We start from the raw sequence: 72,089 nt of genomic DNA, 5'->3' as shown, positions 1-72,089 counted from the left end.
ATATTTAGCCTGGTCTTTCAGGCTAGCATGATCTGATTTACTGGAGTGACACCTCAATTTAAAGCTCAGACTCAGACCTTTTCATAGAGTCCAACATTGTTCATTTTAAACCTTCTGGTGGCTAGCAGCACACTGATGAATTATTGTTACATTCAGCTGTTTTCAAAAGGCCTGCAGCCAACAGGTTTTATATTCTACCTTATCCTCCTGTATTTCTGGTAAACCTGCTTCAAATCAAACATGTTGCACATCAAATTAAAGCTTAGGTTCTCTTCTTTCCAACAATTGTTGGCTTTCCATCATAGCACAACCTGGCTGCTTAAAATCAGACGTTTAGTGTGGTCAATACCACACAGCTTTCAGAGCTGGGTCAGAGGTCAAATCTGTTCTGTATATTTAGCCTGGTCTTTCAGGCTAGCATGATCTGATTTACTGGAGTGATACCTCAATTTAAAGCTCAGATTCAGACCTTTTCATAGAGTCCAACATTGTTCATTTTAAACCTTCTGGTGGCTAGCAGCACACTGATAAATTATTGTTACATTCAGCTGTTTTCAAAAGGCCTGCAGCCAACAGGTTTTCTATTCTAACTTATCCTCCTGTATTTCTGGTAAACCTGCTTCAAATCAAACATGTTGCACATCAAATTAAAGCTTAGGTTCTCTTCTTTCCAACAATTGTTGTCTTTCCATCATAGCACAACCTGGCTGCTTAAAATCAGACATTTAGTGTGGTCAATACCACACAGCTTTCAGAGCTGGGTCAGAGGTCAAATCTGTTCTGTATATTTAGCCTGGTCTTTCAGGCTAGCATGATCTGATTTACTGGAGTGACACCTCAATTTAAAGCTCAGATTCAGACCTTTTCATAGACTCCAACATTGTTGATTTTACCCCTTCTGGTGGCTAGCAGCACACTGATTAATCATGGTTACATTCAGCTGTTTTCAAAAGGCCTGCAGCCAACTGGTTTTCTATTCTAACTTATCCTCCTGTATTTCTGGTAAACCTGCTTCAAATCAAACATGTTGCACATCAAATTAAAGCTTAGGTTCTCTTCTTTCCATCAATTGTTGGCTTTCCATCCTATCACAACCTGGCTGCTTAAAATCAGACATTTAGTGTGGTCAATACCACACAGCTTTCAGAGCTGGGTCAGAGGTCAAATCTGTTCTGTATATTTAGCCTGGTCTTTCAGGCTAGCATGATCTGATTTACTGGAGTGATACCTCAATTTAAAGCTCAGATTCAGACCTTTTCATAGAGTCCAACATTGTTCATTTTAAACCTTCTGGTGGCTAGCAGCACACTTATGAATTATGGTTACATTCAGCTGTTTTCAAAAGGCCTGCAGCCAACAGGTTTTATATTCTACCTTATCCTCCTGTATTTCTGGTAAACCTGCTTCAAATCAAACATGTTGCACATCAAATTAAAGCTTAGGTTCTCTTCTTTCCAACAATTGTTGGCTTTCCATCATAGCACAACCTGGCTGCTTAAAATCAGACGTTTAGTGTGGTCAATACCACACAGCTTTCAGAGCTGGGTCAGAGGTCAAATCTGTTCTGTATATTTAGCCTGGTCTTTCAGGCTAGCATGATCTGATTTACTGGAGTGATACCTCCATGTAAACCTCAGATTCAGACCTTTTCATAGAGTCCAACATTGTTGATTTTACCCCTTCTGGTGGCTAGTAGCACGCTGATAAATTATTGTTACATTCAGCTGTTTTCAAAAGGCCTGCAGCCAACAGGTTTTCTATTCTAACTTATCCTCCTGTATTTCTGGTAAACCTGCTTCAAATCAAACATGTTGCACATCAAATTAAAGCTTAGGTTCTCTTCTTTCCAACAATTGTTGGCTTTCCATCCTATCACAACCTGGCTGCTTAAAATCAGACATTTAGTGTGGTCAATACCACACAGCTTTCAGAGATGGGTCAGAGGTCAAATCTGTTCTGTATATTTAGCCTGGTCTTTCAGGCTAGCATGATCTGATTTACTGGAGTGACACCTCAATTTAAAGCTCAGATTCAGACCTTTTCATAGAGTCCAACATTGTTGATTTTACCCCTTCTGGTGGCTAGCAGCACACTGATTAATCATGGTTACATTCAGCTGTTTTCAAAAGGCCTGCAGCCAACAGGTTTTCTATTCTAACTTATCCTCCTGTATTTCTGGTAAACCTGCTTCAAATCAAACATGTTGCACATCAAATTAAAGCTTAGGTTCTCTTCTTTCCATCAATTGTTGGCTTTCCATCCTATCACAACCTGGCTGCTTAAAATCAGACATTTAGTGTGGTCAATACCACACAGCTTTCAGAGCTGGGTCAGAGGTCAAATCTGTTCTGTATATTTAGCCTGGTCTTTGAGGCTAGCATGATCTGATTTACTGGAGTGACACCTCAATTTAAAGCTCAGATTCAGACCTTTTCATAGAGTCCAACATTGTTGAGTTTACCCCTTCTGGTGGCTAGCAGCGCAATGATGAATTATGGTTACATTCAGCTGTTTTCAAAAGGCCTGCAGCCAACAGGTTTTCTATTCTAACTTATCCTCCTGTATTTCTGGTAAACCTGCTTCAAATCAAACATGTTGCACATCAAATTAAAGCTTAGGTTCTCTTCTTTCCGACAATTGTTGGCTTTCCATCCTATCACAACCTGGCTGCTTAAAATCAGACATTTAGTGTGGTCAATACCACACAGCTTTCAGAGCTGGGTCAGAGGTCAAATCTGTTCTGTATATTTAGCCTGGTCTTTCAGGCTAGCATGATCTGATTTACTGGAGTGACACCTCAATTTAAAGCTCAGATTCAGACCTTTTCATAGAGTCCAACATTGTTGATTTTACCCCTTCTGGTGGCTAGCAGCACACTGATGAATTATGGTTACATTCAGCTGTTTTCAAAAGGCCTGCAGCCAACAGGTTTTCTATTCTAACTTATCCTCCTGTATTTCTGGTAAACCTGCTTCAAATCAAACATGTTGCACATCAAATTAAAGCTTAGGTTCTCTTCTTTCCAACAATTGTTGGCTTTCTATCATAGCACAACCTGGCTGCTTAAAATCAGACATTTAGTGTGGTCAATACCACACAGCTTTCAGAGCTGGGTCAGAGGTCAAATCTGTTCTGTATATTTAGCCTGGTCCTTCAGGCTAGCATGATCTGATTTACTGGAGTGACACCTCAATTTAAAGCTAAGATTCAGACCTTTTCATAGAGTCCAACATTGTTGAGTTTACCCCTTCTGGTGGCTAGCAGCACACTGATGAATTATGGTTACATTCAGCTGTTTTTAAAAGGCCTGTAGCCAACAGGTTTTATATTCTAACTTATCCTCCTGTATTTCTGGTAAACCTGCTTCAAATCAAACATGTTGCACATCAAATTAAAGCTTAGGTTCTCTTCTTTCCAACAATTGTTGGCTTTCCATCATAGCACAACCTGGCTGCTTAAAATCAGACGTTTAGTGTGGTCAATACCACACAGCTTTCAGAGCTGGGTCAGAGGTCAAATCTGTTCTGTATATTTAGCCTGGTCTTTCAGGCTAGCATGATCTGATTTACTGGAGTGATACCTCCATGTAAACCTCAGATTCAGAACTTTTCATAGACTCCAACATTGTTCATTTTAAACCTTCTGGTGGCTAGCAGCACACTGATAAATTATTGTTACATTCAGCTGTTTTCAAAAGGCCTGCAGCCAACAGGTTTTCTATTCTAACTTATCCTCCTGTATTTCTGGTAAACCTGCTTCAAATCAAACATGTTGCACATCAAATTAAAGCTTAGGTTCTCTTCTTTCCAACAATTGTTGGCTTTCCATCATAGCACAACCTGGCTGCTTAAAATCAGACATTTAGTGTGGTCAATACCACACAGCTTTCAGAGCTGGGTCAGAGGTCAAATCTGTTCTGTATATTTAGCCTGGTCTTTCAGGCTAGCATGATCTGATTTACTGGAGTGACACCTCAATTTAAAGCTCAGATTCAGACCTTTTCATAGAGTCCAACATTGTTGATTTTACCCCTTCTGGTGGCTAGCAGCACACTGATTAATCATGGTTACATTCAGCTGTTTTCAAAAGGCCTGCAGCCAACAGGTTTTCTATTCTAACTTATCCTCCTGTATTTCTGGTAAACCTGCTTCAAATCAAACATGTTGCACATCAAATTAAAGCTTAGGTTCTCTTCTTTCCATCAATTGTTGGCTTTCCATCCTATCACAACCTGGCTGCTTAAAATCAGACATTTAGTGTGGTCAATACCACACAGCTTTCAGAGCTGGGTCAGAGGTCAAATCTGTTCTGTATATTTAGCCTGGTCTTTGAGGCTAGCATGATCTGATTTACTGGAGTGACACCTCAATTTAAAGCTCAGATTCAGACCTTTTCATAGAGTCCAACATTGTTGAGTTTACCCCTTCTGGTGGCTAGCAGCACACTGATGAATTATGGTTACATTCAGCTGTTTTCAAAAGGCCTGCAGCCAACAGGTTTTATATTCTAACTTATCCTCCTGTATTTCTGGTAAACCTGCTTCAAATCAAACATGTTGCACATCAAATTAAAGCTTAGGTTCTCTTCTTTCCATCAATTGTTGGCTTTCCATCCTATCACAACCTGGCTGCTTAAAATCAGACATTTAGTGTGGTCAATAGCACACAGCTTTCAGAGCTGGGTCAGAGGTCAAATCTGTTCTGTATATTTAGCCTGGTCTTTCAGGCTAGCATGATCTGATTTACTGGAGTGACACCTCAATTTAAAGCTAAGATTCAGACCTTTTCATAGAGTCCAAAATTGTTGAGTTTACCCCTTCTGGTGGCTAGCAGCACACTGATGAATTATGGTTACATTCAGCTGTTTTCAAAAGGCCTGCAGCCAACAGGTTTTCTATTCTAACTTATCCTCCTGTATTTCTGGTAAACCTGCTTCAAATCAAACATGTTGCACATCAAATTAAAGCTTAGGTTCTCTTCTTTCCATCAATTGTTGGCTTTCCATCCTATCACAACCTGGCTGCTTAAAATCAGACATTTAGTGTGATCAATACCACACAGCTTTCAGAGCTGGGTCAGAGGTCAAATCTGTTCTGTATATTTAGCCTGGTCTTTCAGGCTAGCATGATCTGATTTACTGGAGTGACACCTCAATTTAAAGCTCAGATTCAGACCTTTTCATAGAGTCCAACATTGTTGATTTTACCCCTTCTGGTGGCTAGCAGCACACTGATGAATTATGGTTACATTCAGCTGTTTTCAAAAGGCCCGCAGCCAACAGGTTTTATATTCTAACTTATCCTCCTGTATTTCTGGTAAACCTGCTTCAAATCAAACATGTTGAACATCAAATTAAAGCTTAGATTCTCTTCTTTCCATCAATTGTTGGCTTTCCATCCTATCACAACCTGGCTGCTTAAAATCAGACATTTAGTATGGTCAATACCACACAGCTTTCAGAGCTGGGTCAGAGGTCAAATCTGTTCTGTATATTTAGCCTGGTCCTTCAGGCTAGCATGATCTGATTTACTGGAGTGACACCTCAATTTAAAGCTAAGATTCAGACCTTTTCATAGAGTCCAACATTGTTGAGTTTACCCCTTCTGGTGGCTAGCAGCACACTGATGAATTATGGTTACATTCAGCTGTTTTCAAAAGGCCCGCAGCCAACAGGTTTTATATTCTAACTTATCCTCCTGTATTTCTGGTAAACCTGCTTCAAATCAAACATGTTGCACATCAAATTAAAGCTTAGGTTCTCTTCTTTCCATCAATTGTTGGCTTTCCATCCTATCACAACCTGGCTGCTTAAAATCAGACATTTAGTGTGGTCAATACCACACAGCTTTCAGAGCTGGGTCAGAGGTCAAATCTGTTCTGTATATTTAGCCTGGTCTTTCAGGCTAGCATGATCTGATTTACTGGAGTGACACCTCAATTTAAAGCTCAGATTCAGACCTTTTCATAGAGTCCAACATTGTTGAGTTTACCCCTTCTGGTGGCTAGCAGCACACTGATGAATTATGGTTACATTCAGCTGTTTTCAAAAGGCCTGCAGCCAACAGGTTTTATAATCTAACTTATCCTCCTGTATTTCTGGTAAACCTGCTTCAAATCAAACATGTTGCACATCAAATTAAAGCTTAGGTTCTCTTCTTTCCATCAATTGTTGGCTTTCCATCCTATCACAACCTGGCTGCTTAAAATCAGACATTTAGTGTGGTCAATACCACACAGCTTTCAGAGCTGGGTCAGAGGTCAAATCCGTTCTGTATATTTAGCCTGGTTCTACAGGCTAGCATGATCTGATTTACTGGAGTGACACCTCAATTTAAAGCTAAGATTCAGACCTTTTCATAGAGTCCAACATTGTTGATTTTACCCCTTCTGGTGGCTAGCAGCACACTGATGAATTATGGTTACATTCAGCTGTTTTCAAAAGGCCTGCAGCCAACAGGTTTTATAATCTAACTTATCCTCCTGTATTTCTGGTAAACCTGCTTCAAATCAAACATGTTGCACATCAAATTAAAGCTTAGGTTCTCTTCTTTCCATCAATTGTTGGCTTTCCATCCTATCACAACCTGGCTGCTTAAAATCAGACATTTAGTGTGGTCAATACCACACAGCTGTCAGAGCTGGGTCAGAGGTCAAATCCGTTCTGTATATTTAGCCTGGTTCTACAGGCTAGCATGATCTGATTTACTGGAGTGACACCTCAATTTAAAGCTAAGATTCAGACCTTTTCATAGAGTCCAACATTGTTGATTTTACCCCTTCTGGTGGCTAGCAGCACACTGATGAATTATGGTTACATTCAGCTGTTTTCAAAAGGCCTGCAGCCAACAGGTTTTATATTCTAACTTATCCTCCTGTATTTCTGGTAAACCTGCTTCAAATCAAACATGTTGCACATCAAATTAAAGCTTAGGTTCTCTTCTTTCCATCAATTGTTGGCTTTCCATCCTATCACAACCTGGCTGCTTAAAATCAGACATTTAGTGTGGTCAACACCACACAGCTTTCAGAGCTGGGTCAGAGGTCAAATCTGTTCTGTATATTTAGCCTGGTCTTTGAGGCTAGCATGATTTGATTTACTGGAGTGACACCTCAATTTAAAGCTCAGATTCAGACCTTTTCATAGAGTCCAACATTGTTGATTTTACCCCTTCTGGTGGCTAGCAGCACACTGATGAATTATGGTTACATTCAGCTGTTTTCAAAAGGCCTGCAGCCAACTGGTTTTATATTCTACCTTATCCTCCTGTATGTCTGGTAAACCTGCTTCAAATCAAACATGTTGCACATCAAATTAAAGCTTAGGTTCTCTTCTTTCCAACAATTGTTGGCTTTCCATCCTATCACAAGCTGGCTGCTTAAAATCAGACATTTAGTGTGATCAATACCACACAGCTTTCAGAGCTGGGTCAGAGGTCAAATCTGTTCTGTATATTTAGCCTGGTCTTTCAGGCTAGCATGATCTGATTTACTGGAGTGACACCTCCATTTAAAGCTAAGATTCAGACCTTTTCATAGAGTCCAACATTGTTGAGTTTACCCCTTCTGGTGGCTAGCAGCACACTGATGAATTATGGTTACATTCAGCTGTTTTCAAAAGGCCTGCAGCCAACAGGTTTTCTATTCTAACTTATCCTCCTGTATTTCTGGTAAACCTGCTTCAAATCAAACATGTTGCACATCAAATTAAAGCTTAGGTTCTCTTCTTTCCGACAATTGTTGGCTTTCCATCCTATCACAACCTGGCTGCTTAAAATCAAACATTTAGTGTGGTCAATACCACACAGCTTTCAGAGCTGGGTCAGAGGTCAAATCTGTTCTGTATATTTAGCCTGGTCTTTCAGGCTAGCATGATCTGATTTACTGGAGTGACACCTCAATTTAAAGCTCAGATTCAGACCTTTTCATAGAGTCCAACATTGTTGATTTTACCCCTTCTGGTGGCTAGCAGCACACTGATGAATTATGGTTACATTCAGCTGTTTTCAAAAGGCCTGCAGCCAACAGGTTTTCTATTCTAACTTATCCTCCTGTATTTCTGGTAAACCTGCTTCAAATCAAACATGTTGCACATCAAATTAAAGCTTAGGTTCTCTTCTTTCCAACAATTGTTGGCCTTCCATCATAGCACAACCTGGCTGCTTAAAATCAGACATTTAGTGTGGTCAATACCACACAGCTTTCAGAGCTGGGTCAGAGGTCAAATCTGTTCTGTATATTTAGCCTGGTCCTTCAGGCTAGCATGATCTGATTTACTGGAGTGACACCTCAATTTAAAGCTAAGATTCAGACCTTTTCATAGAGTCCAACATTGTTGAGTTTACCCCTTCTGGTGGCTAGCAGCACACTGATGAATTATGGTTACATTCAGCTGTTTTTAAAAGGCCTGTAGCCAACAGGTTTTATATTCTAACTTATCCTCCTGTATTTCTGGTAAACCTGCTTCAAATCAAACATGTTGCACATCAAATTAAAGCTTAGGTTCTCTTCTTTCCAACAATTGTTGGCTTTCCATCATAGCACAACCTGGCTGCTTAAAATCAGACATTTAGTGTGGTCAATACCACACAGCTTTCAGAGCTGGGTCAGAGGTCAAATCTGTTCTGTATATTTAGCCTGGTCTTTCAGGCTAGCATGATCTGATTTACTGGAGTGACACCTCAATTTAAAGCTCAGATTCAGACCTTTTCATAGAGTCCAACATTGTTGATTTTACCCCTTCTGGTGGCTAGCAGCACACTGATTAATCATGGTTACATTCAGCTGTTTTCAAAACGCCTGCAGCCAACAGGTTTTCTATTCTAACTTATCCTCCTGTATTTCTGGTAAACCTGCTTCAAATCAAACATGTTGCACATCAAATTAAAGCTTAGGTTCTCTTCTTTCCATCAATTGTTGGCTTTCCATCCTATCACAACCTGGCTGCTTAAAATCAGACATTTAGTGTGGTCAATACCACACAGCTTTCAGAGCTGGGTCAGAGGTCAAATCTGTTCTGTATATTTAGCCTGGTCTTTGAGGCTAGCATGATCTGATTTACTGGAGTGACACCTCAATTTAAAGCTCAGATTCAGACCTTTTCATAGAGTCCAACATTGTTGAGTTTACCCCTTCTGGTGGCTAGCAGCACACTGATGAATTATGGTTACATTCAGCTGTTTTCAAAAGGCCTGCAGCCAACAGGTTTTATATTCTAACTTATCCTCCTGTATTTCTGGTAAACCTGCTTCAAATCAAACATGTTGCACATCAAATTAAAGCTTAGGTTCTCTTCTTTCCATCAATTGTTGGCTTTCCATCCTATCACAACCTGGCTGCTTAAAATCAGACATTTAGTGTGGTCAATAGCACACAGCTTTCAGAGCTGGGTCAGAGGTCAAATCTGTTCTGTATATTTAGCCTGGTCTTTCAGGCTAGCATGATCTGATTTACTGGAGTGACACCTCAATTTAAAGCTAAGATTCAGACCTTTTCATAGAGTCCAAAATTGTTGAGTTTACCCCTTCTGGTGGCTAGCAGCACACTGATGAATTATGGTTACATTCAGCTGTTTTCAAAAGGCCTGCAGCCAACAGGTTTTCTATTCTAACTTATCCTCCTGTATTTCTGGTAAACCTGCTTCAAATCAAACATGTTGCACATCAAATTAAAGCTTAGGTTCTCTTCTTTCCATCAATTGTTGGCTTTCCATCCTATCACAACCTGGCTGCTTAAAATCAGACATTTAGTGTGATCAATACCACACAGCTTTCAGAGCTGGGTCAGAGGTCAAATCTGTTCTGTATATTTAGCCTGGTCTTTCAGGCTAGCATGATCTGATTTACTGGAGTGACACCTCAATTTAAAGCTCAGATTCAGACCTTTTCATAGAGTCCAACATTGTTGATTTTAACCCTTCTGGTGGCTAGCAGCACACTGATGAATTATGGTTACATTCAGCTGTTTTCAAAAGGCCCGCAGCCAACAGGTTTTATATTCTAACTTATCCTCCTGTATTTCTGGTAAACCTGCTTCAAATCAAACATGTTGAACATCAAATTAAAGCTTAGATTCTCTTCTTTCCATCAATTGTTGGCTTTCCATCCTATCACAACCTGGCTGCTTAAAATCAGACATTTAGTATGGTCAATACCACACAGCTTTCAGAGCTGGGTCAGAGGTCAAATCTGTTCTGTATATTTAGCCTGGTCCTTCAGGCTAGCATGATCTGATTTACTGGAGTGACACCTCAATTTAAAGCTAAGATTCAGACCTTTTCATAGAGTCCAACATTGTTGAGTTTACCCCTTCTGGTGGCTAGCAGCACACTGATGAATTATGGTTACATTCAGCTGTTTTCAAAAGGCCCGCAGCCAACAGGTTTTATATTCTAACTTATCCTCCTGTATTTCTGGTAAACCTGCTTCAAATCAAACATGTTGCACATCAAATTAAAGCTTAGGTTCTCTTCTTTCCATCAATTGTTGGCTTTCCATCCTATCACAACCTGGCTGCTTAAAATCAGACATTTAGTGTGGTCAATACCACACAGCTTTCAGAGCTGGGTCAGAGGTCAAATCTGTTCTGTATATTTAGCCTGGTCTTTCAGGCTAGCATGATCTGATTTACTGGAGTGACACCTCAATTTAAAGCTCAGATTCAGACCTTTTCATAGAGTCCAACATTGTTGAGTTTACCCCTTCTGGTGGCTAGCAGCACACTGATGAATTATGGTTACATTCAGCTGTTTTCAAAAGGCCTGCAGCCAACAGGTTTTATAATCTAACTTATCCTCCTGTATTTCTGGTAAACCTGCTTCAAATCAAACATGTTGCACATCAAATTAAAGCTTAGGTTCTCTTCTTTCCATCAATTGTTGGCTTTCCATCCTATCACAACCTGGCTGCTTAAAATCAGACATTTAGTGTGGTCAATACCACACAGCTTTCAGAGCTGGGTCAGAGGTCAAATCCGTTCTGTATATTTAGCCTGGTTCTACAGGCTAGCATGATCTGATTTACTGGAGTGACACCTCAATTTAAAGCTAAGATTCAGACCTTTTCATAGAGTCCAACATTGTTGATTTTACCCCTTCTGGTGGCTAGCAGCACACTGATGAATTATGGTTACATTCAGCTGTTTTCAAAAGGCCTGCAGCCAACAGGTTTTATAATCTAACTTATCCTCCTGTATTTCTGGTAAACCTGCTTCAAATCAAACATGTTGCACATCAAATTAAAGCTTAGGTTCTCTTCTTTCCATCAATTGTTGGCTTTCCATCCTATCACAACCTGGCTGCTTAAAATCAGACATTTAGTGTGGTCAATACCACACAGCTGTCAGAGCTGGGTCAGAGGTCAAATCCGTTCTGTATATTTAGCCTGGTTCTACAGGCTAGCATGATCTGATTTACTGGAGTGACACCTCAATTTAAAGCTAAGATTCAGACCTTTTCATAGAGTCCAACATTGTTGATTTTACCCCTTCTGGTGGCTAGCAGCACACTGATGAATTATGGTTACATTCAGCTGTTTTCAAAAGGCCTGCAGCCAACAGGTTTTATATTCTAACTTATCCTCCTGTATTTCTGGTAAACCTGCTTCAAATCAAACATGTTGCACATCAAATTAAAGCTTAGGTTCTCTTCTTTCCATCAATTGTTGGCTTTCCATCCTATCACAACCTGGCTGCTTAAAATCAGACATTTAGTGTGGTCAACACCACACAGCTTTCAGAGCTGGGTCAGAGGTCAAATCTGTTCTGTATATTTAGCCTGGTCTTTGAGGCTAGCATGATTTGATTTACTGGAGTGACACCTCAATTTAAAGCTCAGATTCAGACCTTTTCATAGAGTCCAACATTGTTGATTTTACCCCTTCTGGTGGCTAGCAGCACACTGATGAATTATGGTTACATTCAGCTGTTTTCAAAAGGCCTGCAGCCAACTGGTTTTCTATTCTAACTTATCCTCCTGTATTTCTGGTAAACCTGCTTCAAATCAAACATGTTGCACATCAAATTAAAGCTTAGGTTCTCTTCTTTCCGACAATTGTTGGCTTTCCATCCTATCACAACCTGGCTGCTTAAAATCAGACATTTAGTGTGGTCAATACCACACAGCTTTCAGAGCTGGGTCAGAGGTCAAATCTGTTCTGTATATTTAGCCTGGTCTTTCAGGCTAGCATGATCTGATTTACTGGAGTGACACCTCAATTTAAAGCTCAGATTCAGACCTTTTCATAGAGTCCAACATTGTTGATTTTACCCCTTCTGGTGGCTAGCAGCACACTGATGAATTATGGTTACATTCAGCTGTTTTCAAAAGGCCTGCAGCCAACAGGTTTTCTATTCTAACTTATCCTCCTGTATTTCTGGTAAACCTGCTTCAAATCAAACATGTTGCACATCAAATTAAAGCTTAGGTTCTCTTCTTTCCAACAATTGTTGGCTTTCCATCATAGCACAACCTGGCTGCTTAAAATCAGACATTTAGTGTGGTCAATACCACACAGCTTTCAGAGCTGGGTCAGAGGTCAAATCTGTTCTGTATATTTAGCCTGGTCCTTCAGGCTAGCATGATCTGATTTACTGGAGTGACACCTCAATTTAAAGCTAAGATTCAGACCTTTTCATAGAGTCCAACATTGTTGAGTTTACCCCTTCTGGTGGCTAGCAGCACACTGATGAATTATGGTTACATTCAGCTGTTTTTAAAAGGCCTGTAGCCAACAGGTTTTATATTCTAACTTATCCTCCTGTATTTCTGGTAAACCTGCTTCAAATCAAACATGTTGCACATCAAATTAAAGCTTAGGTTCTCTTCTTTCCAACAATTGTTGGCTTTCCATCATAGCACAACCTGGCTGCTTAAAATCAGACGTTTAGTGTGGTCAATACCACACAGCTTTCAGAGCTGGGTCAGAGGTCAAATCTGTTCTGTATATTTAGCCTGGTCTTTCAGGCTAGCATGATCTGATTTACTGGAGTGACACCTCAATTTAAAGCTCAGATTCAGACCTTTTCATAGAGTCCAACATTGTTGATTTTACCCCTTCTGGTGGCTAGCAGCACACTGATGAATTATGGTTACATTCAGCTGTTTTCAAAAGGCCCGCAGCCAACAGGTTTTATATTCTAACTTATCCTCCTGTATTTCTGGTAAACCTGCTTCAAATCAAACATGTTGAACATCAAATTAAAGCTTAGATTCTCTTCTTTCCATCAATTGTTGGCTTTCCATCCTATCACAACCTGGCTGCTTAAAATCAGACATTTAGTATGGTCAATACCACACAGCTTTCAGAGCTGGGTCAGAGGTCAAATCTGTTCTGTATATTTAGCCTGGTCCTTCAGGCTAGCATGATCTGATTTACTGGAGTGACACCTCAATTTAAAGCTAAGATTCAGACCTTTTCATAGAGTCCAACATTGTTGAGTTTACCCCTTCTGGTGGCTAGCAGCACACTGATGAATTATGGTTACATTCAGCTGTTTTCAAAAGGCCCGCAGCCAACAGGTTTTATATTCTAACTTATCCTCCTGTATTTCTGGTAAACCTGCTTCAAATCAAACATGTTGCACATCAAATTAAAGCTTAGGTTCTCTTCTTTCCATCAATTGTTGGCTTTCCATCCTATCACAACCTGGCTGCTTAAAATCAGACATTTAGTGTGGTCAATACCACACAGCTTTCAGAGCTGGGTCAGAGGTCAAATCTGTTCTGTATATTTAGCCTGGTCTTTCAGGCTAGCATGATCTGATTTACTGGAGTGACACCTGAATTTAAAGCTCAGATTCAGACCTTTTCATAGAGTCCAACATTGTTGAGTTTACCCCTTCTGGTGGCTAGCAGCACACTGATGAATTATGGTTACATTCAGCTGTTTTCAAAAGGCCTGCAGCCAACAGGTTTTATAATCTAACTTATCCTCCTGTATTTCTGGTAAACCTGCTTCAAATCAAACATGTTGCACATCAAATTAAAGCTTAGGTTCTCTTCTTTCCATCAATTGTTGGCTTTCCATCCTATCACAACCTGGCTGCTTAAAATCAGACATTTAGTGTGGTCAATACCACACAGCTTTCAGAGCTGGGTCAGAGGTCAAATCCGTTCTGTATATTTAGCCTGGTTCTACAGGCTAGCATGATCTGATTTACTGGAGTGACACCTCAATTTAAAGCTAAGATTCAGACCTTTTCATAGAGTCCAACATTGTTGATTTTACCCCTTCTGGTGGCTAGCAGCACACTGATGAATTATGGTTACATTCAGCTGTTTTCAAAAGGCCTGCAGCCAACAGGTTTTATATTCTAACTTATCCTCCTGTATTTCTGGTAAACCTGCTTCAAATCAAACATGTTGCACATCAAATTAAAGCTTAGGTTCTCTTCTTTCCATCAATTGTTGGCTTTCCATCCTATCACAACCTGGCTGCTTAAAATCAGACATTTAGTGTGGTCAACACCACACAGCTTTCAGAGCTGGGTCAGAGGTCAAATCTGTTCTGTATATTTAGCCTGGTCTTTCAGGCTAGCATGATTTGATTTACTGGAGTGACACCTCAATTTAAAGCTCAGATTCAGACCTTTTCATAGAGTCCAACATTGTTGATTTTACCCCTTCTGGTGGCTAGCAGCACACTGATGAATTATGGTTACATTCAGCTGTTTTCAAAAGGCCTGCAGCCAACAGGTTTTATATTCTACCTTATCCTCCTATATTTCTGGTAAACCTGCTTCAAATCAAACATGTTGCACATCAAATTAAAGCTTAGGTTCTCTTCTTTCCAACAATTGTTGGCTTTCCATCCTATCACAAGCTGGCTGCTTAAAATCAGACATTTAGTGTGATCAATACCACACAGCTTTCAGAGCTGGGTCAGAGGTCAAATCTGTTCTGTATATTTAGCCTGGTCTTTCAGGCTAGCATGATCTGATTTACTGGAGTGACACCTCAATTTAAAGCTCAGATTCAGACCTTTTCATAGAGTCCAACATTGTTGATTTTACCCCTTCTGGTGGCTAGCAGCACACTGATGAATTATGGTTACATTCAGCTGTTTTCAAAAGGCCTGCAGCCAACAGGTTTTCTATTCTAACTTATCCTCCTGTATTTCTGGTAAACCTGCTTCAAATCAAACATGTTGCACATCAAATTAAAGCTTAGGTTCTCTTCTTTCCAACAATTGTTGGCTTTCCATCATAGCACAACCTGGCTGCTTAAAATCAGACATTTAGTGTGGTCAATACCACACAGCTTTCAGAGCTGGGTCAGAGGTCAAATCTGTTCTGTATATTTAGCCTGGTCCTTCAGGCTAGCATGATCTGATTTACTGGAGTGACACCTCAATTTAAAGCTAAGATTCAGACCTTTTCATAGAGTCCAACATTGTTGAGTTTACCCCTTCTGGTGGCTAGCAGCACACTGATGAATTATGGTTACATTCAGCTGTTTTTAAAAGGCCTGTAGCCAACAGGTTTTATATTCTAACTTATCCTCCTGTATTTCTGGTAAACCTGCTTCAAATCAAACATGTTGCACATCAAATTAAAGCTTAGGTTCTCTTCTTTCCAACAATTGTTGGCTTTCCATCATAGCACAACCTGGCTGCTTAAAATCAGACGTTTAGTGTGGTCAATACCACACAGCTTTCAGAGCTGGGTCAGAGGTCAAATCTGTTCTGTATATTTAGCCTGGTCTTTCAGGCTAGCATGATCTGATTTACTGGAGTGACACCTCAATTTAAAGCTCAGATTCAGACCTTTTCATAGAGTCCAACATTGTTGATTTTACCCCTTCTGGTGGCTAGCAGCACACTGATGAATTATGGTTACATTCAGCTGTTTTCAAAAGGCCCGCAGCCAACAGGTTTTATATTCTAACTTATCCTCCTGTATTTCTGGTAAACCTGCTTCAAATCAAACATGTTGAACATCAAATTAAAGCTTAGATTCTCTTCTTTCCATCAATTGTTGGCTTTCCATCCTATCACAACCTGGCTGCTTAAAATCAGACATTTAGTATGGTCAATACCACACAGCTTTCAGAGCTGGGTCAGAGGTCAAATCTGTTCTGTATATTTAGCCTGGTCCTTCAGGCTAGCATGATCTGATTTACTGGAGTGACACCTCAATTTAAAGCTAAGATTCAGACCTTTTCATAGAGTCCAACATTGTTGAGTTTACCCCTTCTGGTGGCTAGCAGCACACTGATGAATTATGGTTACATTCAGCTGTTTTCAAAAGGCCCGCAGCCAACAGGTTTTATATTCTAACTTATCCTCCTGTATTTCTGGTAAACCTGCTTCAAATCAAACATGTTGCACATCAAATTAAAGCTTAGGTTCTCTTCTTTCCATCAATTGTTGGCTTTCCATCCTATCACAACCTGGCTGCTTAAAATCAGACATTTAGTGTGGTCAATACCACACAGCTTTCAGAGCTGGGTCAGAGGTCAAATCTGTTCTGTATATTTTGCCTGGTCTTTCAGGCTAGCATGATCTGATTTACTGGAGTGACACCTGAATTTAAAGCTCAGATTCAGACCTTTTCATAGAGTCCAACATTGTTGAGTTTACCCCTTCTGGTGGCTAGCAGCACACTGATGAATTATGGTTACATTCAGCTGTTTTCAAAAGGCCTGCAGCCAACAGGTTTTATAATCTAACTTATCCTCCTGTATTTCTGGTAAACCTGCTTCAAATCAAACATGTTGCACATCAAATTAAAGCTTAGGTTCTCTTCTTTCCATCAATTGTTGGCTTTCCATCCTATCACAACCTGGCTGCTTAAAATCAGACATTTAGTGTGGTCAATACCACACAGCTTTCAGAGCTGGGTCAGAGGTCAAATCTGTTCTGTATATTTAGCCTGGTCTTTCAGGCTAGCATGATTTGATTTACTGGAGTGACACCTCAATTTAAAGCTCAGATTCAGACCTTTTCATAGAGTCCAACATTGTTGATTTTACCCCTTCTGGTGGCTAGCAGCACACTGATGAATTATGGTTACATTCAGCTGTTTTCAAAAGGCCTGCAGCCAACTGGTTTTATATTCTACCTTATCCTCCTATATTTCTGGTAAACCTGCTTCAAATCAAACATGTTGCACATCAAATTAAAGCTTAGGTTCTCTTCTTTCCAACAATTGTTGGCTTTCCATCCTATCACAAGCTGGCTGCTTAAAATCAGACATTTAGTGTGATCAATACCACACAGCTTTCAGAGCTGGGTCAGAGGTCAAATCTGTTCTGTATATTTAGCCTGGTCTTTCAGGCTAGCATGATCTGATTTACTGGAGTGACACCTCCATTTAAAGCTAAGATTCAGACCTTTTCATAGAGTCCAACATTGTTGAGTTTACCCCTTCTGGTGGCTAGCAGCACACTGATGAATTATGGTTACATTCAGCTGTTTTCAAAAGGCCTGCAGCCAACAGGTTTTCTATTCTAACTTATCCTCCTGTATTTCTGGTAAACCTGCTTCAAATCAAACATGTTGCACATCAAATTAAAGCTTAGGTTCTCTTCTTTCCGACAATTGTTGGCTTTCCATCCTATCACAACCTGGCTGCTTAAAATCAGACATTTAGTGTGGTCAATACCACACAGCTTTCAGAGCTGGGTCAGAGGTCAAATCTGTTCTGTATATTTAGCCTGGTCTTTCAGGCTAGCATGATCTGATTTACTGGAGTGACACCTCAATTTAAAGCTCAGATTCAGACCTTTTCATAGAGTCCAACATTGTTGATTTTACCCCTTCTGGTGGCTAGCAGCACACTGATGAATTATGGTTACATTCAGCTGTTTTCAAAAGGCCTGCAGCCAACAGGTTTTCTATTCTAACTTATCCTCCTGTATTTCTGGTAAACCTGCTTCAAATCAAACATGTTGCACATCAAATTAAAGCTTAGGTTCTCTTCTTTCCAACAATTGTTGGCTTTCCATCATAGCACAAGCTGGCTGCTTAAAATCAGACATTTAGTGTGGTCAATACCACACAGCTTTCAGAGCTGGGTCAGAGGTCAAATCTGTTCTGTATATTTAGCCTGGTCCTTCAGGCTAGCATGATCTGATTTACTGGAGTGACACCTCAATTTAAAGCTAAGATTCAGACCTTTTCATAGAGTCCAACATTGTTGAGTTTACCCCTTCTGGTGGCTAGCAGCACACTGATGAATTATGGTTACATTCAGCTGTTTTTAAAAGGCCTGTAGCCAACAGGTTTTATATTCTAACTTATCCTCCTGTATTTCTGGTAAACCTGCTTCAAATCAAACATGTTGCACATCAAATTAAAGCTTAGGTTCTCTTCTTTCCAACAATTGTTGGCTTTCCATCATAGCACAACCTGGCTGCTTAAAATCAGACGTTTAGTGTGGTCAATACCACACAGCTTTCAGAGCTGGGTCAGAGGTCAAATCTGTTCTGTATATTTAGCCTGGTCTTTCAGGCTAGCATGATCTGATTTACTGGAGTGACACCTCAATTTAAAGCTCAGATTCAGACCTTTTCATAGAGTCCAACATTGTTGATTTTACCCCTTCTGGTGGCTAGCAGCACACTGATGAATTATGGTTACATTCAGCTGTTTTCAAAAGGCCCGCAGCCAACAGGTTTTATATTCTAACTTATCCTCCTGTATTTCTGGTAAACCTGCTTCAAATCAAACATGTTGAACATCAAATTAAAGCTTAGATTCTCTTCTTTCCATCAATTGTTGGCTTTCCATCCTATCACAACCTGGCTGCTTAAAATCAGACATTTAGTATGGTCAATACCACACAGCTTTCAGAGCTGGGTCAGAGGTCAAATCTGTTCTGTATATTTAGCCTGGTCCTTCAGGCTAGCATGATCTGATTTACTGGAGTGACACCTCAATTTAAAGCTAAGATTCAGACCTTTTCATAGAGTCCAACATTGTTGAGTTTACCCCTTCTGGTGGCTAGCAGCACACTGATGAATTATGGTTACATTCAGCTGTTTTCAAAAGGCCCGCAGCCAACAGGTTTTATATTCTAACTTATCCTCCTGTATTTCTGGTAAACCTGCTTCAAATCAAACATGTTGCACATCAAATTAAAGCTTAGGTTCTCTTCTTTCCATCAATTGTTGGCTTTCCATCCTATCACAACCTGGCTGCTTAAAATCAGACATTTAGTGTGGTCAATACCACACAGCTTTCAGAGCTGGGTCAGAGGTCAAATCTGTTCTGTATATTTAGCCTGGTCTTTCAGGCTAGCATGATCTGATTTACTGGAGTGACACCTGAATTTAAAGCTCAGATTCAGACCTTTTCATAGAGTCCAACATTGTTGAGTTTACCCCTTCTGGTGGCTAGCAGCACACTGATGAATTATGGTTACATTCAGCTGTTTTCAAAAGGCCTGCAGCCAACAGGTTTTATAATCTAACTTATCCTCCTGTATTTCTGGTAAACCTGCTTCAAATCAAACATGTTGCACATCAAATTAAAGCTTAGGTTCTCTTCTTTCCATCAATTGTTGGCTTTCCATCCTATCACAACCTGGCTGCTTAAAATCAGACATTTAGTGTGGTCAATACCACACAGCTTTCAGAGCTGGGTCAGAGGTCAAATCCGTTCTGTATATTTAGCCTGGTTCTACAGGCTAGCATGATCTGATTTACTGGAGTGACACCTCAATTTAAAGCTAAGATTCAGACCTTTTCATAGAGTCCAACATTGTTGATTTTACCCCTTCTGGTGGCTAGCAGCACACTGATGAATTATGGTTACATTCAGCTGTTTTCAAAAGGCCTGCAGCCAACAGGTTTTATAATCTAACTTATCCTCCTGTATTTCTGGTAAACCTGCTTCAAATCAAACATGTTGCACATCAAATTAAAGCTTAGGTTCTCTTCTTTCCATCAATTGTTGGCTTTCCATCCTATCACAACCTGGCTGCTTAAAATCAGACATTTAGTGTGGTCAATACCACACAGCTTTCAGAGCTGGGTCAGAGGTCAAATCCGTTCTGTATATTTAGCCTGGTTCTACAGGCTAGCATGATCTGATTTACTGGAGTGACACCTCAATTTAAAGCTAAGATTCAGACCTTTTCATAGAGTCCAACATTGTTGATTTTACCCCTTCTGGTGGCTAGCAGCACACTGATGAATTATGGTTACATTCAGCTGTTTTCAAAAGGCCTGCAGCCAACAGGTTTTATATTCTAACTTATCCTCCTGTATTTCTGGTAAACCTGCTTCAAATCAAACATGTTGCACATCAAATTAAAGCTTAGGTTCTCTTCTTTCCATCAATTGTTGGCTTTCCATCCTATCACAACCTGGCTGCTTAAAATCAGACATTTAGTGTGGTCAACACCACACAGCTTTCAGAGCTGGGTCAGAGGTCAAATCTGTTCTGTATATTTAGCCTGGTCTTTCAGGCTAGCATGATTTGATTTACTGGAGTGACACCTCAATTTAAAGCTCAGATTCAGACCTTTTCATAGAGTCCAACATTGTTGATTTTACCCCTTCTGGTGGCTAGCAGCACACTGATGAATTATGGTTACATTCAGCTGTTTTCAAAAGGCCTGCAGCCAACTGGTTTTATATTCTACCTTATCCTCCTATATTTCTGGTAAACCTGCTTCAAATCAAACATGTTGCACATCAAATTAAAGCTTAGGTTCTCTTCTTTCCAACAATTGTTGGCTTTCCATCCTATCACAAGCTGGCTGCTTAAAATCAGACATTTAGTGTGATCAATACCACACAGCTTTCAGAGCTGGGTCAGAGGTCAAATCTGTTCTGTATATTTAGCCTGGTCTTTCAGGCTAGCATGATCTGATTTACTGGAGTGACACCTCCATTTAAAGCTAAGATTCAGACCTTTTCATAGAGTCCAACATTGTTGAGTTTACCCCTTCTGGTGGCTAGCAGCACACTGATGAATTATGGTTACATTCAGCTGTTTTCAAAAGGCCTGCAGCCAACAGGTTTTCTATTCTAACTTATCCTCCTGTATTTCTGGTAAACCTGCTTCAAATCAAACATGTTGCACATCAAATTAAAGCTTAGGTTCTCTTCTTTCCATCAATTGTTGGCTTTCCATCCTATCACAACCTGGCTGCTTAAAATCAGACATTTAGTGTGGTCAATACCACACAGCTTTCAGAGCTGGGTCAGAGGTCAAATCTGTTCTGTATATTTAGCCTGGTCTTTGAGGCTAGCATGATCTGATTTACTGGAGTGACACCTCAATTTAAAGCTCAGATTCAGACCTTTTCATAGAGTCCAACATTGTTGAGTTTACCCCTTCTGGTGGCTAGCAGCACAATGATGAATTATGGTTACATTCAGCTGTTTTCAAAAGGCCTGCAGCCAACAGGTTTTATAATCTAACTTATCCTCCTGTATTTCTGGTAAACCTGCTTCAAATCAAACATGTTGCACATCAAATTAAAGCTTAGGTTCTCTTCTTTCCATCAATTGTTGGCTTTCCATCCTATCACAACCTGGCTGTTTAAAATCAGACATTTAGTGTGGTCAATACCACACAGCTTTCAGAGCTGGGTCAGAGGTCAAATCCGTTCTGTATATTTAGCCTGGTTCTACAGGCTAGCATGATCTGATTTACTGGAGTGACACCTCAATTTAAAGCTAAGATTCAGACCTTTTCATAGAGTCCAACATTGTTGATTTTACCCCTTCTGGTGGCTAGCAGCACACTGATGAATTATGGTTACATTCAGCTGTTTTCAAAAGGCCTGCAGCCAACAGGTTTTATATTCTAACTTATCCTCCTGTATTTCTGGTAAACCTGCTTCAAATCAAACATGTTGCACATCAAATTAAAGCTTAGGTTCTCTTCTTTCCATCAATTGTTGGCTTTCCATCCTATCACAACCTGGCTGCTTAAAATCAGACATTTAGTGTGGTCAACACCACACAGCTTTCAGAGCTGGGTCAGAGGTCAAATCTGTTCTGTATATTTAGCCTGGTCTTTCAGGCTAGCATGATTTGATTTACTGGAGTGACACCTCAATTTAAAGCTCAGATTCAGACCTTTTCATAGAGTCCAACATTGTTGATTTTACCCCTTCTGGTGGCTAGCAGCACACTGATGAATTATGGTTACATTCAGCTGTTTTCAAAAGGCCTGCAGCCAACTGGTTTTATATTCTACCTTATCCTCCTATATTTCTGGTAAACCTGCTTCAAATCAAACATGTTGCACATCAAATTAAAGCTTAGGTTCTCTTCTTTCCAACAATTGTTGGCTTTCCATCCTATCACAAGCTGGCTGCTTAAAATCAGACATTTAGTGTGATCAATACCACACAGCTTTCAGAGCTGGGTCAGAGGTCAAATCTGTTCTGTATATTTAGCCTGGTCTTTCAGGCTAGCATGATCGGATTTACTGGAGTGACACCTCCATTTAAAGCTAAGATTCAGACCTTTTCATAGAGTCCAACATTGTTGAGTTTACCCCTTCTGGTGGCTAGCAGCACACTGATGAATTATGGTTACATTCAGCTGTTTTCAAAAGGCCTGCAGCCAACAGGTTTTCTATTCTAACTTATCCTCCTGTATTTCTGGTAAACCTGCTTCAAATCAAACATGTTGCACATCAAATTAAAGCTTAGGTTCTCTTCTTTCCATCAATTGTTGGCTTTCCATCCTATCACAACCTGGCTGCTTAAAATCAGACATTTAGTGTGGTCAATACCACACAGCTTTCAGAGCTGGGTCAGAGGTCAAATCCGTTCTGTATATTTAGCCTGGTCTTTCAGGCTAGCATGATCTGATTTACTGGAGTGACACCTCAATTTAAAGCTAAGATTCAGACCTTTTCATAGAGTCCAACATTGTTGAGTTTACCCCTTCTGGTGGCTAGCAGCACACTGATGAATTATGGTTACATTCAGCTGTTTTCAAAAGGCCTGCAGCCAACTGGTTTTATATTCTACCTTATCCTCCTATATTTCTGGTAAACCTGCTTCAAATCAAACATGTTGCACATCAAATTAAAGCTTAGGTTCTCTTCTTTCCAACAATTGTTGGCTTTCCATCCTATCACAAGCTGGCTGCTTAAAATCAGACATTTAGTGTGATCAATACCACACAGCTTTCAGAGCTGGGTCAGAGGTCAAATCTGTTCTGTATATTTAGCCTGGTCTTTCAGGCTAGCATGATCTGATTTACTGGAGTGACACCTCCATTTAAAGCTAAGATTCAGACCTTTTCATAGAGTCCAACATTGTTGAGTTTACCCCTTCTGGTGGCTAGCAGCACACTGATGAATTATGGTTACATTCAGCTGTTTTCAAAAGGCCTGCAGCCAACAGGTTTTCTATTCTAACTTATCCTCCTGTATTTCTGGTAAACCTGCTTCAAATCAAACATGTTGCACATCAAATTAAAGCTTAGGTTCTCTTCTTTCCATCAATTGTTGGCTTTCCATCCTATCACAACCTGGCTGCTTAAAATCAGACATTTAGTGTGGTCAATACCACACAGCTTTCAGAGCTGGGTCAGAGGTCAAATCTGTTCTGTATATTTAGCCTGGTCTTTGAGGCTAGCATGATCTGATTTACTGGAGTGACACCTCAATTTAAAGCTCAGATTCAGACCTTTTCATAGAGTCCAACATTGTTGAGTTTACCCCTTCTGGTGGCTAGCAGCACAATGATGAATTATGGTTACATTCAGCTGTTTTCAAAAGGCCTGCAGCCAACAGGTTTTCTATTCTAACTTATCCTCCTGTATTTCTGGTAAACCTGCTTCAAATCAAACATGTTGCACATCAAATTAAAGCTTAGGTTCTCTTCTTTCCGACAATTGTTGGCTTTCCATCCTATCACAACCTGGCTGCTTAAAATCAGACATTTAGTGTGGTCAATACCACACAGCTTTCAGAGCTGGGTCAGAGGTCAAATCTGTTCTGTATATTTAGCCTGGTCTTTCAGGCTAGCATGATCTGATTTACTGGAGTGACACCTCAATTTAAAGCTCAGATTCAGACCTTTTCATAGAGTCCAACATTGTTGATTTTACCCCTTCTGGTGGCTAGCAGCACACTGATGAATTATGGTTACATTCAGCTGTTTTCAAAAGGCCTGCAGCCAACAGGTTTTCTATTCTAACTTATCCTCCTGTATTTCTGGTAAACCTGCTTCAAATCAAACATGTTGCACATCAAATTAAAGCTTAGGTTCTCTTCTTTCCAACAATTGTTGGCTTTCCATCATAGCACAACCTGGCTGCTTAAAATCAGACATTTAGTGTGGTCAATACCACACAGCTTTCAGAGCTGGGTCAGAGGTCAAATCTGTTCTGTATATTTAGCCTGGTCCTTCAGGCTAGCATGATCTGATTTACTGGAATGACACCTCAATTTAAAGCTAAGATTCAGACCTTTTCATAGAGTCCAACATTGTTGAGTTTACCCCTTCTGGTGGCTAGCAGCACACTGATGAATTATGGTTACATTCAGCTGTTTTTAAAAGGCCTGTAGCCAACAGGTTTTATATTCTAACTTATCCTCCTGTATTTCTGGTAAACCTGCTTCAAATCAAACATGTTGCACATCAAATTAAAGCTTAGGTTCTCTTCTTTCCAACAATTGTTGGCTTTCCATCATAGCACAACCTGGCTGCTTAAAATCAGACGTTTAGTGTGGTCAATACCACACAGCTTTCAGAGCTGGGTCAGAGGTCAAATCTGTTCTGTATATTTAGCCTGGTCTTTCAGGCTAGCATGATCTGATTTACTGGAGTGATACCTCCATGTAAACCTCAGATTCAGAACTTTTCATAGACTCCAACATTGTTCATTTTAAACCTTCTGGTGGCTAGCAGCACACTGATAAATTATTGTTACATTCAGCTGTTTTCAAAAGGCCTGCAGCCAACAGGTTTTCTATTCTAACTTATCCTCCTGTATTTCTGGTAAACCTGCTTCAAATCAAACATGTTGCACATCAAATTAAAGCTTAGGTTCTCTTCTTTCCATCAATTGTTGGCTTTCCATCCTATCACAACCTGGCTGCTTAAAATCAGACATTTAGTGTGGTCAACACCACACAGCTTTCAGAGCTGGGTCAGAGGTCAAATCTGTTCTGTATATTTAGCCTGGTCTTTCAGGCTAGCATGATTTGATTTACTGGAGTGACACCTCAATTTAAAGCTCAGATTCAGACCTTTTCATAGAGTCCAACATTGTTGATTTTACCCCTTCTGGTGGCTAGCAGCACACTGATGAATTATGGTTACATTCAGCTGTTTTCAAAAGGCCTGCAGCCAACAGGTTTTCTATTCTAACTTATCCTCCTGTATTTCTGGTAAACCTGCTTCAAATCAAACATGTTGCACATCAAATTAAAGCTTAGGTTCTCTTCTTTCCAACAATTGTTGGCTTTCCATCATAGCACAACCTGGCTGCTTAAAATCAGACATTTAGTGTGGTCAATACCACACAGCTTTCAGAGCTGGGTCAGAGGTCAAATCTGTTCTGTATATTTAGCCTGGTCCTTCAGGCTAGCATGATCTGATTTACTGGAATGACACCTCAATTTAAAGCTAAGATTCAGACCTTTTCATAGAGTCCAACATTGTTGAGTTTACCCCTTCTGGTGGCTAGCAGCACACTGATGAATTATGGTTACATTCAGCTGTTTTTAAAAGGCCTGTAGCCAACAGGTTTTATATTCTAACTTATCCTCCTGTATTTCTGGTAAACCTGCTTCAAATCAAACATGTTGCACATCAAATTAAAGCTTAGGTTCTCTTCTTTCCAACAATTGTTGGCTTTCCATCATAGCACAACCTGGCTGCTTAAAATCAGACGTTTAGTGTGGTCAATACCACACAGCTTTCAGAGCTGGGTCAGAGGTCAAATCTGTTCTGTATATTTAGCCTGGTCTTTCAGGCTAGCATGATCTGATTTACTGGAGTGATACCTCCATGTAAACCTCAGATTCAGAACTTTTCATAGACTCCAACATTGTTCATTTTAAACCTTCTGGTGGCTAGCAGCACACTGATAAATTATTGTTACATTCAGCTGTTTTCAAAAGGCCTGCAGCCAACAGGTTTTATATTCTAACTTATCCTCCTGTATTTCTGGTAAACCTGCTTCAAATCAAACATGTTGCACATCAAATTAAAGCTTAGGTTCTCTTCTTTCCATCAATTGTTGGCTTTCCATCCTATCACAACCTGGCTGCTTAAAATCAGACATTTAGTGTGGTCAACACCACACAGCTTTCAGAGCTGGGTCAGAGGTCAAATCTGTTCTGTATATTTAGCCTGGTCTTTCAGGCTAGCATGATTTGATTTACTGGAGTGACACCTCAATTTAAAGCTCAGATTCAGACCTTTTCATAGAGTCCAACATTGTTGATTTTACCCCTTCTGGTGGCTAGCAGCACACTGATGAATTATGGTTACATTCAGCTGTTTTCAAAAGGCCTGCAGCCAACTGGTTTTATATTCTACCTTATCCTCCTATATTTCTGGTAAACCTGCTTCAAATCAAACATGTTGCACATCAAATTAAAGCTTAGGTTCTCTTCTTTCCAACAATTGTTGGCTTTCCATCCTATCACAAGCTGGCTGCTTAAAATCAGACATTTAGTGTGATCAATACCACACAGCTTTCAGAGCTGGGTCAGAGGTCAAATCTGTTCTGTATATTTAGCCTGGTCTTTCAGGCTAGCATGATCTGATTTACTGGAGTGACACCTCCATTTAAAGCTAAGATTCAGACCTTTTCATAGAGTCCAACATTGTTGAGTTTACCCCTTCTGGTGGCTAGCAGCACACTGATGAATTATGGTTACATTCAGCTGTTTTCAAAAGGCCTGCAGCCAACAGGTTTTCTATTCTAACTTATCCTCCTGTATTTCTGGTAAACCTGCTTCAAATCAAACATGTTGCACATCAAATTAAAGCTTAGGTTCTCTTCTTTCCATCAATTGTTGGCTTTCCATCCTATCACAACCTGGCTGCTTAAAATCAGACATTTAGTGTGGTCAATACCACACAGCTTTCAGAGCTGGGTCAGAGGTCAAATCCGTTCTGTATATTTAGCCTGGTTCTACAGGCTAGCATGATCTGATTTACTGGAGTGACACCTCAATTTAAAGCTAAGATTCAGACCTTTTCATAGAGTCCAACATTGTTGATTTTACCCCTTCTGGTGGCTAGCAGCACACTGATGAATTATGGTTACATTCAGCTGTTTTCAAAAGGCCTGCAGCCAACAGGTTTTATAATCTAACTTATCCTCCTGTATTTCTGGTAAACCTGCTTCAAATCAAACATGTTGCACATCAAATTAAAGCTTAGGTTCTCTTCTTTCCATCAATTGTTGGCTTTCCATCCTATCACAACCTGGCTGTTTAAAATCAGACATTTAGTGTGGTCAATACCACACAGCTTTCAGAGCTGGGTCAGAGGTCAAATCCGTTCTGTATATTTAGCCTGGTTCTACAGGCTAGCATGATCTGATTTACTGGAGTGACACCTCAATTTAAAGCTAAGATTCAGACCTTTTCATAGAGTCCAACATTGTTGATTTTACCCCTTCTGGTGGCTAGCAGCACACTGATGAATTATGGTTACATTCAGCTGTTTTCAAAAGGCCTGCAGCCAACAGGTTTTATATTCTAACTTATCCTCCTGTATTTCTGGTAAACCTGCTTCAAATCAAACATGTTGCACATCAAATTAAAGCTTAGGTTCTCTTCTTTCCATCAATTGTTGGCTTTCCATCCTATCACAACCTGGCTGCTTAAAATCAGACATTTAGTGTGGTCAACACCACACAGCTTTCAGAGCTGGGTCAGAGGTCAAATCTGTTCTGTATATTTAGCCTGGTCTTTCAGGCTAGCATGATTTGATTTACTGGAGTGACACCTCAATTTAAAGCTCAGATTCAGACCTTTTCATAGAGTCCAACATTGTTGATTTTACCCCTTCTGGTGGCTAGCAGCACACTGATGAATTATGGTTACATTCAGCTGTTTTCAAAAGGCCTGCAGCCAACTGGTTTTATATTCTACCTTATCCTCCTATATTTCTGGTAAACCTGCTTCAAATCAAACATGTTGCACATCAAATTAAAGCTTAGGTTCTCTTCTTTCCAACAATTGTTGGCTTTCCATCCTATCACAAGCTGGCTGCTTAAAATCAGACATTTAGTGTGATCAATACCACACAGCTTTCAGAGCTGGGTCAGAGGTCAAATCTGTTCTGTATATTTAGCCTGGTCTTTCAGGCTAGCATGATCGGATTTACTGGAGTGACACCTCCATTTAAAGCTAAGATTCAGACCTTTTCATAGAGTCCAACATTGTTGAGTTTACCCCTTCTGGTGGCTAGCAGCACACTGATGAATTATGGTTACATTCAGCTGTTTTCAAAAGGCCTGCAGCCAACAGGTTTTCTATTCTAACTTATCCTCCTGTATTTCTGGTAAACCTGCTTCAAATCAAACATGTTGCACATCAAATTAAAGCTTAGGTTCTCTTCTTTCCATCAATTGTTGGCTTTCCATCCTATCACAACCTGGCTGCTTAAAATCAGACATTTAGTGTGGTCAATACCACACAGCTTTCAGAGCTGGGTCAGAGGTCAAATCCGTTCTGTATATTTAGCCTGGTCTTTCAGGCTAGCATGATCTGATTTACTGGAGTGACACCTCAATTTAAAGCTAAGATTCAGACCTTTTCATAGAGTCCAACATTGTTGAGTTTACCCCTTCTGGTGGCTAGCAGCACACTGATGAATTATGGTTACATTCAGCTGTTTTCAAAAGGCCTGCAGCCAACAGGTTTTATAATCTAACTTATCCTCCTGTATTTCTGGTAAACCTGCTTCAAATCAAACATGTTGCACATCAAATTAAAGCTTAGGTTCTCTTCTTTCCATCAATTGTTGGCTTTCCATCCTATCACAACCTGGCTGCTTAAAATCAGACATTTAGTGTGGTCAATACCACACAGCTTTCAGAGCTGGGTCAGAGGTCAAATCCGTTCTGTATATTTAGCCTGGTTCTACAGGCTAGCATGATCTGATTTACTGGAGTGACACCTCAATTTAAAGCTAAGATTCAGACCTTTTCATAGAGTCCAACATTGTTGATTTTACCCCTTCTGGTGGCTAGCAGCACACTGATGAATTATGGTTACATTCAGCTGTTTTTAAAAGGCCTGCAGCCAACACGTTTTATAATCTAACTTATCCTCCTGTATTTCTGGTAAACCTGCTTCAAATCAAACATGTTGCACATCAAATTAAAGCTTAGGTTCTCTTCTTTCCATCAATTGTTGGCTTTCCATCCTATCACAACCTGGCTGCTTAAAATCAGACATTTAGTGTGGTCAATACCACACAGCTTTCAGAGCTGGGTCAGAGGTCAAATCCGTTCTGTATATTTAGCCTGGTTCTACAGGCTAGCATGATCTGATTTACTGGAGTGACACCTCAATTTAAAGCTAAGATTCAGACCTTTTCATAGAGTCCAACATTGTTGATTTTACCCCTTCTGGTGGCTAGCAGCACACTGATGAATTATGGTTACATTCAGCTGTTTTCAAAAGGCCTGCAGCCAACAGGTTTTATATTCTAACTTATCCTCCTGTATTTCTGGTAAACCTGCTTCAAATCAAACATGTTGCACATCAAATTAAAGCTTAGGTTCTCTTCTTTCCATCAATTGTTGGCTTTCCATCCTATCACAACCTGGCTGCTTAAAATCAGACATTTAGTGTGGTCAACACCACACAGCTTGCAGAGCTGGGTCAGAGGTCAAATCTGTTCTGTATATTTAGCCTGGTCTTTCAGGCTAGCATGATCTGATTTACTGGAGTGACACCTCAATTTAAAGCTCAGATTCACACCTTTTCATGGAGTCCAACATTGTTGATTTTACCCCTTCTGGTGGCTAGCAGCACACTGATGAATTATGGTTACATTCAGCTGTTTTCAAAAGGCCTGCAGCCAACAGGTTTTATATTCTAACTTATCCTCCTGTATTTCTGGTAAACCTGCTTCAAATCAAACATGTTGCACATCAAATTAAAGCTTAGGTTCTCTTCTTTCCATCAATTGTTGGCTTTCCATCCTATCACAACCTGGCTGCTTAAAATCAGACATTTAGTGTGGTCAACACCACACAGCTTTCAGAGCTGGGTCAGAGGTCAAATCTGTTCTGTATATTTAGCCTGGTCTTTCAGGCTAGCATGATTTGATTTACTGGAGTGACACCTCAATTTAAAGCTCAGATTCAGACCTTTTCATAGAGTCCAACATTGTTGATTTTACCCCTTCTGGTGGCTAGCAGCACACTGATGAATTATGGTTACATTCAGCTGTTTTCAAAAGGCCTGCAGCCAACTGGTTTTATATTCTACCTTATCCTCCTATATTTCTGGTAAACCTGCTTCAAATCAAACATGTTGCACATCAAATTAAAGCTTAGGTTCTCTTCTTTCCAACAATTGTTGGCTTTCCATCCTATCACAAGCTGGCTGCTTAAAATCAGACATTTAGTGTGATCAATACCACACAGCTTTCAGAGCTGGGTCAGAGGTCAAATCTGTTCTGTATATTTAGCCTGGTCTTTCAGGCTAGCATGATCTGATTTACTGGAGTGACACCTCCATTTAAAGCTAAGATTCAGACCTTTTCATAGAGTCCAACATTGTTGAGTTTACCCCTTCTGGTGGCTAGCAGCACACTGATGAATTATGGTTACATTCAGCTGTTTTCAAAAGGCCTGCAGCCAACAGGTTTTCTATTCTAACTTATCCTCCTGTATTTCTGGTAAACCTGCTTCAAATCAAACATGTTGCACATCAAATTAAAGCTTAGGTTCTCTTCTTTCCATCAATTGTTGGCTTTCCATCCTATCACAACCTGGCTGCTTAAAATCAGACATTTAGTGTGGTCAATACCACACAGCTTTCAGAGCTGGGTCAGAGGTCAAATCTGTTCTGTATATTTAGCCTGGTCTTTGAGGCTAGCATGATCTGATTTACTGGAGTGACACCTCAATTTAAAGCTCAGATTCAGACCTTTTCATAGAGTCCAACATTGTTGAGTTTACCCCTTCTGGTGGCTAGCAGCACAATGATGAATTATGGTTACATTCAGCTGTTTTCAAAAGGCCTGCAGCCAACAGGTTTTCTATTCTAACTTATCCTCCTGTATTTCTGGTAAACCTGCTTCAAATCAAACATGTTGCACATCAAATTAAAGCTTAGGTTCTCTTCTTTCCGACAATTGTTGGCTTTCCATCCTATCACAACCTGGCTGCTTAAAATCAGACATTTAGTGTGGTCAATACCACACAGCTTTCAGAGCTGGGTCAGAGGTCAAATCTGTTCTGTATATTTAGCCTGGTCTTTCAGGCTAGCATGATCTGATTTACTGGAGTGACACCTCAATTTAAAGCTCAGATTCAGACCTTTTCATAGAGTCCAACATTGTTGATTTTACCCCTTCTGGTGGCTAGCAGCACACTGATGAATTATGGTTACATTCAGCTGTTTTCAAAAGGCCTGCAGCCAACAGGTTTTCTATTCTAACTTATCCTCCTGTATTTCTGGTAAACCTGCTTCAAATCAAACATGTTGCACATCAAATTAAAGCTTAGGTTCTCTTCTTTCCAACAATTGTTGGCTTTCCATCATAGCACAACCTGGCTGCTTAAAATCAGACATTTAGTGTGGTCAATACCACACAGCTTTCAGAGCTGGGTCAGAGGTCAAATCTGTTCTGTATATTTAGCCTGGTCCTTCAGGCTAGCATGATCTGATTTACTGGAGTGACACCTCAATTTAAAGCTAAGATTCAGACCTTTTCATAGAGTCCAACATTGTTGAGTTTACCCCTTCTGGTGGCTAGCAGCACACTGATGAATTATGGTTACATTCAGCTGTTTTTAAAAGGCCTGTAGCCAACAGGTTTTATATTCTAACTTATCCTCCTGTATTTCTGGTAAACCTGCTTCAAATCAAACATGTTGCACATCAAATTAAAGCTTAGGTTCTCTTCTTTCCAACAATTGTTGGCTTTCCATCATAGCACAACCTGGCTGCTTAAAATCAGACGTTTAGTGTGGTCAATACCACACAGCTTTCAGAGCTGGGTCAGAGGTCAAATCTGTTCTGTATATTTAGCCTGGTCTTTCAGGCTAGCATGATCTGATTTACTGGAGTGACACCTCAATTTAAAGCTCAGATTCAGACCTTTTCATAGAGTCCAACATTGTTGATTTTACCCCTTCTGGTGGCTAGCAGCACACTGATGAATTATGGTTACATTCAGCTGTTTTCAAAAGGCCCGCAGCCAACAGGTTTTATATTCTAACTTATCCTCCTGTATTTCTGGTAAACCTGCTTCAAATCAAACATGTTGAACATCAAATTAAAGCTTAGATTCTCTTCTTTCCATCAATTGTTGGCTTTCCATCCTATCACAACCTGGCTGCTTAAAATCAGACATTTAGTGTGGTCAATACCACACAGCTTTCAGAGCTGGGTCAGAGGTCAAATCTGTTCTGTATATTTAGCCTGGTCTTTCAGGCTAGCATGATCTGATTTACTGGAGTGACACCTGAATTTAAAGCTCAGATTCAGACCTTTTCATAGAGTCCAACATTGTTGAGTTTACCCCTTCTGGTGGCTAGCAGCACACTGATGAATTATGGTTACATTCAGCTGTTTTCAAAAGGCCTGCAGCCAACAGGTTTTATAATCTAACTTATCCTCCTGTATTTCTGGTAAACCTGCTTCAAATCAAACATGTTGCACATCAAATTAAAGCTTAGGTTCTCTTCTTTCCATCAATTGTTGGCTTTCCATCCTATCACAACCTGGCTGCTTAAAATCAGACATTTAGTGTGGTCAATACCACACAGCTTTCAGAGCTGGGTCAGAGGTCAAATCCGTTCTGTATATTTAGCCTGGTTCTACAGGCTAGCATGATCTGATTTACTGGAGTGACACCTCAATTTAAAGCTAAGATTCAGACCTTTTCATAGAGTCCAACATTGTTGATTTTACCCCTTCTGGTGGCTAGCAGCACACTGATGAATTATGGTTACATTCAGCTGTTTTCAAAAGGCCTGCAGCCAACAGGTTTTATAATCTAACTTATCCTCCTGTATTTCTGGTAAACCTGCTTCAAATCAAACATGTTGCACATCAAATTAAAGCTTAGGTTCTCTTCTTTCCATCAATTGTTGGCTTTCCATCCTATCACAACCTGGCTGTTTAAAATCAGACATTTAGTGTGGTCAATACCACACAGCTTTCAGAGCTGGGTCAGAGGTCAAATCCGTTCTGTATATTTAGCCTGGTTCTACAGGCTAGCATGATCTGATTTACTGGAGTGACACCTCAATTTAAAGCTAAGATTCAGACCTTTTCATAGAGTCCAACATTGTTGATTTTACCCCTTCTGGTGGCTAGCAGCACACTGATGAATTATGGTTACATTCAGCTGTTTTCAAAAGGCCTGCAGCCAACAGGTTTTATATTCTAACTTATCCTCCTGTATTTCTGGTAAACCTGCTTCAAATCAAACATGTTGCACATCAAATTAAAGCTTAGGTTCTCTTCTTTCCATCAATTGTTGGCTTTCCATCCTATCACAACCTGGCTGCTTAAAATCAGACATTTAGTGTGGTCAACACCACACAGCTTTCAGAGCTGGGTCAGAGGTCAAATCTGTTCTGTATATTTAGCCTGGTCTTTCAGGCTAGCATGATTTGATTTACTGGAGTGACACCTCAATTTAAAGCTCAGATTCAGACCTTTTCATAGAGTCCAACATTGTTGATTTTACCCCTTCTGGTGGCTAGCAGCACACTGATGAATTATGGTTACATTCAGCTGTTTTCAAAAGGCCTGCAGCCAACTGGTTTTATATTCTACCTTATCCTCCTATATTTCTGGTAAACCTGCTTCAAATCAAACATGTTGCACATCAAATTAAAGCTTAGGTTCTCTTCTTTCCAACAATTGTTGGCTTTCCATCCTATCACAAGCTGGCTGCTTAAAATCAGACATTTAGTGTGATCAATACCACACAGCTTTCAGAGCTGGGTCAGAGGTCAAATCTGTTCTGTATATTTAGCCTGGTCTTTCAGGCTAGCATGATCGGATTTACTGGAGTGACACCTCCATTTAAAGCTAAGATTCAGACCTTTTCATAGAGTCCAACATTGTTGAGTTTACCCCTTCTGGTGGCTAGCAGCACACTGATGAATTATGGTTACATTCAGCTGTTTTCAAAAGGCCTGCAGCCAACAGGTTTTCTATTCTAACTTATCCTCCTGTATTTCTGGTAAACCTGCTTCAAATCAAACATGTTGCACATCAAATTAAAGCTTAGGTTCTCTTCTTTCCATCAATTGTTGGCTTTCCATCCTATCACAACCTGGCTGCTTAAAATCAGACATTTAGTGTGGTCAATACCACACAGCTTTCAGAGCTGGGTCAGAGGTCAAATCCGTTCTGTATATTTAGCCTGGTCTTTCAGGCTAGCATGATCTGATTTACTGGAGTGACACCTCAATTTAAAGCTAAGATTCAGACCTTTTCATAGAGTCCAACATTGTTGAGTTTACCCCTTCTGGTGGCTAGCAGCACACTGATGAATTATGGTTACATTCAGCTGTTTTCAAAAGGCCTGCAGCCAACAGGTTTTATAATCTAACTTATCCTCCTGTATTTCTGGTAAACCTGCTTCAAATCAAACATGTTGCACATCAAATTAAAGCTTAGGTTCTCTTCTTTCCATCAATTGTTGGCTTTCCATCCTATCACAACCTGGCTGCTTAAAATCAGACATTTAGTGTGGTCAATACCACACAGCTTTCAGAGCTGGGTCAGAGGTCAAATCCGTTCTGTATATTTAGCCTGGTTCTACAGGCTAGCATGATCTGATTTACTGGAGTGACACCTCAATTTAAAGCTAAGATTCAGACCTTTTCATAGAGTCCAACATTGTTGATTTTACCCCTTCTGGTGGCTAGCAGCACACTGATGAATTATGGTTACATTCAGCTGTTTTTAAAAGGCCTGCAGCCAACACGTTTTATAATCTAACTTATCCTCCTGTATTTCTGGTAAACCTGCTTCAAATCAAACATGTTGCACATCAAATTAAAGCTTAGGTTCTCTTCTTTCCATCAATTGTTGGCTTTCCATCCTATCACAACCTGGCTGCTTAAAATCAGACATTTAGTGTGGTCAATACCACACAGCTTTCAGAGCTGGGTCAGAGGTCAAATCCGTTCTGTATATTTAGCCTGGTTCTACAGGCTAGCATGATCTGATTTACTGGAGTGACACCTCAATTTAAAGCTAAGATTCAGACCTTTTCATAGAGTCCAACATTGTTGATTTTACCCCTTCTGGTGGCTAGCAGCACACTGATGAATTATGGTTACATTCAGCTGTTTTCAAAAGGCCTGCAGCCAACAGGTTTTATATTCTAACTTATCCTCCTGTATTTCTGGTAAACCTGCTTCAAATCAAACATGTTGCACATCAAATTAAAGCTTAGGTTCTCTTCTTTCCATCAATTGTTGGCTTTCCATCCTATCACAACCTGGCTGCTTAAAATCAGACATTTAGTGTGGTCAACACCACACAGCTTTCAGAGCTGGGTCAGAGGTCAAATCTGTTCTGTATATTTAGCCTGGTCTTTCAGGCTAGCATGATCTGATTTACTGGAGTGACACCTCAATTTAAAGCTCAGATTCACACCTTTTCATGGAGTCCAACATTGTTGATTTTACCCCTTCTGGTGGCTAGCAGCACACTGATGAATTATGGTTACATTCAGCTGTTTTCAAAAGGCCTGCAGCCAACAGGTTTTATATTCTAACTTATCCTCCTGTATTTCTGGTAAACCTGCTTCAAATCAAACATGTTGCACATCAAATTAAAGCTTAGGTTCTCTTCTTTCCATCAATTGTTGGCTTTCCATCCTATCACAACCTGGCTGCTTAAAATCAGACATTTAGTGTGGTCAACACCACACAGCTTTCAGAGCTGGGTCAGAGGTCAAATCTGTTCTGTATATTTAGCCTGGTCTTTCAGGCTAGCATGATTTGATTTACTGGAGTGACACCTCAATTTAAAGCTCAGATTCAGACCTTTTCATAGAGTCCAACATTGTTGATTTTACCCCTTCTGGTGGCTAGCAGCACACTGATGAATTATGGTTACATTCAGCTGTTTTCAAAAGGCCTGCAGCCAACTGGTTTTATATTCTACCTTATCCTCCTATATTTCTGGTAAACCTGCTTCAAATCAAACATGTTGCACATCAAATTAAAGCTTAGGTTCTCTTCTTTCCAACAATTGTTGGCTTTCCATCCTATCACAAGCTGGCTGCTTAAAATCAGACATTTAGTGTGATCAATACCACACAGCTTTCAGAGCTGGGTCAGAGGTCAAATCTGTTCTGTATATTTAGCCTGGTCTTTCAGGCTAGCATGATCTGATTTACTGGAGTGACACCTCCATTTAAAGCTAAGATTCAGACCTTTTCATAGAGTCCAACATTGTTGAGTTTACCCCTTCTGGTGGCTAGCAGCACACTGATGAATTATGGTTACATTCAGCTGTTTTCAAAAGGCCTGCAGCCAACAGGTTTTCTATTCTAACTTATCCTCCTGTATTTCTGGTAAACCTGCTTCAAATCAAACATGTTGCACATCAAATTAAAGCTTAGGTTCTCTTCTTTCCATCAATTGTTGGCTTTCCATCCTATCACAACCTGGCTGCTTAAAATCAGACATTTAGTGTGGTCAATACCACACAGCTTTCAGAGCTGGGTCAGAGGTCAAATCTGTTCTGTATATTTAGCCTGGTCTTTGAGGCTAGCATGATCTGATTTACTGGAGTGACACCTCAATTTAAAGCTCAGATTCAGACCTTTTCATAGAGTCCAACATTGTTGAGTTTACCCCTTCTGGTGGCTAGCAGCACAATGATGAATTATGGTTACATTCAGCTGTTTTCAAAAGGCCTGCAGCCAACAGGTTTTCTATTCTAACTTATCCTCCTGTATTTCTGGTAAACCTGCTTCAAATCAAACATGTTGCACATCAAATTAAAGCTTAGGTTCTCTTCTTTCCGACAATTGTTGGCTTTCCATCCTATCACAACCTGGCTGCTTAAAATCAGACATTTAGTGTGGTCAATACCACACAGCTTTCAGAGCTGGGTCAGAGGTCAAATCTGTTCTGTATATTTAGCCTGGTCTTTCAGGCTAGCATGATCTGATTTACTGGAGTGACACCTCAATTTAAAGCTCAGATTCAGACCTTTTCATAGAGTCCAACATTGTTGATTTTACCCCTTCTGGTGGCTAGCAGCACACTGATGAATTATGGTTACATTCAGCTGTTTTCAAAAGGCCTGCAGCCAACAGGTTTTCTATTCTAACTTATCCTCCTGTATTTCTGGTAAACCTGCTTCAAATCAAACATGTTGCACATCAAATTAAAGCTTAGGTTCTCTTCTTTCCAACAATTGTTGGCTTTCCATTATAGCACAACCTGGCTGCTTAAAATCAGACATTTAGTGTGGTCAATACCACACAGCTTTCAGAGCTGGGTCAGAGGTCAAATCTGTTCTGTATATTTAGCCTGGTCCTTCAGGCTAGCATGATCTGATTTACTGGAATGACACCTCAATTTAAAGCTAAGATTCAGACCTTTTCATAGAGTCCAACATTGTTGAGTTTACCCCTTCTGGTGGCTAGCAGCACACTGATGAATTATGGTTACATTCAGCTGTTTTTAAAAGGCCTGTAGCCAACAGGTTTTATATTCTAACTTATCCTCCTGTATTTCTGGTAAACCTGCTTCAAATCAAACATGTTGCACATCAAATTAAAGCTTAGGTTCTCTTCTTTCCAACAATTGTTGGCTTTCCATCATAGCACAACCTGGCTGCTTAAAATCAGACGTTTAGTGTGGTCAATACCACACAGCTTTCAGAGCTGGGTCAGAGGTCAAATCTGTTCTGTATATTTAGCCTGGTCTTTCAGGCTAGCATGATCTGATTTACTGGAGTGATACCTCCATGTAAACCTCAGATTCAGAACTTTTCATAGACTCCAACATTGTTCATTTTAAACCTTCTGGTGGCTAGCAGCACACTGATAAATTATTGTTACATTCAGCTGTTTTCAAAAGGCCTGCAGCCAACAGGTTTTATATTCTAACTTATCCTCCTGTATTTCTGGTAAACCTGCTTCAAATCAAACATGTTGCACATCAAATTAAAGCTTAGGTTCTCTTCTTTCCATCAATTGTTGGCTTTCCATCCTATCACAACCTGGCTGCTTAAAATCAGACATTTAGTGTGGTCAACACCACACAGCTTTCAGAGCTGGGTCAGAGGTCAAATCTGTTCTGTATATTTAGCCTGGTCTTTCAGGCTAGCATGATTTGATTTACTGGAGTGACACCTCAATTTAAAGCTCAGATTCAGACCTTTTCATAGAGTCCAACATTGTTGATTTTACCCCTTCTGGTGGCTAGCAGCACACTGATGAATTATGGTTACATTCAGCTGTTTTCAAAAGGCCTGCAGCCAACTGGTTTTATATTCTACCTTATCCTCCTATATTTCTGGTAAACCTGCTTCAAATCAAACATGTTGCACATCAAATTAAAGCTTAGGTTCTCTTCTTTCCAACAATTGTTGGCTTTCCATCCTATCACAAGCTGGCTGCTTAAAATCAGACATTTAGTGTGATCAATACCACACAGCTTTCAGAGCTGGGTCAGAGGTCAAATCTGTTCTGTATATTTAGCCTGGTCTTTCAGGCTAGCATGATCTGATTTACTGGAGTGACACCTCCATTTAAAGCTAAGATTCAGACCTTTTCATAGAGTCCAACATTGTTGAGTTTACCCCTTCTGGTGGCTAGCAGCACACTGATGAATTATGGTTACATTCAGCTGTTTTCAAAAGGCCTGCAGCCAACAGGTTTTTTATTCTAACTTATCCTCCTGTATTTCTGGTAAACCTGCTTCAAATCAAACATGTTGCACATCAAATTAAAGCTTAGGTTCTCTTCTTTCCATCAATTGTTGGCTTTCCATCCTATCACAACCTGGCTGCTTAAAATCAGACATTTAGTGTGGTCAATACCACACAGCTTTCAGAGCTGGGTCAGAGGTCAAATCCGTTCTGTATATTTAGCCTGGTTCTACAGGCTAGCATGATCTGATTTACTGGAGTGACACCTCAATTTAAAGCTAAGATTCAGACCTTTTCATAGAGTCCAACATTGTTGATTTTACCCCTTCTGGTGGCTAGCAGCACACTGATGAATTATGGTTACATTCAGCTGTTTTCAAAAGGCCTGCAGCCAACAGGTTTTATAATCTAACTTATCCTCCTGTATTTCTGGTAAACCTGCTTCAAATCAAACATGTTGCACATCAAATTAAAGCTTAGGTTCTCTTCTTTCCATCAATTGTTGGCTTTCCATCCTATCACAACCTGGCTGCTTAAAATCAGACATTTAGTGTGGTCAATACCACACAGCTTTCAGAGCTGGGTCAGAGGTCAAATCCGTTCTGTATATTTAGCCTGGTTCTACAGGCTAGCATGATCTGATTTACTGGAGTGACACCTCAATTTAAAGCTAAGATTCAGACCTTTTCATAGAGTCCAACATTGTTGATTTTACCCCTTCTGGTGGCTAGCAGCACACTGATGAATTATGGTTACATTCAGCTGTTTTCAAAAGGCCTGCAGCCAACAGGTTTTATATTCTAACTTATCCTCCTGTATTTCTGGTAAACCTGCTTCAAATCAAACATGTTGCACATCAAATTAAAGCTTAGGTTCTCTTCTTTCCATCAATTGTTGGCTTTCCATCCTATCACAACCTGGCTGCTTAAAATCAGACATTTAGTGTGGTCAACACCACACAGCTTTCAGAGCTGGGTCAGAGGTCAAATCTGTTCTGTATATTTAGCCTGGTCTTTCAGGCTAGCATGATTTGATTTACTGGAGTGACACCTCAATTTAAAGCTCAGATTCAGACCTTTTCATAGAGTCCAACATTGTTGATTTTACCCCTTCTGGTGGCTAGCAGCACACTGATGAATTATGGTTACATTCAGCTGTTTTCAAAAGGCCTGCAGCCAACTGGTTTTATATTCTACCTTATCCTCCTATATTTCTGGTAAACCTGCTTCAAATCAAACATGTTGCACATCAAATTAAAGCTTAGGTTCTCTTCTTTCCAACAATTGTTGGCTTTCCATCCTATCACAAGCTGGCTGCTTAAAATCAGACATTTAGTGTGATCAATACCACACAGCTTTCAGAGCTGGGTCAGAGGTCAAATCTGTTCTGTATATTTAGCCTGGTCTTTCAGGCTAGCATGATCTGATTTACTGGAGTGACACCTCCATTTAAAGCTAAGATTCAGACCTTTTCATAGAGTCCAACATTGTTGAGTTTACCCCTTCTGGTGGCTAGCAGCACACTGATGAATTATGGTTACATTCAGCTGTTTTCAAAAGGCCTGCAGCCAACTGGTTTTATATTCTACCTTATCCTCCTATATTTCTGGTAAACCTGCTTCAAATCAAACATGTTGCACATCAAATTAAAGCTTAGGTTCTCTTCTTTCCAACAATTGTTGGCTTTCCATCCTATCACAAGCTGGCTGCTTAAAATCAGACATTTAGTGTGATCAATACCACACAGCTTTCAGAGCTGGGTCAGAGGTCAAATCTGTTCTGTATATTTAGCCTGGTTCTACAGGCTAGCATGATCTGATTTACTGGAGTGACACCTCAATTTAAAGCTAAGATTCAGACCTTTTCATAGAGTCCAACATTGTTGATTTTACCCCTTCTGGTGGCTAGCAGCACACTGATGAATTATGGTTACATTCAGCTGTTTTCAAAAGGCCTGCAGCCAACAGGTTTTATATTCTAACTTATCCTCCTGTATTTCTGGTAAACCTGCTTCAAATCAAACATGTTGCACATCAAATTAAAGCTTAGGTTCTCTTCTTTCCATCAATTGTTGGCTTTCCATCCTATCACAACCTGGCTGCTTAAAATCAGACATTTAGTGTGGTCAACACCACACAGCTTTCAGAGCTGGGTCAGAGGTCAAATCTGTTCTGTATATTTAGCCTGGTCTTTCAGGCTAGCATGATTTGATTTACTGGAGTGACACCTCAATTTAAAGCTCAGATTCAGACCTTTTCATAGAGTCCAACATTGTTGATTTTACCCCTTCTGGTGGCTAGCAGCACACTGATGAATTATGGTTACATTCAGCTGTTTTCAAAAGGCCTGCAGCCAACTGGTTTTATATTCTACCTTATCCTCCTATATTTCTGGTAAACCTGCTTCAAATCAAACATGTTGCACATCAAATTAAAGCTTAGGTTCTCTTCTTTCCAACAATTGTTGGCTTTCCATCCTATCACAAGCTGGCTGCTTAAAATCAGACATTTAGTGTGATCAATACCACACAGCTTTCAGAGCTGGGTCAGAGGTCAAATCTGTTCTGTATATTTAGCCTGGTCTTTCAGGCTAGCATGATCTGATTTACTGGAGTGACACCTCCATTTAAAGCTAAGATTCAGACCTTTTCATAGAGTCCAACATTGTTGAGTTTACCCCTTCTGGTGGCTAGCAGCACACTGATGAATTATGGTTACATTCAGCTGTTTTCAAAAGGCCTGCAGCCAACAGGTTTTCTATTCTAACTTATCCTCCTGTATTTCTGGTAAACCTGCTTCAAATCAAACATGTTGCACATCAAATTAAAGCTTAGGTTCTCTTCTTTCCATCAATTGTTGGCTTTCCATCCTATCACAACCTGGCTGCTTAAAATCAGACATTTAGTGTGGTCAATACCACACAGCTTTCAGAGCTGGGTCAGAGGTCAAATCTGTTCTGTATATTTAGCCTGGTCTTTGAGGCTAGCATGATCTGATTTACTGGAGTGACACCTCAATTTAAAGCTCAGATTCAGACCTTTTCATAGAGTCCAACATTGTTGAGTTTACCCCTTCTGGTGGCTAGCAGCACAATGATGAATTATGGTTACATTCAGCTGTTTTCAAAAGGCCTGCAGCCAACAGGTTTTCTATTCTAACTTATCCTCCTGTATTTCTGGTAAACCTGCTTCAAATCAAACATGTTGCACATCAAATTAAAGCTTAGGTTCTCTTCTTTCCGACAATTGTTGGCTTTCCATCCTATCACAACCTGGCTGCTTAAAATCAGACATTTAGTGTGGTCAATACCACACAGCTTTCAGAGCTGGGTCAGAGGTCAAATCTGTTCTGTATATTTAGCCTGGTCTTTCAGGCTAGCATGATCTGATTTACTGGAGTGACACCTCAATTTAAAGCTCAGATTCAGACCTTTTCATAGAGTCCAACATTGTTGATTTTACCCCTTCTGGTGGCTAGCAGCACACTGATGAATTATGGTTACATTCAGCTGTTTTCAAAAGGCCTGCAGCCAACAGGTTTTCTATTCTAACTTATCCTCCTGTATTTCTGGTAAACCTGCTTCAAATCAAACATGTTGCACATCAAATTAAAGCTTAGGTTCTCTTCTTTCCAACAATTGTTGGCTTTCCATCATAGCACAACCTGGCTGCTTAAAATCAGACATTTAGTGTGGTCAATACCACACAGCTTTCAGAGCTGGGTCAGAGGTCAAATCTGTTCTGTATATTTAGCCTGGTCCTTCAGGCTAGCATGATCTGATTTACTGGAATGACACCTCAATTTAAAGCTAAGATTCAGACCTTTTCATAGAGTCCAACATTGTTGAGTTTACCCCTTCTGGTGGCTAGCAGCACACTGATGAATTATGGTTACATTCAGCTGTTTTTAAAAGGCCTGCAGCCAACAGGTTTTATATTCTAACTTATCCTCCTGTATTTCTGGTAAACCTGCTTCAAATCAAACATGTTGCACATCAAATTAAAGCTTAGGTTCTCTTCTTTCCAACAATTGTTGGCTTTCCATCATAGCACAACCTGGCTGCTTAAAATCAGACGTTTAGTGTGGTCAATACCACACAGCTTTCAGAGCTGGGTCAGAGGTCAAATCTGTTCTGTATATTTAGCCTGGTCTTTCAGGCTAGCATGATCTGATTTACTGGAGTGATACCTCCATGTAAACCTCAGATTCAGAACTTTTCATAGACTCCAACATTGTTCATTTTAAACCTTCTGGTGGCTAGCAGCACACTGATAAATTATTGTTACATTCAGCTGTTTTCAAAAGGCCTGCAGCCAACAGGTTTTATATTCTAACTTATCCTCCTGTATTTCTGGTAAACCTGCTTCAAATCAAACATGTTGCACATCAAATTAAAGCTTAGGTTCTCTTCTTTCCATCAATTGTTGGCTTTCCATCCTATCACAACCTGGCTGCTTAAAATCAGACATTTAGTGTGGTCAACACCACACAGCTTTCAGAGCTGGGTCAGAGGTCAAATCTGTTCTGTATATTTAGCCTGGTCTTTCAGGCTAGCATGATTTGATTTACTGGAGTGACACCTCAATTTAAAGCTCAGATTCAGACCTTTTCATAGAGTCCAACATTGTTGATTTTACCCCTTCTGGTGGCTAGCAGCACACTGATGAATTATGGTTACATTCAGCTGTTTTCAAAAGGCCTGCAGCCAACTGGTTTTATATTCTACCTTATCCTCCTATATTTCTGGTAAACCTGCTTCAAATCAAACATGTTGCACATCAAATTAAAGCTTAGGTTCTCTTCTTTCCAACAATTGTTGGCTTTCCATCCTATCACAAGCTGGCTGCTTAAAATCAGACATTTAGTGTGATCAATACCACACAGCTTTCAGAGCTGGGTCAGAGGTCAAATCTGTTCTGTATATTTAGCCTGGTCTTTCAGGCTAGCATGATCTGATTTACTGGAGTGACACCTCCATTTAAAGCTAAGATTCAGACCTTTTCATAGAGTCCAACATTGTTGAGTTTACCCCTTCTGGTGGCTAGCAGCACACTGATGAATTATGGTTACATTCAGCTGTTTTCAAAAGGCCTGCAGCCAACAGGTTTTCTATTCTAACTTATCCTCCTGTATTTCTGGTAAACCTGCTTCAAATCAAACATGTTGCACATCAAATTAAAGCTTAGGTTCTCTTCTTTCCATCAATTGTTGGCTTTCCATCCTATCACAACCTGGCTGCTTAAAATCAGACATTTAGTGTGGTCAATACCACACAGCTTTCAGAGCTGGGTCAGAGGTCAAATCCGTTCTGTATATTTAGCCTGGTTCTACAGGCTAGCATGATCTGATTTACTGGAGTGACACCTCAATTTAAAGCTAAGATTCAGACCTTTTCATAGAGTCCAACATTGTTGATTTTACCCCTTCTGGTGGCTAGCAGCACACTGATGAATTATGGTTACATTCAGCTGTTTTCAAAAGGCCTGCAGCCAACAGGTTTTATATTCTAACTTATCCTCCTGTATTTCTGGTAAACCTGCTTCAAATCAAACATGTTGCACATCAAATTAAAGCTTAGGTTCTCTTCTTTCCATCAATTGTTGGCTTTCCATCCTATCACAACCTGGCTGCTTAAAATCAGACATTTAGTGTGGTCAATACCACACAGCTTTCAGAGCTGGGTCAGAGGTCAAATCCGTTCTGTATATTTAGCCTGGTTCTACAGGCTAGCATGATCTGATTTACTGGAGTGACACCTCAATTTAAAGCTAAGATTCAGACCTTTTCATAGAGTCCAACATTGTTGATTTTACCCCTTCTGGTGGCTAGCAGCACACTGATGAATTATGGTTACATTCAGCTGTTTTCAAAAGGCCTGCAGCCAACAGGTTTTATATTCTAACTTATCCTCCTGTATTTCTGGTAAACCTGCTTCAAATCAAACATGTTGCACATCAAATTAAAGCTTAGGTTCTCTTCTTTCCAACAATTGTTGGCTTTCCATCATAGCACAACCTGGCTGCTTAAAATCAGACATTTAGTGTGGTCAATACCACACAGCTTTCAGAGCTGGGTCAGAGGTCAAATCTGTTCTGTATATTTAGCCTGGTCCTTCAGGCTAGCATGATCTGATTTACTGGAATGACACCTCAATTTAAAGCTAAGATTCAGACCTTTTCATAGAGTCCAACATTGTTGAGTTTACCCCTTCTGGTGGCTAGCAGCACACTGATGAATTATGGTTACATTCAGCTGTTTTTAAAAGGCCTGTAGCCAACAGGTTTTATATTCTAACTTATCCTCCTGTATTTCTGGTAAACCTGCTTCAAATCAAACATGTTGCACATCAAATTAAAGCTTAGGTTCTCTTCTTTCCATCAATTGTTGGCTTTCCATCCTATCACAACCTGGCTGCTTAAAATCAGACATTTAGTGTGGTCAACACCACACAGCTTTCAGAGCTGGGTCAGAGGTCAAATCTGTTCTGTATATTTAGCCTGGTCTTTCAGGCTAGCATGATTTGATTTACTGGAGTGACACCTCAATTTAAAGCTCAGATTCAGACCTTTTCATAGAGTCCAACATTGTTGATTTTACCCCTTCTGGTGGCTAGCAGCACACTGATGAATTATGGTTACATTCAGCTGTTTTCAAAAGGCCTGCAGCCAACTGGTTTTATATTCTACCTTATCCTCCTATATTTCTGGTAAACCTGCTTCAAATCAAACATGTTGCACATCAAATTAAAGCTTAGGTTCTCTTCTTTCCAACAATTGTTGGCTTTCCATCCTATCACAAGCTGGCTGCTTAAAATCAGACATTTAGTGTGATCAATACCACACAGCTTTCAGAGCTGGGTCAGAGGTCAAATCTGTTCTGTATATTTAGCCTGGTCTTTCAGGCTAGCATGATCGGATTTACTGGAGTGACACCTCCATTTAAAGCTAAGATTCAGACCTTTTCATAGAGTCCAACATTGTTGAGTTTACCCCTTCTGGTGGCTAGCAGCACACTGATGAATTATGGTTACATTCAGCTGTTTTCAAAAGGCCTGCAGCCAACAGGTTTTCTATTCTAACTTATCCTCCTGTATTTCTGGTAAACCTGCTTCAAATCAAACATGTTGCACATCAAATTAAAGCTTAGGTTCTCTTCTTTCCATCAATTGTTGGCTTTCCATCCTATCACAACCTGGCTGCTTAAAATCAGACATTTAGTGTGGTCAATACCACACAGCTTTCAGAGCTGGGTCAGAGGTCAAATCCGTTCTGTATATTTAGCCTGGTCTTTCAGGCTAGCATGATCTGATTTACTGGAGTGACACCTCAATTTAAAGCTAAGATTCAGACCTTTTCATAGAGTCCAACATTGTTGAGTTTACCCCTTCTGGTGGCTAGCAGCACACTGATGAATTATGGTTACATTCAGCTGTTTTCAAAAGGCCTGCAGCCAACAGGTTTTATAATCTAACTTATCCTCCTGTATTTCTGGTAAACCTGCTTCAAATCAAACATGTTGCACATCAAATTAAAGCTTAGGTTCTCTTCTTTCCATCAATTGTTGGCTTTCCATCCTATCACAACCTGGCTGCTTAAAATCAGACATTTAGTGTGGTCAATACCACACAGCTTTCAGAGCTGGGTCAGAGGTCAAATCCGTTCTGTATATTTAGCCTGGTTCTACAGGCTAGCATGATCTGATTTACTGGAGTGACACCTCAATTTAAAGCTAAGATTCAGACCTTTTCATAGAGTCCAACATTGTTGATTTTACCCCTTCTGGTGGCTAGCAGCACACTGATGAATTATGGTTACATTCAGCTGTTTTTAAAAGGCCTGCAGCCAACAGGTTTTATAATCTAACTTATCCTCCTGTATTTCTGGTAAACCTGCTTCAAATCAAACATGTTGCACATCAAATTAAAGCTTAGGTTCTCTTCTTTCCATCAATTGTTGGCTTTCCATCCTATCACAACCTGGCTGCTTAAAATCAGACATTTAGTGTGGTCAATACCACACAGCTTTCAGAGCTGGGTCAGAGGTCAAATCCGTTCTGTATATTTAGCCTGGTTCTACAGGCTAGCATGATCTGATTTACTGGAGTGACACCTCAATTTAAAGCTAAGATTCAGACCTTTTCATAGAGTCCAACATTGTTGATTTTACCCCTTCTGGTGGCTAGCAGCACACTGATGAATTATGGTTACATTCAGCTGTTTTCAAAAGGCCTGCAGCCAACAGGTTTTATATTCTAACTTATCCTCCTGTATTTCTGGTAAACCTGCTTCAAATCAAACATGTTGCACATCAAATTAAAGCTTAGGTTCTCTTCTTTCCATCAATTGTTGGCTTTCCATCCTATCACAACCTGGCTGCTTAAAATCAGACATTTAGTGTGGTCAACACCACACAGCTTTCAGAGCTGGGTCAGAGGTCAAATCTGTTCTGTATATTTAGCCTGGTCTTTCAGGCTAGCATGATCTGATTTACTGGAGTGACACCTCAATTTAAAGCTCAGATTCACACCTTTTCATGGAGTCCAACATTGTTGATTTTACCCCTTCTGGTGGCTAGCAGCACACTGATGAATTATGGTTACATTCAGCTGTTTTCAAAAGGCCTGCAGCCAACAGGTTTTATATTCTAACTTATCCTCCTGTATTTCTGGTAAACCTGCTTCAAATCAAACATGTTGCACATCAAATTAAAGCTTAGGTTCTCTTCTTTCCATCAATTGTTGGCTTTCCATCCTATCACAACCTGGCTGCTTAAAATCAGACATTTAGTGTGGTCAACACCACACAGCTTTCAGAGCTGGGTCAGAGGTCAAATCTGTTCTGTATATTTAGCCTGGTCTTTCAGGCTAGCATGATTTGATTTACTGGAGTGACACCTCAATTTAAAGCTCAGATTCAGACCTTTTCATAGAGTCCAACATTGTTGATTTTACCCCTTCTGGTGGCTAGCAGCACACTGATGAATTATGGTTACATTCAGCTGTTTTCAAAAGGCCTGCAGCCAACTGGTTTTATATTCTACCTTATCCTCCTATATTTCTGGTAAACCTGCTTCAAATCAAACATGTTGCACATCAAATTAAAGCTTAGGTTCTCTTCTTTCCAACAATTGTTGGCTTTCCATCCTATCACAAGCTGGCTGCTTAAAATCAGACATTTAGTGTGATCAATACCACACAGCTTTCAGAGCTGGGTCAGAGGTCAAATCTGTTCTGTATATTTAGCCTGGTCTTTCAGGCTAGCATGATCTGATTTACTGGAGTGACACCTCCATTTAAAGCTAAGATTCAGACCTTTTCATAGAGTCCAACATTGTTGAGTTTACCCCTTCTGGTGGCTAGCAGCACACTGATGAATTATGGTTACATTCAGCTGTTTTCAAAAGGCCTGCAGCCAACAGGTTTTCTATTCTAACTTATCCTCCTGTATTTCTGGTAAACCTGCTTCAAATCAAACATGTTGCACATCAAATTAAAGCTTAGGTTCTCTTCTTTCCATCAATTGTTGGCTTTCCATCCTATCACAACCTGGCTGCTTAAAATCAGACATTTAGTGTGGTCAATACCACACAGCTTTCAGAGCTGGGTCAGAGGTCAAATCTGTTCTGTATATTTAGCCTGGTCTTTGAGGCTAGCATGATCTGATTTACTGGAGTGACACCTCAATTTAAAGCTCAGATTCAGACCTTTTCATAGAGTCCAACATTGTTGAGTTTACCCCTTCTGGTGGCTAGCAGCACAATGATGAATTATGGTTACATTCAGCTGTTTTCAAAAGGCCTGCAGCCAACAGGTTTTCTATTCTAACTTATCCTCCTGTATTTCTGGTAAACCTGCTTCAAATCAAACATGTTGCACATCAAATTAAAGCTTAGGTTCTCTTCTTTCCGACAATTGTTGGCTTTCCATCCTATCACAACCTGGCTGCTTAAAATCAGACATTTAGTGTGGTCAATACCACACAGCTTTCAGAGCTGGGTCAGAGGTCAAATCTGTTCTGTATATTTAGCCTGGTCTTTCAGGCTAGCATGATCTGATTTACTGGAGTGACACCTCAATTTAAAGCTCAGATTCAGACCTTTTCATAGAGTCCAACATTGTTGATTTTACCCCTTCTGGTGGCTAGCAGCACACTGATGAATTATGGTTACATTCAGCTGTTTTCAAAAGGCCTGCAGCCAACAGGTTTTCTATTCTAACTTATCCTCCTGTATTTCTGGTAAACCTGCTTCAAATCAAACATGTTGCACATCAAATTAAAGCTTAGGTTCTCTTCTTTCCAACAATTGTTGGCTTTCCATCATAGCACAACCTGGCTGCTTAAAATCAGACATTTAGTGTGGTCAATACCACACAGCTTTCAGAGCTGGGACAGAGGTCAAATCTGTTCTGTATATTTAGCCTGGTCCTTCAGGCTAGCATGATCTGATTTACTGGAATGACACCTCAATTTAAAGCTAAGATTCAGACCTTTTCATAGAGTCCAACATTGTTGAGTTTACCCCTTCTGGTGGCTAGCAGCACAATGATGAATTATGGTTACATTCAGCTGTTTTCAAAAGGCCTGCAGCCAACAGGTTTTCTATTCTAACTTATCCTCCTGTATTTCTGGTAAACCTGCTTCAAATCAAACATGTTGCACATCAAATTAAAGCTTAGGTTCTCTTCTTTCCGACAATTGTTGGCTTTCCATCCTATCACAACCTGGCTGCTTAAAATCAGACATTTAGTGTGGTCAATACCACACAGCTTTCAGAGCTGGGTCAGAGGTCAAATCTGTTCTGTATATTTAGCCTGGTCTTTCAGGCTAGCATGATCTGATTTACTGGAGTGACACCTCAATTTAAAGCTCAGATTCAGACCTTTTCATAGAGTCCAACATTGTTGATTTTACCCCTTCTGGTGGCTAGCAGCACACTGATGAATTATGGTTACATTCAGCTGTTTTCAAAAGGCCTGCAGCCAACAGGTTTTCTATTCTAACTTATCCTCCTGTATTTCTGGTAAACCTGCTTCAAATCAAACATGTTGCACATCAAATTAAAGCTTAGGTTCTCTTCTTTCCAACAATTGTTGGCTTTCCATCATAGCACAACCTGGCTGCTTAAAATCAGACATTTAGTGTGGTCAATACCACACAGCTTTCAGAGCTGGGTCAGAGGTCAAATCTGTTCTGTATATTTAGCCTGGTCCTTCAGGCTAGCATGATCTGATTTACTGGAATGACACCTCAATTTAAAGCTAAGATTCAGACCTTTTCATAGAGTCCAACATTGTTGAGTTTACCCCTTCTGGTGGCTAGCAGCACACTGATGAATTATGGTTACATTCAGCTGTTTTTAAAAGGCCTGTAGCCAACAGGTTTTATATTCTAACTTATCCTCCTGTATTTCTGGTAAACCTGCTTCAAATCAAACATGTTGCACATCAAATTAAAGCTTAGGTTCTCTTCTTTCCAACAATTGTTGGCTTTCCATCATAGCACAACCTGGCTGCTTAAAATCAGACGTTTAGTGTGGTCAATACCACACAGCTTTCAGAGCTGGGTCAGAGGTCAAATCTGTTCTGTATATTTAGCCTGGTCTTTCAGGCTAGCATGATCTGATTTACTGGAGTGATACCTCCATGTAAACCTCAGATTCAGAACTTTTCATAGACTCCAACATTGTTCATTTTAAACCTTCTGGTGGCTAGCAGCACACTGATAAATTATTGTTACATTCAGCTGTTTTCAAAAGGCCTGCAGCCAACAGGTTTTATATTCTAACTTATCCTCCTGTATTTCTGGTAAACCTGCTTCAAATCAAACATGTTGCACATCAAATTAAAGCTTAGGTTCTCTTCTTTCCATCAATTGTTGGCTTTCCATCCTATCACAACCTGGCTGCTTAAAATCAGACATTTAGTGTGGTCAATACCACACAGCTTTCAGAGCTGGGTCAGAGGTCAAATCCGTTCTGTATATTTAGCCTGGTTCTACAGGCTAGCATGATCTGATTTACTGGAGTGACACCTCAATTTAAAGCTAAGATTCAGACCTTTTCATAGAGTCCAACATTGTTGATTTTACCCCTTCTGGTGGCTAGCAGCACACTGATGAATTATGGTTACATTCAGCTGTTTTCAAAAGGCCTGCAGCCAACAGGTTTTATAATCTAACTTATCCTCCTGTATTTCTGGTAAACCTGCTTCAAATCAAACATGTTGCACATCAAATTAAAGCTTAGGTTCTCTTCTTTCCGACAATTGTTGGCTTTCCATCCTATCACAACCTGGCTGCTTAAAATCAGACATTTAGTGTGGTCAATACCACACAGCTTTCAGAGCTGGGTCAGAGGTCAAATCTGTTCTGTATATTTAGCCTGGTCTTTCAGGCTAGCATGATCTGATTTACTGGAGTGACACCTCAATTTAAAGCTCAGATTCAGACCTTTTCATAGAGTCCAACATTGTTGATTTTACCCCTTCTGGTGGCTAGCAGCACACTGATGAATTATGGTTACATTCAGCTGTTTTCAAAAGGCCTGCAGCCAACAGGTTTTCTATTCTAACTTATCCTCCTGTATTTCTGGTAAACCTGCTTCAAATCAAACATGTTGCACATCAAATTAAAGCTTAGGTTCTCTTCTTTCCAACAATTGTTGGCTTTCCATCATAGCACAACCTGGCTGCTTAAAATCAGACATTTAGTGTGGTCAATACCACACAGCTTTCAGAGCTGGGTCAGAGGTCAAATCTGTTCTGTATATTTAGCCTGGTCCTTCAGGCTAGCATGATCTGATTTACTGGAATGACACCTCAATTTAAAGCTAAGATTCAGACCTTTTCATAGAGTCCAACATTGTTGAGTTTACCCCTTCTGGTGGCTAGCAGCACACTGATGAATTATGGTTACATTCAGCTGTTTTTAAAAGGCCTGTAGCCAACAGGTTTTATATTCTAACTTATCCTCCTGTATTTCTGGTAAACCTGCTTCAAATCAAACATGTTGCACATCAAATTAAAGCTTAGGTTCTCTTCTTTCCAACAATTGTTGGCTTTCCATCATAGCACAACCTGGCTGCTTAAAATCAGACGTTTAGTGTGGTCAATACCACACAGCTTTCAGAGCTGGGTCAGAGGTCAAATCTGTTCTGTATATTTAGCCTGGTCTTTCAGGCTAGCATGATCTGATTTACTGGAGTGATACCTCCATGTAAACCTCAGATTCAGAACTTTTCATAGACTCCAACATTGTTCATTTTAAACCTTCTGGTGGCTAGCAGCACACTGATAAATTATTGTTACATTCAGCTGTTTTCAAAAGGCCTGCAGCCAACAGGTTTTATATTCTAACTTATCCTCCTGTATTTCTGGTAAACCTGCTTCAAATCAAACATGTTGCACATCAAATTAAAGCTTAGGTTCTCTTCTTTCCATCAATTGTTGGCTTTCCATCCTATCACAACCTGGCTGCTTAAAATCAGACATTTAGTGTGGTCAATACCACACAGCTTTCAGAGCTGGGTCAGAGGTCAAATCCGTTCTGTATATTTAGCCTGGTTCTACAGGCTAGCATGATCTGATTTACTGGAGTGACACCTCAATTTAAAGCTAAGATTCAGACCTTTTCATAGAGTCCAACATTGTTGATTTTACCCCTTCTGGTGGCTAGCAGCACACTGATGAATTATGGTTACATTCAGCTGTTTTCAAAAGGCCTGCAGCCAACAGGTTTTATATTCTAACTTATCCTCCTGTATTTCTGGTAAACCTGCTTCAAATCAAACATGTTGCACATCAAATTAAAGCTTAGGTTCTCTTCTTTCCATCAATTGTTGGCTTTCCATCCTATCACAACCTGGCTGCTTAAAATCAGACATTTAGTGTGGTCAACACCACACAGCTTTCAGAGCTGGGTCAGAGGTCAAATCTGTTCTGTATATTTAGCCTGGTCTTTCAGGCTAGCATGATTTGATTTACTGGAGTGACACCTCAATTTAAAGCTCAGATTCAGACCTTTTCATAGAGTCCAACATTGTTGATTTTACCCCTTCTGGTGGCTAGCAGCACACTGATGAATTATGGTTACATTCAGCTGTTTTCAAAAGGCCTGCAGCCAACTGGTTTTATATTCTACCTTATCCTCCTATATTTCTGGTAAACCTGCTTCAAATCAAACATGTTGCACATCAAATTAAAGCTTAGGTTCTCTTCTTTCCAACAATTGTTGGCTTTCCATCCTATCACAAGCTGGCTGCTTAAAATCAGACATTTAGTGTGATCAATACCACACAGCTTTCAGAGCTGGGTCAGAGGTCAAATCTGTTCTGTATATTTAGCCTGGTCTTTCAGGCTAGCATGATCGGATTTACTGGAGTGACACCTCCATTTAAAGCTAAGATTCAGACCTTTTCATAGAGTCCAACATTGTTGAGTTTACCCCTTCTGGTGGCTAGCAGCACACTGATGAATTATGGTTACATTCAGCTGTTTTCAAAAGGCCTGCAGCCAACAGGTTTTCTATTCTAACTTATCCTCCTGTATTTCTGGTAAACCTGCTTCAAATCAAACATGTTGCACATCAAATTAAAGCTTAGGTTCTCTTCTTTCCATCAATTGTTGGCTTTCCATCCTATCACAACCTGGCTGCTTAAAATCAGACATTTAGTGTGGTCAATACCACACAGCTTTCAGAGCTGGGTCAGAGGTCAAATCCGTTCTGTATATTTAGCCTGGTCTTTCAGGCTAGCATGATCTGATTTACTGGAGTGACACCTCAATTTAAAGCTAAGATTCAGACCTTTTCATAGAGTCCAACATTGTTGAGTTTACCCCTTCTGGTGGCTAGCAGCACACTGATGAATTATGGTTACATTCAGCTGTTTTCAAAAGGCCTGCAGCCAACAGGTTTTATAATCTAACTTATCCTCCTGTATTTCTGGTAAACCTGCTTCAAATCAAACATGTTGCACATCAAATTAAAGCTTAGGTTCTCTTCTTTCCATCAATTGTTGGCTTTCCATCCTATCACAACCTGGCTGCTTAAAATCAGACATTTAGTGTGGTCAATACCACACAGCTTTCAGAGCTGGGTCAGAGGTCAAATCCGTTCTGTATATTTAGCCTGGTTCTACAGGCTAGCATGATCTGATTTACTGGAGTGACACCTCAATTTAAAGCTAAGATTCAGACCTTTTCATAGAGTCCAACATTGTTGATTTTACCCCTTCTGGTGGCTAGCAGCACACTGATGAATTATGGTTACATTCAGCTGTTTTTAAAAGGCCTGCAGCCAACAGGTTTTATAATCTAACTTATCCTCCTGTATTTCTGGTAAACCTGCTTCAAATCAAACATGTTGCACATCAAATTAAAGCTTAGGTTCTCTTCTTTCCATCAATTGTTGGCTTTCCATCCTATCACAACCTGGCTGCTTAAAATCAGACATTTAGTGTGGTCAATACCACACAGCTTTCAGAGCTGGGTCAGAGGTCAAATCCGTTCTGTATATTTAGCCTGGTTCTACAGGCTAGCATGATCTGATTTACTGGAGTGACACCTCAATTTAAAGCTAAGATTCAGACCTTTTCATAGAGTCCAACATTGTTGATTTTACCCCTTCTGGTGGCTAGCAGCACACTGATGAATTATGGTTACATTCAGCTGTTTTCAAAAGGCCTGCAGCCAACAGGTTTTATATTCTAACTTATCCTCCTGTATTTCTGGTAAACCTGCTTCAAATCAAACATGTTGCACATCAAATTAAAGCTTAGGTTCTCTTCTTTCCATCAATTGTTGGCTTTCCATCCTATCACAACCTGGCTGCTTAAAATCAGACATTTAGTGTGGTCAACACCACACAGCTTTCAGAGCTGGGTCAGAGGTCAAATCTGTTCTGTATATTTAGCCTGGTCTTTCAGGCTAGCATGATCTGATTTACTGGAGTGACACCTCAATTTAAAGCTCAGATTCACACCTTTTCATGGAGTCCAACATTGTTGATTTTACCCCTTCTGGTGGCTAGCAGCACACTGATGAATTATGGTTACATTCAGCTGTTTTCAAAAGGCCTGCAGCCAACTGGTTTTATATTCTACCTTATCCTCCTATATTTCTGGTAAACCTGCTTCAAATCAAACATGTTGCACATCAAATTAAAGCTTAGGTTCTCTTCTTTCCAACAATTGTTGGCTTTCCATCCTATCACAAGCTGGCTGCTTAAAATCAGACATTTAGTGTGATCAATACCACACAGCTTTCAGAGCTGGGTCAGAGGTCAAATCTGTTCTGTATATTTAGCCTGGTCTTTCAGGCTAGCATGATCTGATTTACTGGAGTGACACCTCCATTTAAAGCTAAGATTCAGACCTTTTCATAGAGTCCAACATTGTTGATTTTACCCCTTCTGGTGGCTAGCAGCACACTGATGAATTATGGTTACATTCAGCTGTTTTCAAAAGGCCCGCAGCCAACAGGTTTTATATTCTAACTTATCCTCCTGTATTTCTGGTAAACCTGCTTCAAATCAAACATGTTGAACATCAAATTAAAGCTTAGATTCTCTTCTTTCCATCAATTGTTGGCTTTCCATCCTATCACAACCTGGCTGCTTAAAATCAGACATTTAGTGTGGTCAATACCACACAGCTTTCAGAGCTGGGTCAGAGGTCAAATCCGTTCTGTATATTTAGCCTGGTTCTACAGGCTAGCATGATCTGATTTACTGGAGTGACACCTCAATTTAAAGCTAAGATTCAGACCTTTTCATAGAGTCCAACATTGTTGATTTTACCCCTTCTGGTGGCTAGCAGCACACTGATGAATTATGGTTACATTCAGCTGTTTTCAAAAGGCCTGCAGCCAACAGGTTTTATATTCTAACTTATCCTCCTGTATTTCTGGTAAACCTGCTTCAAATCAAACATGTTGCACATCAAATTAAAGCTTAGGTTCTCTTCTTTCCATCAATTGTTGGCTTTCCATCCTATCACAACCTGGCTGCTTAAAATCAGACATTTAGTGTGGTCAACACCACACAGCTTTCAGAGCTGGGTCAGAGGTCAAATCTGTTCTGTATATTTAGCCTGGTCTTTCAGGCTAGCATGATCTGATTTACTGGAGTGACACCTCAATTTAAAGCTCAGATTCACACCTTTTCATGGAGTCCAACATTGTTGATTTTACCCCTTCTGGTGGCTAGCAGCACACTGATGAATTATGGTTACATTCAGCTGTTTTCAAAAGGCCTGCAGCCAACTGGTTTTATATTCTACCTTATCCTCCTATATTTCTGGTAAACCTGCTTCAAATCAAACATGTTGCACATCAAATTAAAGCTTAGGTTCTCTTCTTTCCAACAATTGTTGGCTTTCCATCCTATCACAAGCTGGCTGCTTAAAATCAGACATTTAGTGTGATCAATACCACACAGCTTTCAGAGCTGGGTCAGAGGTCAAATCTGTTCTGTATATTTAGCCTGGTCTTTCAGGCTAGCATGATCTGATTTACTGGAGTGACACCTCCATTTAAAGCTAAGATTCAGACCTTTTCATAGAGTCCAACATTGTTGAGTTTACCCCTTCTGGTGGCTAGCAGCACACTGATGAATTATGGTTACATTCAGCTGTTTTCAAAAGGCCTGCAGCCAACAGGTTTTATATTCTAACTTATCCTCCTGTATTTCTGGTAAACCTGCTTCAAATCAAACATGTTGCACATCAAATTAAAGCTTAGGTTCTCTTCTTTCCATCAATTGTTGGCTTTCCATCCTATCACAACCTGGCTGCTTAAAATCAGACATTTAGTGTGGTCAATACCACACAGCTTTCAGAGCTGGGTCAGAGGTCAAATCTGTTCTGTATATTTAACCTGGTCTTTCAGGCTAGCATGATCTGATTTACTGGAGTGACACCTCCATTTAAAGCTAAGATTCAGACCTTTTCATAGAGTCCAACATTGTTGATTTTACCCCTTCTGGTGGCTAGCAGCACACTGATGAATTATGGTTACATTCAGCTGTTTTCAAAAGGCCTGCAGCCAACAGGTTTTATATTCTACCTTATCCTCCTGTATTTCTGGTAAACCTGCTTCAAATCAAACATGTTGCACATCAAATTAAAGCTTAGGTTCTCTTCTTTCCATCAATTGTTGGCTTTCCATCATAGCACAACCTGGCTGCTTAAAATCAGACATTTAGTGTGGTCAATACCACACAGCTTTCAGAGCTGGGTCAGAGGTCAAATCTGTTCTGTATATTTAGCCTGGTGTTTCAGGCTAGCATGATCTGATTTACTGGAGTGACACCTCCATTTAAAACTAAGATTCAGACCTTTTCATAGAGTCCAACATTGTTGAGTTTACCCCTTCTGGTGGCTAGCAGCACACTGATGAATTATGGTTACATTCAGCTGTTTTCAAAAGGCCTGCAGCCAACAGGTTTTATATTCTAACTTATCCTCCTGTATTTCTGGTAAACCTGCTTCAAATCAAACATGTTGCACATCAAATTAAAGCTTAGGTTCTCTTCTTTCCATCAATTGTTGGCTTTCCATCCTATCACAACCTGGCTGCTTAAAATCAGACATTTAGTATGGTCAATACCACACAGCTTTCAGAGCTGGGTCAGAGGTCAAATCTGTTCTGTATATTTAGCCTGGTCCTTCAGGCTAGCATGATCTGATTTACTGGAGTGACACCTCAATTTAAAGCTAAGATTCAGACCTTTTCATAGAGTCCAACATTGTTGAGTTTACCCCTTCTGGTGGCTAGCAGCACACTGATGAATTATGGTTACATTCAGCTGTTTTCAAAAGGCCTGCAGCCAACAGGTTTTATATTCTAACTTATCCTCCTGTATTTCTGGTAAACCTGCTTCAAATCAAACATGTTGCACATCAAATTAAAGCTTAGGTTCTCTTCTTTCCATCAATTGTTGGCTTTCCATCCTATCACAACCTGGCTGCTTAAAATCAGACATTTAGTGTGGTCAACACCACACAGCTTTCAGAGCTGGGTCAGAGGTCAAATCTGTTCTGTATATTTAGCCTGGTCTTTCAGGCTAGCATGATTTGATTTACTGGAGTGACACCTCAATTTAGAGCTCAGATTCAGACCTTTTCATAGAGTCCAACATTGTTGATTTTACCCCTTCTGGTGGCTAGCAGCACACTGATGAATTATGGTTACATTCAGCTGTTTTCAAAAGGCCTGCAGCCAACTGGTTTTATATTCTACCTTATCCTCCTATATTTCTGGTAAACCTGCTTCAAATCAAACATGTTGCACATCAAATTAAAGCTTAGGTTCTCTTCTTTCCAACAATTGTTGGCTTTCCATCCTATCACAAGCTGGCTGCTTAAAATCAGACATTTAGTGTGATCAATACCACACAGCTTTCAGAGCTGGGTCAGAGGTCAAATCTGTTCTGTATATTTAGCCTGGTCTTTCAGGCTAGCATGATCTGATTTACTGGAGTGACACCTCCATTTAAAGCTAAGATTCAGACCTTTTCATAGAGTCCAACATTGTTGAGTTTACCCCTTCTGGTGGCTAGCAGCACACTGATGAATTATGGTTACATTCAGCTGTTTTCAAAAGGCCTGCAGCCAACAGGTTTTCTATTCTAACTTATCCTCCTGTATTTCTGGTAAACCTGCTTCAAATCAAACATGTTGCACATCAAATTAAAGCTTAGGTTCTCTTCTTTCCATCAATTGTTGGCTTTCCATCCTATCACAACCTGGCTGCTTAAAATCAGACATTTAGTGTGGTCAATACCACACAGCTTTCAGAGCTGGGTCAGAGGTCAAATCTGTTCTGTATATTTAGCCTGGTCTTTGAGGCTAGCATGATCTGATTTACTGGAGTGACACCTCAATTTAAAGCTCAGATTCAGACCTTTTCATAGAGTCCAACATTGTTGAGTTTACCCCTTCTGGTGGCTAGCAGCACAATGATGAATTATGGTTACATTCAGCTGTTTTCAAAAGGCCTGCAGCCAACAGGTTTTATATTCTAACTTATCCTCCTGTATTTCTGGTAAACCTGCTTCAAATCAAACATGTTGCACATCAAATTAAAGCTTAGGTTCTCTTCTTTCCATCAATTGTTGGCTTTCCATCCTATCACAACCTGGCTGCTTAAAATCAGACATTTAGTGTGGTCAACACCACACAGCTTTCAGAGCTGGGTCAGAGGTCAAATCTGTTCTGTATATTTAGCCTGGTCTTTCAGGCTAGCATGATCTGATTTACTGGAGTGACACCTCAATTTAAAGCTCAGATTCACACCTTTTCATGGAGTCCAACATTGTTGATTTTACCCCTTCTGGTGGCTAGCAGCACACTGATGAATTATGGTTACATTCAGCTGTTTTCAAAAGGCCTGCAGCCAACTGGTTTTATATTCTACCTTATCCTCCTATATTTCTGGTAAACCTGCTTCAAATCAAACATGTTGCACATCAAATTAAAGCTTAGGTTCTCTTCTTTCCAACAATTGTTGGCTTTCCATCCTATCACAAGCTGGCTGCTTAAAATCAGACATTTAGTGTGATCAATACCACACAGCTTTCAGAGCTGGGTCAGAGGTCAAATCTGTTCTGTATATTTAGCCTGGTCTTTCAGGCTAGCATGATCTGATTTACTGGAGTGACACCTCCATTTAAAGCTAAGATTCAGACCTTTTCATAGAGTCCAACATTGTTGAGTTTACCCCTTCTGGTGGCTAGCAGCACACTGATGAATTATGGTTACATTCAGCTGTTTTCAAAAGGCCTGCAGCCAACAGGTTTTATATTCTAACTTATCCTCCTGTATTTCTGGTAAACCTGCTTCAAATCAAACATGTTGCACATCAAATTAAAGCTTAGGTTCTCTTCTTTCCATCAATTGTTGGCTTTCCATCCTATCACAACCTGGCTGCTTAAAATCAGACATTTAGTGTGGTCAATACCACACAGCTTTCAGAGCTGGGTCAGAGGTCAAATCTGTTCTGTATATTTAACCTGGTCTTTCAGGCTAGCATGATCTGATTTACTGGAGTGACACCTCCATTTAAAGCTAAGATTCAGACCTTTTCATAGAGTCCAACATTGTTGATTTTACCCCTTCTGGTGGCTAGCAGCACACTGATGAATTATGGTTACATTCAGCTGTTTTCAAAAGGCCTGCAGCCAACAGGTTTTATATTCTACCTTATCCTCCTGTATTTCTGGTAAACCTGCTTCAAATCAAACATGTTGCACATCAAATTAAAGCTTAGGTTCTCTTCTTTCCATCAATTGTTGGCTTTCCATCATAGCACAACCTGGCTGCTTAAAATCAGACATTTAGTGTGGTCAATACCACACAGCTTTCAGAGCTGGGTCAGAGGTCAAATCTGTTCTGTATATTTAGCCTGGTGTTTCAGGCTAGCATGATCTGATTTACTGGAGTGACACCTCCATTTAAAACTAAGATTCAGACCTTTTCATAGAGTCCAACATTGTTGAGTTTACCCCTTCTGGTGGCTAGCAGCACACTGATGAATTATGGTTACATTCAGCTGTTTTCAAAAGGCCTGCAGCCAACAGGTTTTATATTCTAACTTATCCTCCTGTATTTCTGGTAAACCTGCTTCAAATCAAACATGTTGCACATCAAATTAAAGCTTAGGTTCTCTTCTTTCCATCAATTGTTGGCTTTCCATCCTATCACAACCTGGCTGCTTAAAATCAGACATTTAGTATGGTCAATACCACACAGCTTTCAGAGCTGGGTCAGAGGTCAAATCTGTTCTGTATATTTAGCCTGGTCCTTCAGGCTAGCATGATCTGATTTACTGGAGTGACACCTCAATTTAAAGCTAAGATTCAGACCTTTTCATAGAGTCCAACATTGTTGAGTTTACCCCTTCTGGTGGCTAGCAGCACACTGATGAATTATGGTTACATTCAGCTGTTTTCAAAAGGCCTGCAGCCAACAGGTTTTATATTCTAACTTATCCTCCTGTATTTCTGGTAAACCTGCTTCAAATCAAACATGTTGCACATCAAATTAAAGCTTAGGTTCTCTTCTTTCCATCAATTGTTGGCTTTCCATCCTATCACAACCTGGCTGCTTAAAATCAGACATTTAGTGTGGTCAACACCACACAGCTTTCAGAGCTGGGTCAGAGGTCAAATCTGTTCTGTATATTTAGCCTGGTCTTTCAGGCTAGCATGATTTGATTTACTGGAGTGACACCTCAATTTAGAGCTCAGATTCAGACCTTTTCATAGAGTCCAACATTGTTGATTTTACCCCTTCTGGTGGCTAGCAGCACACTGATGAATTATGGTTACATTCAGCTGTTTTCAAAAGGCCTGCAGCCAACTGGTTTTATATTCTACCTTATCCTCCTATATTTCTGGTAAACCTGCTTCAAATCAAACATGTTGCACATCAAATTAAAGCTTAGGTTCTCTTCTTTCCAACAATTGTTGGCTTTCCATCCTATCACAAGCTGGCTGCTTAAAATCAGACATTTAGTGTGATCAATACCACACAGCTTTCAGAGCTGGGTCAGAGGTCAAATCTGTTCTGTATATTTAGCCTGGTCTTTCAGGCTAGCATGATCTGATTTACTGGAGTGACACCTCCATTTAAAGCTAAGATTCAGACCTTTTCATAGAGTCCAACATTGTTGAGTTTACCCCTTCTGGTGGCTAGCAGCACACTGATGAATTATGGTTACATTCAGCTGTTTTCAAAAGGCCTGCAGCCAACAGGTTTTCTATTCTAACTTATCCTCCTGTATTTCTGGTAAACCTGCTTCAAATCAAACATGTTGCACATCAAATTAAAGCTTAGGTTCTCTTCTTTCCATCAATTGTTGGCTTTCCATCCTATCACAACCTGGCTGCTTAAAATCAGACATTTAGTGTGGTCAATACCACACAGCTTTCAGAGCTGGGTCAGAGGTCAAATCTGTTCTGTATATTTAGCCTGGTCTTTGAGGCTAGCATGATCTGATTTACTGGAGTGACACCTCAATTTAAAGCTCAGATTCAGACCTTTTCATAGAGTCCAACATTGTTGAGTTTACCCCTTCTGGTGGCTAGCAGCACAATGATGAATTATGGTTACATTCAGCTGTTTTCAAAAGGCCTGCAGCCAACAGGTTTTCTATTCTAACTTATCCTCCTGTATTTCTGGTAAACCTGCTTCAAATCAAACATGTTGCACATCAAATTAAAGCTTAGGTTCTCTTCTTTCCGACAATTGTTGGCTTTCCATCCTATCACAACCTGGCTGCTTAAAATCAGACATTTAGTGTGGTCAATACCACACAGCTTTCAGAGCTGGGTCAGAGGTCAAATCTGTTCTGTATATTTAGCCTGGTCTTTCAGGCTAGCATGATCTGATTTACTGGAGTGACACCTCAATTTAAAGCTCAGATTCAGACCTTTTCATAGAGTCCAACATTGTTGATTTTACCCCTTCTGGTGGTTAGCAGCACACTGATGAATTATGGTTACATTCAGCTGTTTTCAAAAGGCCTGCAGCCAACAGGTTTTCTATTCTAACTTATCCTCCTGTATTTCTGGTAAACCTGCTTCAAATCAAACATGTTGCACATCAAATTAAAGCTTAGGTTCTCTTCTTTCCAACAATTGTTGGCTTTCCATCATAGCACAACCTGGCTGCTTAAAATCAGACATTTAGTGTGGTCAATACCACACAGCTTTCAGAGCTGGGTCAGAGGTCAAATCTGTTCTGTATATTTAGCCTGGTCCTTCAGGCTAGCATGATCTGATTTACTGGAATGACACCTCAATTTAAAGCTAAGATTCAGACCTTTTCATAGAGTCCAACATTGTTGAGTTTACCCCTTCTGGTGGCTAGCAGCACACTGATGAATTATGGTTACATTCAGCTGTTTTTAAAAGGCCTGTAGCCAACAGGTTTTATATTCTAACTTATCCTCCTGTATTTCTGGTAAACCTGCTTCAAATCAAACATGTTGCACATCAAATTAAAGCTTAGGTTCTCTTCTTTCCAACAATTGTTGGCTTTCCATCATAGCACAACCTGGCTGCTTAAAATCAGACGTTTAGTGTGGTCAATACCACACAGCTTTCAGAGCTGGGTCAGAGGTCAAATCTGTTCTGTATATTTAGCCTGGTCTTTCAGGCTAGCATGATCTGATTTACTGGAGTGATACCTCCATGTAAACCTCAGATTCAGAACTTTTCATAGACTCCAACATTGTTCATTTTAAACCTTCTGGTGGCTAGCAGCACACTGATAAATTATTGTTACATTCAGCTGTTTTCAAAAGGCCTGCAGCCAACAGGTTTTATATTCTAACTTATCCTCCTGTATTTCTGGTAAACCTGCTTCAAATCAAACATGTTGCACATCAAATTAAAGCTTAGGTTCTCTTCTTTCCATCAATTGTTGGCTTTCCATCCTATCACAACCTGGCTGCTTAAAATCAGACATTTAGTGTGGTCAACACCACACAGCTTTCAGAGCTGGGTCAGAGGTCAAATCTGTTCTGTATATTTAGCCTGGTCTTTCAGGCTAGCATGATTTGATTTACTGGAGTGACACCTCAATTTAAAGCTCAGATTCAGACCTTTTCATAGAGTCCAACATTGTTGATTTTACCCCTTCTGGTGGCTAGCAGCACACTGATGAATTATGGTTACATTCAGCTGTTTTCAAAAGGCCTGCAGCCAACTGGTTTTATATTCTACCTTATCCTCCTATATTTCTGGTAAACCTGCTTCAAATCAAACATGTTGCACATCAAATTAAAGCTTAGGTTCTCTTCTTTCCAACAATTGTTGGCTTTCCATCCTATCACAAGCTGGCTGCTTAAAATCAGACATTTAGTGTGATCAATACCACACAGCTTTCAGAGCTGGGTCAGAGGTCAAATCTGTTCTGTATATTTAGCCTGGTCTTTCAGGCTAGCATGATCTGATTTACTGGAGTGACACCTCCATTTAAAGCTAAGATTCAGACCTTTTCATAGAGTCCAACATTGTTGAGTTTACCCCTTCTGGTGGCTAGCAGCACACTGATGAATTATGGTTACATTCAGCTGTTTTCAAAAGGCCTGCAGCCAACAGGTTTTCTATTCTAACTTATCCTCCTGTATTTCTGGTAAACCTGCTTCAAATCAAACATGTTGCACATCAAATTAAAGCTTAGGTTCTCTTCTTTCCATCAATTGTTGGCTTTCCATCCTATCACAACCTGGCTGCTTAAAATCAGACATTTAGTGTGGTCAATACCACACAGCTTTCAGAGCTGGGTCAGAGGTCAAATCCGTTCTGTATATTTAGCCTGGTTCTACAGGCTAGCATGATCTGATTTACTGGAGTGACACCTCAATTTAAAGCTAAGATTCAGACCTTTTCATAGAGTCCAACATTGTTGAGTTTACCCCTTCTGGTGGCTAGCAGCACACTGATGAATTATGGTTACATTCAGCTGTTTTTAAAAGGCCTGTAGCCAACAGGTTTTATATTCTAACTTATCCTCCTGTATTTCTGGTAAACCTGCTTCAAATCAAACATGTTGCACATCAAATTAAAGCTTAGGTTCTCTTCTTTCCAACAATTGTTGGCTTTCCATCATAGCACAACCTGGCTGCTTAAAATCAGACGTTTAGTGTGGTCAATACCACACAGCTTTCAGAGCTGGGTCAGAGGTCAAATCTGTTCTGTATATTTAGCCTGGTCTTTCAGGCTAGCATGATCTGATTTACTGGAGTGATACCTCCATGTAAACCTCAGATTCAGAACTTTTCATAGACTCCAACATTGTTCATTTTAAACCTTCTGGTGGCTAGCAGCACACTGATAAATTATTGTTACATTCAGCTGTTTTCAAAAGGCCTGCAGCCAACAGGTTTTATATTCTAACTTATCCTCCTGTATTTCTGGTAAACCTGCTTCAAATCAAACATGTTGCACATCAAATTAAAGCTTAGGTTCTCTTCTTTCCATCAATTGTTGGCTTTCCATCCTATCACAACCTGGCTGCTTAAAATCAGACATTTAGTGTGGTCAACACCACACAGCTTTCAGAGCTGGGTCAGAGGTCAAATCTGTTCTGTATATTTAGCCTGGTCTTTCAGGCTAGCATGATTTGATTTACTGGAGTGACACCTCAATTTAAAGCTCAGATTCAGACCTTTTCATAGAGTCCAACATTGTTGATTTTACCCCTTCTGGTGGCTAGCAGCACACTGATGAATTATGGTTACATTCAGCTGTTTTCAAAAGGCCTGCAGCCAACTGGTTTTATATTCTAACTTATCCTCCTATATTTCTGGTAAACCTGCTTCAAATCAAACATGTTGCACATCAAATTAAAGCTTAGGTTCTCTTCTTTCCAACAATTGTTGGCTTTCCATCCTATCACAAGCTGGCTGCTTAAAATCAGACATTTAGTGTGATCAATACCACACAGCTTTCAGAGCTGGGTCAGAGGTCAAATCTGTTCTGTATATTTAGCCTGGTCTTTCAGGCTAGCATGATCTGATTTACTGGAGTGACACCTCCATTTAAAGCTAAGATTCAGACCTTTTCATAGAGTCCAACATTGTTGAGTTTACCCCTTCTGGTGGCTAGCAGCACACTGATGAATTATGGTTACATTCAGCTGTTTTCAAAAGGCCTGCAGCCAACAGGTTTTCTATTCTAACTTATCCTCCTGTATTTCTGGTAAACCTGCTTCAAATCAAACATGTTGCACATCAAATTAAAGCTTAGGTTCTCTTCTTTCCATCAATTGTTGGCTTTCCATCCTATCACAACCTGGCTGCTTAAAATCAGACATTTAGTGTGGTCAATACCACACAGCTTTCAGAGCTGGGTCAGAGGTCAAATCCGTTCTGTATATTTAGCCTGGTTCTACAGGCTAGCATGATCTGATTTACTGGAGTGACACCTCAATTTAAAGCTAAGATTCAGACCTTTTCATAGAGTCCAACATTGTTGATTTTACCCCTTCTGGTGGCTAGCAGCACACTGATGAATTATGGTTACATTCAGCTGTTTTCAAAAGGCCTGCAGCCAACTGGTTTTATATTCTACCTTATCCTCCTATATTTCTGGTAAACCTGCTTCAAATCAAACATGTTGCACATCAAATTAAAGCTTAGGTTCTCTTCTTTCCAACAATTGTTGGCTTTCCATCCTATCACAAGCTGGCTGCTTAAAATCAGACATTTAGTGTGATCAATACCACACAGCTTTCAGAGCTGGGTCAGAGGTCAAATCTGTTCTGTATATTTAGCCTGGTCTTTCAGGCTAGCATGATCTGATTTACTGGAGTGACACCTCCATTTAAAGCTAAGATTCAGACCTTTTCATAGAGTCCAACATTGTTGAGTTTACCCCTTCTGGTGGCTAGCAGCACACTGATGAATTATGGTTACATTCAGCTGTTTTCAAAAGGCCTGCAGCCAACAGGTTTTCTATTCTAACTTATCCTCCTGTATTTCTGGTAAACCTGCTTCAAATCAAACATGTTGCACATCAAATTAAAGCTTAGGTTCTCTTCTTTCCATCAATTGTTGGCTTTCCATCCTATCACAACCTGGCTGCTTAAAATCAGACATTTAGTGTGGTCAATACCACACAGCTTTCAGAGCTGGGTCAGAGGTCAAATCCGTTCTGTATATTTAGCCTGGTTCTACAGGCTAGCATGATCTGATTTACTGGAGTGACACCTCAATTTAAAGCTAAGATTCAGACCTTTTCATAGAGTCCAACATTGTTGATTTTACCCCTTCTGGTGGCTAGCAGCACACTGATGAATTATGGTTACATTCAGCTGTTTTCAAAAGGCCTGCAGCCAACAGGTTTTATAATCTAACTTATCCTCCTGTATTTCTGGTAAACCTGCTTCAAATCAAACATGTTGCACATCAAATTAAAGCTTAGGTTCTCTTCTTTCCATCAATTGTTGGCTTTCCATCCTATCACAACCTGGCTGCTTAAAATCAGACATTTAGTGTGGTCAATACCACACAGCTTTCAGAGCTGGGTCAGAGGTCAAATCCGTTCTGTATATTTAGCCTGGTTCTACAGGCTAGCATGATCTGATTTACTGGAGTGACACCTCAATTTAAAGCTAAGATTCAGACCTTTTCATAGAGTCCAACATTGTTGAGTTTACCCCTTCTGGTGGCTAGCAGCACACTGATGAATTATGGTTACATTCAGCTGTTTTTAAAAGGCCTGTAGCCAACAGGTTTTATATTCTAACTTATCCTCCTGTATTTCTGGTAAACCTGCTTCAAATCAAACATGTTGCACATCAAATTAAAGCTTAGGTTCTCTTCTTTCCAACAATTGTTGGCTTTCCATCATAGCACAACCTGGCTGCTTAAAATCAGACGTTTAGTGTGGTCAATACCACACAGCTTTCAGAGCTGGGTCAGAGGTCAAATCTGTTCTGTATATTTAGCCTGGTCTTTCAGGCTAGCATGATCTGATTTACTGGAGTGATACCTCCATGTAAACCTCAGATTCAGAACTTTTCATAGACTCCAACATTGTTCATTTTAAACCTTCTGGTGGCTAGCAGCACACTGATAAATTATTGTTACATTCAGCTGTTTTCAAAAGGCCTGCAGCCAACAGGTTTTATATTCTAACTTATCCTCCTGTATTTCTGGTAAACCTGCTTCAAATCAAACATGTTGCACATCAAATTAAAGCTTAGGTTCTCTTCTTTCCATCAATTGTTGGCTTTCCATCCTATCACAACCTGGCTGCTTAAAATCAGACATTTAGTGTGGTCAACACCACACAGCTTTCAGAGCTGGGTCAGAGGTCAAATCTGTTCTGTATATTTAGCCTGGTCTTTCAGGCTAGCATGATTTGATTTACTGGAGTGACACCTCAATTTAAAGCTCAGATTCAGACCTTTTCATAGAGTCCAACATTGTTGATTTTACCCCTTCTGGTGGCTAGCAGCACACTGATGAATTATGGTTACATTCAGCTGTTTTCAAAAGGCCTGCAGCCAACTGGTTTTATATTCTACCTTATCCTCCTATATTTCTGGTAAACCTGCTTCAAATCAAACATGTTGCACATCAAATTAAAGCTTAGGTTCTCTTCTTTCCAACAATTGTTGGCTTTCCATCCTATCACAAGCTGGCTGCTTAAAATCAGACATTTAGTGTGATCAATACCACACAGCTTTCAGAGCTGGGTCAGAGGTCAAATCTGTTCTGTATATTTAGCCTGGTCTTTCAGGCTAGCATGATCTGATTTACTGGAGTGACACCTCCATTTAAAGCTAAGATTCAGACCTTTTCATAGAGTCCAACATTGTTGAGTTTACCCCTTCTGGTGGCTAGCAGCACACTGATGAATTATGGTTACATTCAGCTGTTTTCAAAAGGCCTGCAGCCAACAGGTTTTCTATTCTAACTTATCCTCCTGTATTTCTGGTAAACCTGCTTCAAATCAAACATGTTGCACATCAAATTAAAGCTTAGGTTCTCTTCTTTCCATCAATTGTTGGCTTTCCATCCTATCACAACCTGGCTGCTTAAAATCAGACATTTAGTGTGGTCAATACCACACAGCTTTCAGAGCTGGGTCAGAGGTCAAATCCGTTCTGTATATTTAGCCTGGTTCTACAGGCTAGCATGATCTGATTTACTGGAGTGACACCTCAATTTAAAGCTAAGATTCAGACCTTTTCATAGAGTCCAACATTGTTGATTTTACCCCTTCTGGTGGCTAGCAGCACACTGATGAATTATGGTTACATTCAGCTGTTTTCAAAAGGCCTGCAGCCAACTGGTTTTATATTCTACCTTATCCTCCTATATTTCTGGTAAACCTGCTTCAAATCAAACATGTTGCACATCAAATTAAAGCTTAGGTTCTCTTCTTTCCAACAATTGTTGGCTTTCCATCCTATCACAAGCTGGCTGCTTAAAATCAGACATTTAGTGTGATCAATACCACACAGCTTTCAGAGCTGGGTCAGAGGTCAAATCTGTTCTGTATATTTAGCCTGGTCTTTCAGGCTAGCATGATCTGATTTACTGGAGTGACACCTCCATTTAAAGCTAAGATTCAGACCTTTTCATAGAGTCCAACATTGTTGAGTTTACCCCTTCTGGTGGCTAGCAGCACACTGATGAATTATGGTTACATTCAGCTGTTTTCAAAAGGCCTGCAGCCAACAGGTTTTCTATTCTAACTTATCCTCCTGTATTTCTGGTAAACCTGCTTCAAATCAAACATGTTGCACATCAAATTAAAGCTTAGGTTCTCTTCTTTCCATCAATTGTTGGCTTTCCATCCTATCACAACCTGGCTGCTTAAAATCAGACATTTAGTGTGGTCAATACCACACAGCTTTCAGAGCTGGGTCAGAGGTCAAATCCGTTCTGTATATTTAGCCTGGTTCTACAGGCTAGCATGATCTGATTTACTGGAGTGACACCTCAATTTAAAGCTAAGATTCAGACCTTTTCATAGAGTCCAACATTGTTGATTTTACCCCTTCTGGTGGCTAGCAGCACACTGATGAATTATGGTTACATTCAGCTGTTTTCAAAAGGCCTGCAGCCAACAGGTTTTATAATCTAACTTATCCTCCTGTATTTCTGGTAAACCTGCTTCAAATCAAACATGTTGCACATCAAATTAAAGCTTAGGTTCTCTTCTTTCCATCAATTGTTGGCTTTCCATCCTATCACAACCTGGCTGCTTAAAATCAGACATTTAGTGTGGTCAATACCACACAGCTTTCAGAGCTGGGTCAGAGGTCAAATCCGTTCTGTATATTTAGCCTGGTTCTACAGGCTAGCATGATCTGATTTACTGGAGTGACACCTCAATTTAAAGCTAAGATTCAGACCTTTTCATAGAGTCCAACATTGTTGATTTTACCCCTTCTGGTGGCTAGCAGCACACTGATGAATTATGGTTACATTCAGCTGTTTTCAAAAGGCCTGCAGCCAACAGGTTTTATATTCTAACTTATCCTCCTGTATTTCTGGTAAACCTGCTTCAAATCAAACATGTTGCACATCAAATTAAAGCTTAGGTTCTCTTCTTTCCATCAATTGTTGGCTTTCCATCCTATCACAACCTGGCTGCTTAAAATCAGACATTTAGTGTGGTCAACACCACACAGCTTTCAGAGCTGGGTCAGAGGTCAAATCTGTTCTGTATATTTAGCCTGGTCTTTCAGGCTAGCATGATTTGATTTACTGGAGTGACACCTCAATTTAAAGCTCAGATTCAGACCTTTTCATAGAGTCCAACATTGTTGATTTTACCCCTTCTGGTGGCTAGCAGCACACTGATGAATTATGGTTACATTCAGCTGTTTTCAAAAGGCCTGCAGCCAACTGGTTTTATATTCTACCTTATCCTCCTATATTTCTGGTAAACCTGCTTCAAATCAAACATGTTGCACATCAAATTAAAGCTTAGGTTCTCTTCTTTCCAACAATTGTTGGCTTTCCATCCTATCACAAGCTGGCTGCTTAAAATCAGACATTTAGTGTGATCAATACCACACAGCTTTCAGAGCTGGGTCAGAGGTCAAATCTGTTCTGTATATTTAGCCTGGTCTTTCAGGCTAGCATGATCGGATTTACTGGAGTGACACCTCCATTTAAAGCTAAGATTCAGACCTTTTCATAGAGTCCAACATTGTTGAGTTTACCCCTTCTGGTGGCTAGCAGCACACTGATGAATTATGGTTACATTCAGCTGTTTTCAAAAGGCCTGCAGCCAACAGGTTTTCTATTCTAACTTATCCTCCTGTATTTCTGGTAAACCTGCTTCAAATCAAACATGTTGCACATCAAATTAAAGCTTAGGTTCTCTTCTTTCCATCAATTGTTGGCTTTCCATCCTATCACAACCTGGCTGCTTAAAATCAGACATTTAGTGTGGTCAATACCACACAGCTTTCAGAGCTGGGTCAGAGGTCAAATCCGTTCTGTATATTTAGCCTGGTCTTTCAGGCTAGCATGATCTGATTTACTGGAGTGACACCTCAACTTAAAGCTAAGATTCAGACCTTTTCATAGAGTCCAACATTGTTGAGTTTACCCCTTCTGGTGGCTAGCAGCACACTGATGAATTATGGTTACATTCAGCTGTTTTCAAAAGGCCTGCAGCCAACAGGTTTTATAATCTAACTTATCCTCCTGTATTTCTGGTAAACCTGCTTCAAATCAAACATGTTGCACATCAAATTAAAGCTTAGGTTCTCTTCTTTCCATCAATTGTTGGCTTTCCATCCTATCACAACCTGGCTGCTTAAAATCAGACATTTAGTGTGGTCAATACCACACAGCTTTCAGAGCTGGGTCAGAGGTCAAATCCGTTCTGTATATTTAGCCTGGTTCTACAGGCTAGCATGATCTGATTTACTGGAGTGACACCTCAATTTAAAGCTAAGATTCAGACCTTTTCATAGAGTCCAACATTGTTGAGTTTACCCCTTCTGGTGGCTAGCAGCACACTGATGAATTATGGTTACATTCAGCTGTTTTTAAAAGGCCTGTAGCCAACAGGTTTTATATTCTAACTTATCCTCCTGTATTTCTGGTAAACCTGCTTCAAATCAAACATGTTGCACATCAAATTAAAGCTTAGGTTCTCTTCTTTCCAACAATTGTTGGCTTTCCATCATAGCACAACCTGGCTGCTTAAAATCAGACGTTTAGTGTGGTCAATACCACACAGCTTTCAGAGCTGGGTCAGAGGTCAAATCTGTTCTGTATATTTAGCCTGGTCTTTCAGGCTAGCATGATCTGATTTACTGGAGTGATACCTCCATGTAAACCTCAGATTCAGAACTTTTCATAGACTCCAACATTGTTCATTTTAAACCTTCTGGTGGCTAGCAGCACACTGATAAATTATTGTTACATTCAGCTGTTTTCAAAAGGCCTGCAGCCAACAGGTTTTATATTCTAACTTATCCTCCTGTATTTCTGGTAAACCTGCTTCAAATCAAACATGTTGCACATCAAATTAAAGCTTAGGTTCTCTTCTTTCCATCAATTGTTGGCTTTCCATCCTATCACAACCTGGCTGCTTAAAATCAGACATTTAGTGTGGTCAATACCACA

The sequence above is a fragment of the Centroberyx gerrardi genome, chromosome 17 (assembly GCF_048128805.1).
Source record: "Centroberyx gerrardi isolate f3 chromosome 17, fCenGer3.hap1.cur.20231027, whole genome shotgun sequence".
In the NCBI taxonomy this organism is placed as follows: domain Eukaryota; kingdom Metazoa; phylum Chordata; class Actinopteri; order Beryciformes; family Berycidae; genus Centroberyx; species Centroberyx gerrardi.
This window is presented reverse-complemented; position numbering follows the sequence as displayed.